This window comes from Cololabis saira, chromosome 13, assembly GCF_033807715.1.
Source record: "Cololabis saira isolate AMF1-May2022 chromosome 13, fColSai1.1, whole genome shotgun sequence".
Lineage (NCBI taxonomy): Eukaryota > Metazoa > Chordata > Actinopteri > Beloniformes > Belonidae > Cololabis > Cololabis saira.
In genome coordinates, this window is record NC_084599.1 from 4,717,118 (window position 1) to 4,771,462 (window position 54,345).

General features: G+C 41.6%; 2 protein-coding genes across 3 annotated transcripts; one reads left to right on the forward strand and one right to left on the reverse strand.

The window, feature by feature from the left end:
- Positions 1 to 6,693: 6,693 nt before the first annotated feature.
- Positions 6,694 to 26,976, forward strand: slc5a9 (solute carrier family 5 member 9). 2 transcript variants are annotated; one of them, XM_061737409.1, is made up of 14 exons: positions 6,694 to 6,795; positions 8,092 to 8,207; positions 9,754 to 9,825; positions 10,961 to 11,065; positions 11,615 to 11,779; positions 12,706 to 12,811; positions 15,915 to 15,995; positions 16,073 to 16,278; positions 17,067 to 17,202; positions 19,170 to 19,277; positions 19,788 to 19,938; positions 23,134 to 23,302; positions 23,830 to 24,045; positions 26,012 to 26,976. In XM_061737409.1, the coding sequence occupies exons 1-14, from the start codon at positions 6,786 to 6,788 to the stop codon at positions 26,318 to 26,320; spliced, it is 1,950 nt and encodes a 649-aa protein (XP_061593393.1). In that variant the 5' UTR covers positions 6,694 to 6,785; the 3' UTR covers positions 26,321 to 26,976. The 2 variants fall into 2 exon arrangements, with proteins under 2 accessions (XP_061593393.1, XP_061593394.1); XM_061737410.1 differs by lacking the exon at positions 6,694 to 6,795 and having other exon boundaries at positions 8,149 to 8,207; positions 11,019 to 11,065.
- A 1,148-nt stretch (positions 26,977 to 28,124) lies between these two features.
- On the reverse strand, positions 28,125 to 46,915 carry lmnb2 (lamin B2). The gene is made up of 13 exons (XM_061737411.1): positions 46,510 to 46,915; positions 41,812 to 41,948; positions 41,565 to 41,721; positions 39,882 to 40,007; positions 39,669 to 39,767; positions 38,357 to 38,428; positions 38,154 to 38,279; positions 37,848 to 38,068; positions 35,929 to 36,163; positions 35,009 to 35,116; positions 34,018 to 34,137; positions 33,846 to 33,926; positions 28,125 to 32,597 (listed from the first exon to the last, which is right to left on the reverse strand). Exons 1-13 carry the CDS (start codon positions 46,726 to 46,728, stop codon positions 32,562 to 32,564), a joined length of 1,737 nt encoding a protein of 578 aa, XP_061593395.1. The 5' UTR covers positions 46,729 to 46,915; the 3' UTR covers positions 28,125 to 32,561.
- Positions 46,916 to 54,345: the final 7,430 nt, after the last annotated feature.

Genomic DNA, 54,345 nt, shown 5'->3' on the forward strand with positions numbered 1-54,345 from the left:
GATTTGTAATGAATCCAGAATGTATGACATTTTTGTAATTTCATTACAGAAAATCACAATATTCTCATTTTCTGAGACAGTCCTGTATGTAGCCCAGGTTCTAAAATGACATCCCCTTAATATTAAAATTCTCCCTGTAAAATAATTCGGTTTAATTGTGAAGTAAACAATTCATTGAAGTCACTAAAAATTGTTAAAACAATTCATTTTATTTTGAAATAAATAAATAATTAATTGCACCAAAAACGATTAAACGTGGTTAAAAACGTTTTTAAAATGATGAAGGAAAAAATATATTTTGCACCCCCAACTAGCCAATCAATGAGCCCCAGGTGATCAGCCCATTAATTCTACTTCCTGTCACTACTTCCGGTTTGCGGACATTCTCACGCTCGATGCCTCGTGTACGGTTGATTCATTCCCAGATAGAATCTGATTTCATGCACTAGAGCAGCGTGAGGGATGGGATGATTTTGCTGATCTGGCCAAGTGAAATGCGGTAAAGTGCATTCATGCGGCGACTAGTCGGTCAGGTGTTTGGTGACATCGTTAAGAGGTTGCAACTACATCCAACCATCCCCTGGAACACTTCCGGCTGGGTCCGTGTGAGGTTTCTGATTCCCAGATCCAGAGACTGTTTGTCCGATAACCACTGGTGTTGATCCCTAGAAGTAAAGGATTCCCTGAATCCCCCTCTCTCTCGTAGGACAAGCATCTACACTGATACACTGACATTGAGAGGAAGAAAAAGGGCCCAAAGCTAACTTTGGGAACAGGGTTTTTGTTTGTTGTTGTTGCTCGCTTTATTGTTTTAGTTTGTTATTTTCATTGAATGTTTTGCTTGTAATAAATTGTTGTATTTTCATTGTGTTGTCAGTTTGTAGTAACAATGAATTATTGAATGAATTATTTTATTTTCGTGTCCGGACATAAATGAGCCATCCCTCATGGAATTACACAGACACATTAATTACATCAAAATATAACATTCCTGTGTGTGAACCACCTACTTCCAGCTACAAATAATAATAATGATAATGAGCAGCAATAAATAATAATAATAATAATAATAATAATAATAATAAATGAAATTAAAATTAAAACAAAATAAAATATAATATCCCACACTAGAAAATGAACAAAAAATACACCCACAGAAATATCGACCCACACGCACACAGCCCCCCCATACCCAGGTCTTAATTAGATCATATCATAACTCACTCCACAACAGACAATACCAACCCTTACACACAATTGAACCCATCCATACAATAATACCGGTAATATGCAGTCCATGTCACAGAGAAACACACACAAATTTTATATGTTACCTTTCTCCTTCTATCCCAGGCTTTAAATAAAAATTCAGAAAAACTAAAATATTTTCAAAAAGATATTCAATTAAAACGCCTTCCTCCATACTTAACAGATCTAAATCAGGATTATAAATTCTTTCAAACAAAATGTGACGTAAATCATGAACTTAAACATTTTCTTAATATAAAATAAAATGAATTTCACTCTCCACCACATTTAACTCACAGTACTGACATATTGTATTTTCTTCAGGTTCACCTCTATATCTTCCTGTTTCAATATGTAGGGGTAATATACCACACCTTAACTGTGCACAGAGTGATCTCTTACTTTTAGCCAGATTATAATTAACATATTTTTCACATTCGTACTTTTTCTTAAATAAACAATACGTTTGCAGTTTTGGCTTCTGCAGGATTTCTTTCACCCATAGTTGTGTATATTTAGACTGAATATGGTCATGAAATTCCTCTATCACTACCTTTTTCACTTAAAAATAATGTTCTTCAAGTCCTGCCTCTACTAATAAATCTAATATTTCTGGGGCCCATTCACCACCAACTCAAAAATCCCAACAAGTGCCACAAAACAAAAAAAGGAAAAAAACAGCAAACTATTGTTGCCTTTGTTATTATTGGTAATCAAACATAAGGGCTCTTTCAAACTTTAAGTCTTCTGTTATTGGTCCAGCTATTATTATTGATAATTACCTACCTGTGCTCTGTTATTATACCGTAACAAGGGTTACATGTACATGCCCCCTCTGGCCAGCCGGGGGACAGATGGGGTGGGGAGGATCTACCTGGAATAACGTGATCCTTCCACGCGCTACGTCCGGCCGGAGAAACCCCACCCTGTCTGGTGAAAAGAAGCCAGGGCTCATACACCCCAGCCAGGGGGAAGAGTTTGACAAATCCAAAGATAAGGACTGCGTTTACATGCACTCAATAACCCTTTTAAAACCCGAATATTGGCAATAACCCGAATTTGCACGGCCATGTAAACACCAATAACCCCTTTGAATAACTGGAATTTGCTCATTCAGGTTTTAAAAAACCTGAATATGACCCCTGGGTTCCTCCTTTTAAAACCTGAATATTGGGTCATGTAAACACCAAACGGAATATCCCGATCAAACGGAACAGGAATTTGTTTTCTGCTCATGTTCTGTTCACAAGGAATCCTGGTCTTTTGAGTCCAGGAAGTTCTTATAAACACGGAGAAACCAAGACCAGGAGGAGACTAATCACTTCATAAATGTAATGAAGGATATGAACATTTCTGCATTTGTAGACGGTAGAAAGTACCGGGATAGAAGATTTACAAGAAGGTGAGAGAAAAGTTTGTTTTGCATTTGTTTTGAATTTGGATACAAGAAGAAGCAGAAATGACAGGAATTGCGTCATCATGTTCTCCGTGCGTCGCTGGTTTGATCCAGATATCCCAAATGATTAATTACCATGTAAACGGAATATTCGCAATGTTTCAGTAACCGGAATATTAGCAATAACCCAAATTTTGACTGCATGTAAACGTAGTCAAGGACTGCCATAAGTTGTGATTGTGCTACAGGACGTTGGCGTGTGTTGATGTGATTGTGACTGCTCCGCTTGCAGGTTGAGGTTTGGAGGAAGACGCTGCAGCCGGGACTGTGACGGCTGCAGACTGGCTGCTGCTGCTGCACCTTCTCCACCTTTAGTCGCTCGCTTAAATGTCACCTCCTTTCAAAACATGTATATTTTTCTAATTACTCCATATGGCAAGATTTAAAGTTTACTATGAAGATGTTTCACACATTTACCCTGAAACTGATGAAAGTAAAAATCTCACAAAAAAGATCAAGTTTAGAGCTGAGTAAGGAGTGAATAAATCACATGGAAAGCAGTAGGCTACTCACATCCATAAAAAGACACATCTCCAAAATTGGTGTCGGAAAATGAGACGTAGTTTGTGTTTTCTAGATGAACATCTCCCTATTTTTGTTGCATGTGGGATTCTTTTTAATTTAAATAAATTAAGAGTGATCTCAGCACAGAGTATGCAAAGCAAATGTAATGGTGATAAAATTCCTGTCAATGCGGATTAACAAAGGCAAGGCTTGGATTCATGGCATTGTAACAGTAAAAAAACGAACTAATATCATAATCCAGCACTTTTTAAATAATGTTTAATCGTTGTTTTGCTCACAGATGGGGTTTTGATTGGTTGTGCCTGCACTCACCGTGAGGGAGACGTGCTGTTTCTTATTCAGCCAATACAGAACTGGACGCTGAATGACAAGTGTCTGTGTGTCTGTTCACATCCCCCCCTTTACAGGGGTACAACACAGACACAGAAAACATTAACTGGCTGCCTTGCGGTTTCTTGTCCAGGTTAAACTTGACCCTTCTTGGATCAATATTTCCAGACATACATGGCTCAGCTTTTAAATGTGCACTGCTGATTCTGTTCGGGATGAGCAAACATCTAACTCCAAATTCCATCAGCAACAGCCACATTTCTTTGCACGACCTGTGTAATTTCCTCTAATAACAAGTGCACATTGTAATTGTCCTCACATGTCTGGCTCGGGCCTCTTAACCCTTTACTGTCTGTGGGTGAAACTCACCTCATTCTCCTGTTCTTCTTTCCTCCTGCTCTCTCCTCTTTTTCTCCCTTCCTCCCTTCCTTCCTTCCTTCCTTCCTTCCTTCCTTACTCCCTTCCTTCCTTCCTTCCTTACTCCCTTCCTTCCTCCCTTCCTTCCTTCCTTCCTTCCTTCCTTCCTTCCTTCCTTACTCCCTTCCTTCCTTCCTTCCTTACTCCCTTCCTTCCTTCCTTCCTTCCTTCCTTCCTTACTCCCTTCCTTCCTTCCTTCCTTCCTTCCTTCCTTCCTTCCTTACTCCCTTCCTTCCTTCCTTCCTTCCTTCCTTCCTTCCTTCCTTACTCCCTTCCTTCCTTCCTTCCTTCCTTCCTTCTTTTCTCCCTTCCTTCCTTCTTTCTTGTTTTTTCCCTTCCTTCTCCCTTCCTTCCTTCCTTCCTTCCTTCTTTCCTTCCTTCCTTCTCCCTTCCTTCCTTCCTTCCTTCCTTCCTTCCTTCCTTCTTTCCTTCCTTCCTTCTCCCTCCCTTCCTCCCTTCCTTCCTTCCTTCCTTCCTTCCTTCTTTCCTTCCTTCCTTCTCCCTCCCTCCCTTCCTTCCTTCCTTCCTTCCTTCCTTCTTTCCTTCCTTCCTTCTCCCTTCCTTCTTTCCTTCCTTCCTTCTTTCCTTCCTTCCTTCTCCCTCCCTCCCTTCCTTCCTTCCTTCCTTCCTTCCTTCCTTCTTTCGTTCCTTCCTTCTCCCTCCCTCCCTTCCTTCCTTCCTTCCTTCCTTCCTTCCTTCCTTCCTTCCTTCCTTCCTTCCTTCATTCTTTCCTTCCTTCCTTCTCCCTTCCTTCTTTCCTTCCTTCCTTCTTTCCTTCCTTCCTTCTCCCTTCCTTCTTTCCTTCCTTCCTTCTCCCTTCCTTCCTTCCTTCTTTCCTCCCTTCTTCCCTTCCTCCTTCCTTCATTCCTTCCTTCCTTCCTTCTCCCTTCCTTCCTTCCTTCTTTCCTTCCTTCCTTCCTTCCTTCCTTCCTTCTTTCCTTCCTTCCTTCTCCCTCCCTTCCTTCCTTCCTTCCTTCCTTCTTTCCTTCCTTCCTTCTCCTTTCCTTCCTTCTTTCCTTCCTTCCTTCCTTCCTTCCTTCTCCCTTCCTTCCTTCCTTCCTTCCTTCCTTCCTTCTTTCCTTCCTTCCTTCCTTCCTTCCTTCCTTCCTTCTTTCCTTCCTTCCTTCTCCCTTCCTTCCTTCCTTCCTTCCTTCTTTCCTTCCTTCCTTCTCCCTTCCTTCCTTCCTTCCTTCCTTCTTTCCTTCCTTCCTTCTCCCTTCCTTCCTTCCTTCCTTCCTTCCTTCTTTCCTTCCTTCCTTCCTTCCTTCCTTCCTTCCTTCCTTCTTTCCTTCCTTCCTTCTCCCTTCCTTCCTTCCTTCCTTCCTTCTTTCCTTCCTTCCTTCTCCCTTCCTTCCTTCCTTCCTTCCTTCCTTCTTTCCTTCCTTCCTTCTCCCTTCCTTCTTTCCTTCCTTCCTTCTCCCTTCCTTCCTTCCTTCCTTCCTTCTTTCCTTCCTTCCTTCTCCCTTCCTTCTTTCCTTCCTTCCTTCTTTCCTTCCTTCCTTCTCCCTTCCTTCCTTCCTTCCTTCCTTCCTTCCTTCCTTCTTTCCTTCCTTCCTTCTCCCTTCCTTCTTTCCTTCCTTCCTTCTTTCCTCCCTTCTTCCCTTCCTCCTTCCTTCCTTCCTTCCTTCCTTCTTTTCTCCCTTCCTTCCTTCTTTCTTGTTTTTTCCCTTCCTTCTCCCTTCCTTCCTTCCTTCCTTCCTTCTTTCCTTCCTTCTCCCTTCCTTCCTTCCTTCTTTCCTTCCTTCCTTCCTTCCTTCCTTCCTTCCTTCCTTCCTTCCTTCCTTCCTTCCTTCCTTCCTTCCTTCTCCCTTCCTTCCTTCCTTCCTTCCTTCCTTCCTTCCTTCTTTCCTTCCTTCCTTCTCCCTTCCTTCCTTCCTTCCTTCCTTCCTTCTTTCCTTCCTTTCTTCTCCCTTCCTCCCTTCCTTCCTTCCTTCCTTCCTTCCTTCCTTCCTTCCTTCCTTCCTTCCTTCCTTCCTTCTTTCCTTCCTTCCTTCTCCCTTCCTTCCTTCCTTCCTTCTTTCTTTCCTTCTTTCATTCTTCCTTCCTTCCTTCTTTCCTCCCTTCTTCCCTTCCTCCTTCCTTCCTTCCTTCCTTCCTTCCTTCCTTCCTTCCTTCCTTCTTTCCTCCCTTCTTCCCTTCCTCCTTCCTTGACCTGAACACAGCACAAGTGTTAATAAAAGAAAGTTTAGAAATGCTGCAGCACGGTGACATGTAAAGCATCTGCAGGTTCAAACACACCCTGCAGTCACGTGTCAAATCTAGCCCAGGATTTTCAATTGACTGAAGAGAAAGTGAGTAGTGTAAACTCTGAGGGAGGTAATGAATAACGTGGTGCAGGAGTTTCACCACCACCAAATCCCAGGTTTGTAACAGACTAAACAGAGACAGAGGAAGACACACAGAAGGAAACACATGAAACCAAGATAAACAAGAAGCACAATAAAATCATTCCAGATTAAAACCAGAAATCAAAGAACTGTGACGAACAAGTCCAACGTCAAGATCAATTACAAAATATGTCTGGTTAAAAATAACACAAACCCAAACAAAGTCCAAAAACATTCAAAGAACAAAAAATGAAAATCTGCAAACAGGACAAACCTGGCAAGCAGGAGGTCAAGCTTTGACTAATGGCTAACCAGCAACATTTGAACATCTCAATAAAAATACTAATCATTGACTAGATATACACATTCCTCTGTCAGGTTTATTAGCACGACAGATTTCAGCTGTCAACGTGAGAACTGGTGCAGAAAACTGGAGACACTGAGGACTGAGTAAATAAACCTCTGCAGGATCTGGAACAAGCATGGCTGCAGGTTTGAACCTCGGTTGTCTCTCTAAACCTTACCGGCAACTGGTTTTAACGCAGGATTTATTCTGAAAGAAACGGGTTTAGAGCTCAGCAGGAAATAGACGAGGAAAAACAAAGCAGAGCATAAAAGCAAACTTTGACACCAAATGTGTGGGGACCAAAAAAAAAGAAAAGGCAGCTTCAGCAACTTTAATAAAAAGATTCACTCAGGCTACTAAGTGTTTTATAAGTATCCTGAGCCTTTTCATTTTAACTCAGGGAGAAGTTTATTGTTTAGAGTCCAAGATCTTTGACATCGGGGGAATCTGAACTCTCCGTCTGTAAAACATGTTCTGTATTTATGTCACATTTTTAACACATTTCCCAGGTTTGCTTTTCAATGTGTTGATTATTGAAACCGTCAAAGCACTTGTTATCGTATTTAGTTTTTTAATTCTACGTAGAGTTTTGTTTAAAAAGTCACACTGAACAAATCAGGAATAAAATCTTGTCCAAGGACAAATCTGTCAGCTGATTTATTAAATTGAATTAATCTTGATTATTCTTGATTTTAAGTTTTTTGATTTAAATGAAAACAACTTTTTTTAAATCTATTTATTTTTTCAGTATATAAAATGCCGGTTGATGCGCGGCATTTGTGAACTTACAGAACAGTATTAGGGCCAGGCAGGAGAAAAATAAAAATAATATTTTAGCGGAGGAAGATTTCTTTTTTCATTATGCACTTCGAGAAAAAAGTCGAAATGTTGAGAAAAAGGTAAACATTTCCTGAATAAAGTTGAAATGTTTAGAAAAAGGTGAAATTTCGTCTTTATTCTTGAAATTGTATTTCAGAGACAATTATGAATAACTCTCTAACAACAAGCACAAGCACTCCCTTTGTTGCAAAGAACTTGTCAACTGTTGTTACAGCTAAGCTTTTTTTAGACAGTCGGTGTGGCATAGACCGTCCTTCTGACTTTATCCCTCCTGAAAACTGAACACCAGTCTCGAAAATGGGAGAGGGCAGAGATGGATTAGGAAGATGATCGTACTTCAGCACAAAGGTGTGCATAAAGATCACAATGACATAGAAGCAGGGTTAGAATACTCAGTGCTGGCGTGTACAAAGTAACTGAAGCAATAGTGATATGAAACCAAAATGGATTCATCAAGAATTCCATCTTCCCACCCCCTTTTCAGTCACCTAAAAATTGTTTTAATTCGCAGCACCTTGAAGTCAATGCACAAGACATCTGGTTATACGAGTGAAATGCTACCATGGTGCATTTCATAAAACTAAAATGAATTTTGTGTGCAGGGACAACATCTCCTGGTCTGACCACTGCAGGACCTCCCAGTCGCCTCGGGGTTGATCCCGCAGACATCGCTGTGGTGGTTGTCTACTTCATTATTGTGATGGTGATTGGAATCTGGGTAAGACATGCCATTATTTGGAAATCAAGTCTTGGGATTTTGAAAGTTTTATATACATATATATATATATATATATATATATATATATATATATATATATATATATATATATATATATATATATATATATATATATATATATATATATATATATATATATATATATATATATATATATATATATAAAGCTAAAAAAGCTTTTTTTATACATTAGGCTATGTTGAGCTGTTACTTTTCTTTTCTTTTTTTCGTTTGTTTTTGCATGTTTTGTCACATTAACACAGACTCAAACACACACAGAGTTTCTATGAGTTCATGTTTGTTCTAGTTCTGCCTGGTTAAAAAAGAAAAGTACAAAGGCTGGAAATTTTGTGCTACTTGTTCTTAATTTATTTTTTTATTCTGTTATTTTATTTATTTTATTATTTATTAAAGTACTTGAATTCACTTTAAGATTATTTTAATGTAAGCTATTTTAAATTTTTTATTCATTTTAATTAATTTTATTATTTTATTGATTAAATTTGCCTGAAGATGATTATTTTGTATTTTTGTCTGTTTGAATGGTTGTATTAAAAAAATAAATCAGACGTTACTCAACAGTTACTCAGTACTTGAGTCGTTTTTTCACCAAGTACTTTTTTACTTTTACTCAAGTAATTATTTGGATGACTACTTTTTACTTCTACTTGAGTCATATTATTCTGAAGTAACAGTACTTTTACTTGAGTACAATTTTTGGCTCCTCTACCAGCTCTAACCATGGGTGAATGAAGCCTGCAGTAAGGTTTGTTTCTGGGGAGGCTTTGTGGCCCGAGTCACAGCTTGTATTCTGACAGTATCCTCGTGCTGCAGTTTATGGCGCTGTTTCAAGCGCCATAAACTGCTCAAACCTTTAGTTGCAAATGGTTTTCAACATTCTTTACAGAAAAACTTTTACTGCTGGTCATCTGACATTTTAAAACCAAACCATCTCCAAATGATTGAGCCACTGTTCTTTTGTTTACTGACCAACTCCTCAGCTGCAGCGTCTTCCGTCTCCATGTTGTCTCTGAGTGAAGGGAAAAGTTGTGTCTGTGTGCGACATGGGGAGAGGAATACGTGCAAATTGTGGTCCATGTATTGTTATTTTGACGCAAAAAGAACTATATCAATACAAGCGATATTGTCCTACATTATATCAATGTATATTAAAATATCCAGATATCGCCCAGCCCTAATTGGAGTAAGCGTACATCCACACATATGTGACTTGTTCTAGATGTGGAGCAACCTACCTGATGCTGTTTAAGGGGAACAGGAGATCACACTTTTAGATGAATACTTTTTTGTTGTCTGAAATCATTGCATTACACACTGTCCTTCTACACAGTTCTTTATGTTTTTAAGCCTGTTTTAATCATCAAATGCTTCAAAATCCCTGGCAGTGAAAAGGATTCATGCAAATGATTTACGTCTCGCTGTATGATGCATGTATGGACATGATTACTGTTCCTGTGAGAATAAACATTACAGATTACATACAGTTTGTTTCTCTCTGCTACAGTCATCGTGTCGAGCCAATCGCACGACTGTGCGGGGATATTTCCTGGCCGGCCGTTCAATGACCTGGTGGCCTGTGAGTACAATACTTTTTTACTTTTACATATTCCATTTTATAAAAGGGCATGTTTAAACAAAATCCAAGAATCTAAAACTGGAAAATAATCTAAATTTATACACAAACAGATAAAAAGCCACACTCATATCTGATTAGGCTGACCAGAGAGCAGGGATGTGATCTGAGCAGAGAGAGGGTCCTAATAAAAAACATTAAATGAATGGACGGCATCTTGTAAGGGCAGAATAAATTCATACTTTTGTCTTTTTACCTGTAAACCGTTGAAGGCTGGGCAGATTAACACAACCACTGCAAACAAAATGGAAAATATTGAAAAAAAGCAGCGGGAAACATTGCAACTGATGACACGTGACGGCACTGTAATCTCTGTTAAGATCAATGCTAATGTCAATACACATGCCTGTTTTTAAAAAAGGACAAACAAAAAACAAAACATTTGGACTCTTAAGCCTGAATTATGGTTCTGCATCAAACCAACGCAGAGCACACGCCGTCACCGTGACACCGTCATGAACCTTCAGACTTCTCCGTCACTCCATTTCTCCGTGGTGCAGTACCCCCCGTGACCGCTAATTCGCGATCTTTTCCTGAATGGTTTATCCGACTTTTTCCGGTCACAGTGAATCAAAGAGATAAGGACAACTATTGTGCAAAAAAACAAAACAAAAAAAATCACACATACACGAAGAAAAGTTCACGACTGCTTCAAACCGGAAACTGGAAATGCGTTGATACCAAGTGAACCAATCACAGCCCTCTCGTCTGCGTTCGGTCTGTGTCGCCTCGACGCGTAGTTACAATTTTTGGGAGGTGCAGGTCAGTGACGGCGTCAGTGACGGCGTGTGGTCTGCGTCGACGCGTACCACACGCCGTAGGCACGGCGTCTTTTTGACGCAGAACCATAACTCAAGCTTTAGAGAATGGGAAGATAAAGACATGGCCCAGAGGCTGAATTTCAAATTTTTTTAGCAAAAACAATCAAAAGCTTGTTTTTAAGACATTCAATGCCTGTTTAAAATAGGTATTAGATGCCATAATAGGTCCCCTTTAAAGTACATTTTGTCTCGCCCCAATGAAGCTTCTCGTGTCATTTCCATCCTTTTATCTGAACCCTAAACTGTCTGTGCTGCAGATTGGCGCCTCCTTGATGTCCAGTAATGTTGGCAGCGGTTTGTTCATTGGTCTGGCAGGAACAGGAGCAGCTGGAGGGATCGCTGTGGGAGGATTCGAATGGAATGTAAGAAATCACTCCTTTGTAAAGTCACACATGGTAGTAAGAAATATTTTATTGATGTGATTGGATGAAAACATTAACATATACTTTTTTTTAAACTTTGACATGCACATTATAATTTCAGATTTGTAATTTTAGTTATTTAGTTTTAGTAATTAGTGGACCTGGTTTTACTCCTAACAAAGCAGGACTTGGCCTCCCTACCGATCTAAATATTTTGTGGTCTGGACCAGGGTCTATCACCGTTTCCTTTGTGGTGTCCAGACGGAGCAGCTTCAGGAGTTTTGAGTATTGTTCTGGACTCAATTTGGTCCTCCATACTGAGAAGTCCAACCAGGTTAAGGCCGGCGAGAAAAACCTAGGACACGCCGGAGAGATTGTGTCTCTGTTGTCTTGGGAATGTCTGTCACTCCTGGGGGGTCTGGGGGGCGTTGAACCCAATTTAGGGGAATATTGTTCCCATGCATTTGCTGTATGTGTAGCGTTAACATTTGATCTTCTGTGTACCTGATTCGGTTTATTTATTGAAACTATTGTTGCTGTTTGGTGTAGGCAGCGTGGGTTCTGGTGGCCCTGGGCTGGATCTTTATCCCCGTCTACATCTCCGCCGGTGTGGTGACCATGCCTGAATATCTGGCCAAGCGCTTCGGAGGCCGACGGATACAGATATACATGTCTGTCCTGTCACTGATTCTTTATGTCTTCACTAAAATATCAGTAAGAGTGCACACACAATTTCACATTTACTCGTGGGCAGTACTCGAGTTGTAGTATAAAATCAGGGGGGATGGTGGATTTTATCATATGGGGACAGATCATTTGTGCTGATTACAAATAATATAATATATTACAAATAATAGCAGTGACCAAAACACCTGCAGAAATACTGCAGGAATGACATAGCAGCAGTTAAATGCAGCCTTCTGTAAGCTTTAAATATCCACTGGGCTTACATCAAATACATCAAAACACAACAATAAAAAACACTTTTCTGAACTTATCAATATGACTCTGTCCTTCACAGGATAAGTAAAATGGATCACTGCAAAAACTCACAATCTTAACAAGAATATTTGTCTTATTTCTAGTTAAAATGTCTCATTTTAATAAAAAAATCTCATTACACTTAAAACAAGACTCATCACTGGAAAAAACAACAATTTTCACCTGTTTCAAGTAGATTTTCACTTAAAATAAGTAGAAAAATCTGCCAGTGGAACAAGATTTTTTTGCTTGTAATGAGAAGATAAATCTTGTTCCACTGGCAGATTTTCCTACTTATTTCGTAAGTGAAAATTTACTTGAAACAGGTGAAAATTGTCAAATAAGTTATTTTTCTGGTGTTATTTTTCTCGTGATGACTCTAAATGTTGAAATAGCAGTAAAACCACATTCATTGATGAAATGACATAAGATGATTTGGACCGTTTTTATTTCAGGAGGGGATGCCATCCCCCCTCATCCCCCCTCAACTCCAGTACTGCATGTAAACTGACCTCTGTGTGTGTGTGTGTGTGTGTGTGTGTGTGTGTGTGTGTGTGTGTGTGTGTGTGTGTGTGTGTGTGTGTGTGTGTGTGTGTGTGTGTGTGTGTGTGTGTGTGTGTGTGTGTGTGTGTGTGTGTGTGTGTGTGTGTGTTTTACAGACTGATATCTTCTCAGGGGCATTATTCATCCAGGTGTCATTTGGCTGGAATCTCTACCTGTCTACAGGGATCCTGCTGCTGGTTACTGCTGCCTACACTGTAGCAGGTACACACACACACACACGCACGGGCACGCACACACGCACGCACGCACGCACGCACGCACGCACGCACACACGCACACACAATGTTTTTTGTTTTTTTTTAACAAACATGAGCCCTCATATGAAATAGCAAAAATTTGGCCGGATGTAATTAAATTGGCAGAGGAAGCAACTTTACCTCGATAAGCAACATATTATTTGCAAGTATTTGCAAGTGTTCCCCTGGCACTCTCACTGTCACTACCTTTGGTACAGAAGAGACAAGTTCCGGGTCAACGCAGGGCTCCAGTCAACAAACCTGGGCTACAGACCATGAGCAGGCATGTAATGCCGTGCAGGTCACCAGGATTTCATTGTCTTCTCGACGCACTGGAGCCGCGATACGATGTTTCATTGATATGTTTGAGATTATTTTTTGTTTAAAATAGTTCTTCTACTCGTTTTATTTATTTTTATTGAATTTATCTGTTGCAAATTAAACCTGTCTTCCAATTCATTGCATTTTTCATTGCATTTTTAGCCTAGTTATTTTTGTGGTAGAAGTATCATATCGGTACTCGGTATCGGCAAGTACACAAATTAAAATACTCGTACTCGGAGTGAAAAAAATGGTATCGGGGCATCCCTAGTATGAATCCAATAAATCCACATCTGTCCCACTGATGCTGACAGGAGGTCCACCGCCGTTATCCCCACACCTCCCTGTACTCCATTATCCCCACACCTCCCTGTACTCCGTTATCCCCACACCTCCCTGTACTCCGTTATCCCCACACCTCCCTGTACCCCGTTATCCCCACACCTCCCTGTACTCCGTTATCCCCACACACCTCCCTGTACTCCGTTATCCCCACACCTCCCTGTACTCCGTTATCCCCACACCTCCCTGTACCCCGTTATCCCCACACCTCCCTGTACTCTGTTATCCCCACACCTCCCTGTACCCCGTTATCCCCACACCTCCCTGTACTCTGTTATCCCCACACCTCCCTGTACTCCGTTATCCCCACACCTCCCTGTACTCCGTTATCCCCACACCTCCCTGTACTCCTTTATCCCCACACCTCCCTGTACTCCGTTATCCCCACACCTCCCTGTACTCCATTATCCCCACACCTCCCTGTACTCCGTTATCCCCACACCTCCCTGTACTCCGTTATCCCCACACCTCCCTGTACTCCGTTATCCCCACACCTCCCTGTACTCCATTATCCCCACACCTCCCTGTACTCTGTTATCCCCACACCTCCCTGTACTCCATTATCCCCACACCTCCCTGTACTCCGTTATCCCCACACCTCCCTGTACTCCATTATCCCCACACCTCCCTGTACTCCGTTATCCCCACACCTCCCTGTACTCCGTTATCCCCACACCTCCCTGTACTCCGTTATCCCCACACCTCCCTGTACTCCGTTATCCCCACACCTCCCTGTACTCCGTTATCCCCACACCTCCCTGTACTCCGTTATCCCCACACCTCCCTGTACCCCGTTATCCCCACACCTCCCTGTACTCCGTTATCCCCACACACCTCCCTGTACTCCGTTATCCCCACACCTCCCTGTACTCCGTTATCCCCACACCTCCCTGTACCCCGTTATCCCCACACCTCCCTGTACTCTGTTATCCCCACACCTCCCTGTACCCCGTTATCCCCACACCTCCCTGTACTCTGTTATCCCCACACCTCCCTGTACTCCGTTATCCCCACACCTCCCTGTACTCCGTTATCCCCACACCTCCCTGTACTCCATTATCCCCACACCTCCCTGTACTCCGTTATCCCCACACCTCCCTGTACTCCGTTATCCCCACACCTCCCTGTACTCCGTTATCCCCACACCACCCTGTACTCCGTTATCCCCACACCTCCCTGTACTCCATTATCCCCACACCTCCCTGTACTCCGTTATCCCCACACCTCCCTGTACTCCGTTATCCCCACACCTCCCTGTACTCCGTTATCCCCACACCTCCCTGTACTCAGACACCTGAGCCTGTGCAGTTCTCTCCTCCCCTGGCTGGATGTGACACCAGCAACACCAAACAGAGCAGTCAGAGGGTCAGAGGGTTCGGCTGTAGTACTTTAATATCAGGGATAAGGTTGTAAACCCTCCGTCCAGAGGTTGGGATGGCTGGGACACGACCAGTATGGATAAGAGGAGCTCCACAGGAACGTGGATGGCTGGCCAGGCGCTCATTACCTTATGTGTGGGGCACAATATCCCAAACAAGGAACACATTGTACATATTAATAATAACTGGAGTTGAGGGGGGATGAGGGGGGATGGCATCCCCCCCTGAAATAAAAACGGTCCAAATCATCCCCCCCTGAAATAAAAACGGTCCAAATCATCCCCCCCTGAAATAAAAACGTTTCAAATCATCCCCCCTGTAAAACTTTCCATCCCTTATGTCATTTCATCAATGAATGTGGTTTTACTGCTATTTCAACATTTAGATTCATCACCAGAAAAATAACACTAGAAAAATAACTTATTTGACAATTTTCACCTGTTTCAAGTAAATTTTCACTTAAATAAGTAGGAAAATCTGCCAGTGGAACAAGATTTATCTTCTTATTACAAGCAAAAAAATCTTGTTTCACTGGCAGATTTTTCTACTTATTTCAAGTGAAAATCTACTTGAAACAGGTGAAAATTGTTGTTTTTTCCAGTGATGAGTCTTGTTTTAAGTGTAATGAGATTTTTTTTACTAAAATGAGACATTTTAACTAGAAATAAGACAAATATTCTTGTTAAGATTGTGAGTTTTTGCAGTGATCCATGTTACTTATCCTGTGAAGGACAGAGTCATATTGATAAGTTCAGAAAAGTGTTTTTTATTGTTGTGTTTTGATGTATTTGATGTAAGCCCAGTGGATATTTAAAGCTTACAGAAGGCTGCATTTAACTGCTGCTATGTCATTCCTGCAGTATTTCTGCAGCTGTTTTGGTCACTGCTATTATTTGTAATATATTATATTATTTGTAATCAGCACAAATTATCTGTCCCCATATGATAAAATCCACCATCCCCCCTGATTCTTTTTTACAACTCCAGTACTATTACAGTAATAACTAACAACAATTGTGTTTGTAGGTGGTTTGGCAGCAGTCATCTACACTGATGCACTCCAGACTCTGATCATGGTTGGAGGTGCCTTCACACTAATGTTCATAGGTAGGATGTACACACTAAAACACAGTTTTAATTTAAGTTTGACATGAAATATTAATTCATTCTTAAATATTCTTTAGCCTTCTCCAAGGTTGGCTGGTACGAGGGTCTGGTGGATGGCTACATGTCCAGTGTTCCCTCGGTGACGGTGGTCAACACCACCTGCCACCTCCCTCGTCATGATGCGTTCCACATGTTCAGAGACGCCGTGACGGGGGATCTGCCCTGGCCCGGTCTGCTGTTCGGGCTCACCGTGCTGGCCACATGGGTCTGGTGCACGGACCAGGTAACTACAGTCACACTAGAACATGCCGGGTGCTTGATTTGATTTATTCACACTCACACATGTGAACTGGTCTCCTGGAGAAGCTATCAAAAGCTTATGGAAGCCATAATCAGCAATATTAAAATAATAAAAGTCACAATATTTCAGTTGATTTGTAATGAATCCAGAATGTATGACATTTTTGTTTTTTTAATTGCATTACAGAAAATAAAGGACTTTATCACAATATTCCAATTTTCTGAGACAGTCCTGTAGAACAAAATAAAACGGATTTTAGTGCCCAGGGGATTACACATTTATTCTTCTTCAAATTTTGGCATCCCCATGTTTTTGACAACCCGGAAATTATCGCTCGCTACAAAAAAACATGTTTTAAAAAAAAATATTATTATTATTATTATTATACCTTTTGTTTGACAAGACAATCAACACATTAATTGATTTTATGGTGCTTGCAGTGTAAATGCAACTTATAAAGTAAAGGCCTGTGATATAAATATACTACATTTTTTTCTTTTTTATAAATATACTACACCCATAACTACACTTACAGTCCCATTATTCAACGTATTGATGACGTAATTGATGACGTAATGTTTTTTTCACTGGTTAAGTAAAGGTAAATAAAAAAAGTAAAACTATAATCCAATATTTGCAAACAATACAACAAAAATGTATTGTTCTGTTTGTCATTAAATATTCTTATTTAATGACAAACAGAACAATACATTTGTGCCTAACAGGAGATCATTGTGGTGATGATTGTAACTGTGTGTCTGCATGTTCAGGTGATCGTTCAGAGGTCTCTGTCAGCCAAATCCTTGTCTCACGCTAAAGGAGGAAGTGTTCTGGGAGCCTACCTCAAAGTGCTGCCCATGTTCTTCATCGTGATGCCTGGCATGATCAGCCGAGCACTTTTCCCCGGTACGTCTGTCCGTTTATCTACGTGGGTCAAGTCAAATGTCTATTTACACTGAAGTCTTAGCTTTCACTTCTGTTGAGAGTTTGTTCAGGTTAGTTGAGCCAACTGAAGCAAAGATGTTTCCGTGGGGAAGCTACTTTGGGCCGGTTGGAGCGTCACTACCTTGATGAGGTTTAGAGTTTAACCTGATGTTAAACCCAGATGGGAAGTAAGGAAGTCACATGACCTCTTTGGACCTGTGGTTTAACCTGCAGCTGCAGGTAGCTGGATGCAAATGCAACTAAAGAGCACTTCTTCATTTTTGCTTCAGTCTGATGCTTTATTTAACACAAGGAATAGAATAGAATAGAATAGAATAGAATAGAATAGAAAGCCTTTATTAGGGCCCGAGCACTTACAGTGCGAAGGCCCTATTGTATCTGTAGGAATTCTCATTGTTTTTATTTTTCAGACGAAATGAGGGCCTTTTTTCCCCTAAACCTGCCCCAAAAGTCACCAAATTTTGCACCAAGCCAGGCCTGGTGATAAATGTGATATTTCATGGTTTGCATTAATGGGCGTGGCCTAACGGCTCAACAGCGCCCCCTGGAAAACTTTGTGCCTCAAGCCCCACAATACGGTTTGACGTACATGCACAAAAATCGGTACATACCTGTATCATGTCGCAACTTAAAGAAAAGTCTCTTGGCGCCATGGCCGAAACCGAACAGGAAGTCGACCATTTTGAATTAATCGTGTAATTTTGCCGCAATTTATTCCATTTTTTCGGCCGGTAATGCGGCCCGAACCGTAACGTGCACCCAGGTGTGTTATACATCAAAATGTGCGTCTCAATCCTGCATCCATTACTTTTCTCAGTCAAAAGCGTTACCGTGGCGACGCTAGACGCCAAAAAGCGCGCCCCCCTTCATCTGATTGGTCCATATTTGATAGTTCCTACTTTCTGCTATAACTTTTGAATGGTTTGACATAAGGAGTCGTGGGTGGTGTCATTTCTGATATGCTTATGATGATAAGTTGAGTTTTATGTGAACAGCAAAGACACTTTTTATAGTATTATTGACCTAGGAATGTGGGGGGAACTCAGGCGGGGGGGACGGCCATGAGTGTGAGGGCCCGTTCATCGCTGCTTGCATCATTATACTGGTACAATGAGATTAGGAAGCAGCTCCGTAAAAGTGCACACATGCAAAGACTATGGAAACAAAGACTGTGTAAACAACAAAATGAGAAACAGGAAACATAAATATATATACACTATGAAAATGAGTGAATGACGGAATAATAATGCACATGAATGAGTGGAATAATATTGCACTTGAATGGATGGAAGAATATTGCACAGTATGAGGTAGTTTATTGGTTCAGAAAGTTCACAGCTTTGGGGAAGAAGCTGTCCCTGAGTCTGTTTGTTCGGGTTCGTAAGGACCTGAAGCTTCTGCCAGAGGGAACAGGTCAAAGAAGTGTAAACCGGGGTGGGTGTTGTCCTTTACAATGTTCTTTGCCCTGTTGAGGCAGCGGAGCTGTAGATGTCAGACAGGGAGGGCAGAGAGGGCAGAGGGCAGCCCATGATCTTCTGTGCTGTGTTTGCCTCTGCAGCCTCTTCCTGTCTGCGTCTGTGCAGCTGGATGTATGTGAATATTTATTAAGGTTCATTAAGGTTCATTAAGGTTCATTAAGGTTCATGGGGGGGCTGGCTCCAAATAATGTGCTATAAATGTATTTTGTTCTGTTGGTATTTTACTACATTTTCTCCCATTTCTACTTTTTGCATTTTGAAGCTCGACCTAGAACCTTGTTAAGATCCAGCAGTGCAATTTCCTAACTGGTCTTAAGATTTTGATCAGGAGTGTAAATTGTAACCAATGTTTTTTTTCCCTCAGAAACTGTTAGTCACTTACCCCCGAATTGATTGATTTATTTTGAAGAACTTCAAATTTAAAGTGACCTAGTTTCTGTGTTTGTGTAGATGATGTTGCGTGTGTGGATCCAGAGTTATGTCAGAGTATTTGTGGAGCGTCTGTTGGCTGCTCCAACATCGCTTATCCTAAACTGGTGGTGGAGCTCATGCCTGTGGGTAAGTCCCACAAACACACACGTTCACCACGACCTGGCCCTAGAGGCAAAACCGCAGCTGCAAACAAGCTTTGGATCACAGTCCTTGCCACAGTTCTTGTCGATTTTCTCCAAGTGAGAGAAAAGTACAGATAATTGCGTGAAAATGTAAGGAGTAAAAGTAAAAAGTCGTCTGAAAAATAATTACTCCAGTGAAGTAAAGATAACCAAAATTTCTACTTAAGTAAGGTAACGAAGTATTTGTACTTGGTTACTTGACACCTCTGGCTCCACCTATGAGGAGAGGGGTGAAGGGGGTACATGTGAAGCTACTTAGAAGGGTTCATGCGGAGCCGTTCTCCTCGTTTGGAGGTTGCCGTCGAGATCCCGACACCTGTAACCCCTGAATGATGAATAGCATAGCCTCGTAATTCAAAGCAAAAGCCTGCAAAGCGTTTCTAGTCTTTCCTTCTCTGAACCTGTATCACGTCAACGGAGCGTCAGGATAATTGATGGTCTTGTTTGCTCTCAGGTCTCCGTGGTCTGATGCTGGCCGTCATCCTGGCAGCTCTGATGTCGTCTCTGACCTCCATCTTTAACAGCAGCTCCACCCTGTTCACTCTGGACCTCTACCACAAAGCCCGGCCTGCAGCGTCGGAGCGGGAGCTCATGATCGTTGGAAGGTATTAAAGTCACTGATTCTGCTCCATAAATGGACGACCACAGTCCAAATGCAGCATATTTAGAAAAGAAAATGGTATTTCTGACATTAAAATAATCCTCTAGTATCTTCTGTACTCAGTTCCACCTGTTCTTCTGCTGCTGGCCTACTACACCTCCTAATCATCTTGTCGTTTAAATCATCTACAACATCTCAAAACAGAGGAACAGTAGACCTTTGAGCTGATTTGGTTGTGATGGGAGACCTACTAAACACTGATAACGGGGAGTGAAGCAGAGAAGAAGAGGAGGTGATGAGAGACCCTGCACCTCGAGAAGAACCAAAAACCATCACAACATCCCCTGTTTATCCAGCTGGTACAGAACATACCGAACAATCACACCAGAATCACCACTCACAACAACTCAGGCGGCAGCTGCTTCGTGCTCCGTTACTCTGAACCGGGGGTCGGCAACCCGCGGCTCTAGAGCCATGTGGCTCTTTAGCGCCGCCCTAGTGGCTCCTGGAGCTTTTTCAAAAATGTTTGAAAATGGAAATAGATGGGGGAGGGAAATATATGTTTTGTTTTAATACGGTTTCTGTAGGAAAACATGACACAAACATTCTTAAAGTGTTCCAATGCTGCAAAAATGTGTAGAATAAATCAGTATTAGGGCCATGCAGGAGAAAAAATATTTGAGAGGGGAAGACTTTTTTTTATTGTGCACTTCGAGAAAAAAAGTCGAAATATTGAGATTAATGTTGAAATACAATTTCAAGAATGAAGTCAAAACTTTGCCTTTTTTCCTCAACATTTCAACTTTTTCTTGACATTTCGACTTTTTTCACAAAATGTTGACTTTTTTCTCTAAATTGTACTTCAACATTAATCTCGACATTTCAACTTTTTTCTTGAAGTGCATAATGAAAAAAAGATTTTCCTCCTCTAAAATATTATTTTTATTTTTCTCCTGTCTGGCCCTAATACTCTAACATAGATTTGCGTAACAAAAAGAGTCATGTGGAAAGACATTAGCATGCTCCATTTGCAGCCGATGACCTAGTTCTAACTAATATAAATACATGCAGCATGTGTTGTCTTCATTCTAAGGCTTATACAAGACTTTTCATTTTTTGCAGCTCCAGACATATTTGTTTTTTGTGTTTTTGGTCCAATATGGATCTAAAACATTTTGGGTTGCCAACCCTTGCTCTGGACAGTTGTGTGAACATCCCATGGTGCACAGAGGCAGGTTTTTATGTGGTACAGGGCCCGGGTACTCACAGTTTAATCCAGAGGAACCGGACTAATGGCGCTTTTACACTAGTACCTACTCAGTTCGACTCGCCCTCGTTCTTTTCAATACCCAGATCAGAAGTAGGAGACTTGGAGGAAGCTGCTGTGACGTACTTGATTGTGCGACACAAATGAAGAAGTAAAGGCGCCGAAGACGGAGAACATGGATGAGTTGATAAATCTGCTGATTGTTTTGTGGCATTTATTTGATATAAATTTAAAACCACGCCATTGTTCTTTGAAAAAAATTAACAAGAAGCCGCAAGTCGCTCTTGAAATGATGTCACATCCTGACTCAGACCTCTGATTGGCCAACCGTATGACCAATCAGTGGCCTGTAGTGTCATGACTTTAGATCAGGGGTCGGCAACCCGCGGCTCTACAGTAGAGTCGCATGCAGCTCTTTATGGCGCTTTTGCACTAGTCCCGCCTCCGCCCGGCTCGGCTCGGTGCGGCCCCGTCTTGCACGTTTGCACTAAGGGCTGAGACAGCAGATACTATTTCTGTAACCATTCTGCCGAGGTTCTATCCGGGCTGAGCCGGGACTATTTCTGACGTCACCACCCTTACACGCCACTGATTGGTCGGGGGCGGGGCCGGCAGACGTTTGAATCAGGAAGCGGGAGTCAGCGCGAGAGCGACCCGCGGCTCGCAGCGATTTTATTATAAAGTGCAAAACGTCTGTTTCATGATCCAACTCTGAGGTGCAGATGTTCATAAACCTGGGGGCTGACGAGAGAATTAAAAAAGGGATGTAGACGGGCTGTTTTACTCTCAACTTACTGAGCCCGACTCGGCTCGTCACGCCTTTACCCGCCTCTACCCGTTTGTTTTTGTCTTGTGTTGTCTTTACACATCAGTCAGAGGAACTCGCTTCCTGTTTTTAAATCTTTTTCTAAACAAACTTTTTTTTCTTTGCTTTTTTATAAAAGATTTTGGCTTTTATTGTTTCTTGTTTCATTTTGCTTCTATTTTTTATATTTTGTCAAGTTTTCTTTGACCTCATGCTTGTCTTCAGTACTGTGGTCAACTGGGTTTGTTTGTTGTTAAGTGCTTTATAAATCCAGTTGTATTGGTCAGCTCTGACTGTTGCTGGGAGGTTCTGGTACGTACAAGTACGTGAATGCTGTTTATAGAAGATGGCAGTGGTGACGCGTGGTAGAAAGCCCGAGCGTTTTACACCACTGGTGTACATGTCACTAGCAAGAACTGAAGGTCGGTCGCTGGAAGATCGCATCCAGAAAAACCAGAGCAGAAAAATCCTGGTGTCCACTTCCGACTGACGAAGGCCGCTGCAGTCGGATCCTCCAGACCCACTTCCTTTGGTTCCTGATGCTGTTGAAGGTTCACACTCATGATGTTGGACCATCACAGTTTTCTTCTCAGCTGTTTTGTATTAAGTGGTTGACAAACTTTTGACTGAGGGAGAGTTTGTGCCTTCAGTTAGATTCAGTTCCATTCAATTTGATTTATATAACCTCTATTACAACAGAAATTGTCTCTAGGATCTTTCCAGAGACCCAGAACATGACCTCTGAGCAATTATTACATAAGCATAACATAAACAATGACAGGTAAAAACTTAGCAGGACCTAACAGAAAGGTTTTAGTTTAGTTTTAAAGGTGGAGGTGGTGTCAGCCTCCTTAACCCAGATCGGAAGTTGGTTCCATAGTAACAGTTCCTGATAGCAGAAGACCGTCCTCCAAATCTACATTTGGATACTCTATTACAAGTTGTCTCTAGGATCTTTCCAGAGACAACACTGGCATAAACACTAGCAGTAAACACTCACCCTTTAGGAGAAAAGAGACCTGAATCAGGACCTGGATCATGAAGACCAGCTGGGCAGAGCAGATCTAGTTGAAACTTTTCTCTGTCATCCAAAACTTCCAAAATGGTGATCATGTGTGTGTTTTCAGGGTTTTTATCCTCTTCTTGATGTGCATCAGCCTGTTGTGGATCCCCATCATCCAGTCGGCCAACAGCGGGCAGCTGTTTGAGTACATCCAGTCAGTGACCAGCTTCCTGGCCCCGCCCATAACTGCTGTCTTCCTCATGGCAATCTTCTGGCCTCGCGCCAACGAGCAGGTAAGTCTCAGACATGCAATCCTCATGTAAAACGCTTGAAGAGCCTTCATTCGGGGGAGACTCGATAGATATTAGATAGAAAAGGTCTGTAAAGAGAACTTAGTTTTTTTTTTCTCTTCTTTGTGCAGTTACACTTTTATTGGGAAAATATGATCATTTTTACAGCTTTCTTGGAAGACAAAAGTTTATGTACACGTGATTACTATTTAGTATTCACGTGTTTTCCTGGTGTAGGTTTTAGCAGAAACTGAGAAGCTACTACATTTTCTTCTTAGTTAACATTGTGACTCCAGAGGATCAAATACCCTTGTCCAAATAGCTTTAATATCACAAATTACCACTAGGTCCACCTGAACCTCATTCTAGACCTACATCTACAAAATAAGTGCTGATTTGCAATCATTTGTCATCTCTTCACCAAATTTAAGTCATGAAAACAATACACCTCACTCGCATTTTTACGGCTTGTCATTTTTTTTTTCATTAAAGTTGAGTATCTTACTTCCGTTTACGTGTCTGTGTCTCAGGGTGCATTCTGGGGTCTGATGACGGGCCTTGTGGTGGGACTGATCCGTATGGTCCTGGAGTTCACCTACGCAGCTCCTTCCTGCGGTCAGCCGGATCACCGGCCTTCTGTCGTGGCCGATGTGCACTACCTTTACTTCGCTCTCATCCTCCTGGCCCTCACCTGTCTGGTCATTGCTGCCGTCAGTCTGGCCACGGCTCCAATACCCCAAGAACATGTAAGGAGGCCGTGTGATTGCTTGTTTAACTACAGCCTGGTCCACAAGTCGATGAAACGATGATTATCTTACATTTTAAACTCTGCCACAATAGAGGGTCTGCATTGACGTCCCTTTCCCACTGGACCAGCCCCCTTACTCACACTGATTGATAAAAACAGCTGCAACTAGTGGAGAAGACGGGATAACAGACGATTATGGGCTTAAATTAGCGTCAGTTGGATTTGACAGTGACCCGTACAGTTACCAAGAACCAGTGGTCCATGGACATTAATATTTGGTACAGTTACCAAGAACCAGTGGTCCATGGACATTAATATTTGGTACAGTTACCAAGAACCAGCGGTCCATGGACATTAATATTTGGTACAGTTACCCCAAGAACCAGTGGTCCATGGACATTAATATTTGGTACAGTTACCAAGAACCAGTGGTCCATGGACATTAATATTTGGTACAGTTACCAAGAACCAGTGGTCCATGGACATTAATATTTGGTACAGTTACCAAGAACCAGTGGTCCATGGACATTAATATTTGGTACAGTTACTATAGCGACTATCCTGTCAAACAATTAGCCACTCGGCTGGGTGCGGGACGGGACTTCTTTTTTGACGCGCTCAGCTGATGGATGAGTGAATGAATGAAAAGTACACAGCAACGTCCACTGTCGGGTGAGGTTCCCATTTATTATCCTTACTGTATATTTCAAAGCATGTTTATAGTATGGAAAAACTGTTTATGGAGTGATCTGAATTAATTGTGATGGTGATGGCTGGTAGAAAAGCTGTCTTTAAAGAGCGGTAAAAAACCGTGCGGTCTCCCCGTCACCCATGCATTAATTGGCCGCCCAGAACACCTGCACCTAAATACCAATTGCACCGGTAGTGACGTGGACCCAAACCACCATCTAACCTGCCACCAAGTGACAACTTGTAAATAAACAAAAAGACTGAAATAAGCAGACAAATAATGGCTCCTACAGTTACCAAGAACCAGTGGTCCATGGGCATTAATATTTGGTACAGTTACCAAGAACCAGTGGTCCATGGACATTAATATTTGGTACAGTTACCAAGAACCAGTGGTCCATGGACATTAATATTTGGTACAGTTACCAAGAACCAGTGGTCCATGGGCATTAATATTTGGTACAGTTACCAAGAACCAGTGGTCCATGGACATTAATATTTGGTACAGTTACCAAGAACCAGTGGTCCATGGACATTAATATTTGGTACAGTTACCAAGAACCAGTGGTCCATGGACATTAATATTTGGTACAGTTACCAAGAACCAGTGGTCCATGGACATTAATATTTGGTACAGTTACCAAGAACCAGTGGTCCATGGACATTAATATTTGGTACAGTTACCAAGAACCAGTGGTCCATGGACATTAATATTTGGTACAGTTACCAAGAACCAGTGGTCCATGGACATTAATATTTGGTACAGTTACCAAGAACCAGTGGTCCATGGACATTAATATTTGGTACAGTTACCAAGAACCAGTGGTCCATGGACATTAATATTTGGTACAGTTACCAAGAACCAGTGGTCCATGGACATTAATATTTGGCCACGAATCCAGTTTCCTGATATTTATATGGGACACCGAACTTTATGATTTGACCGTTTAACGTTAGCTACCCAAAAATCCTTACGGGATTCAGACTCAGACGTCTGACTCCAACCCCCCGACCAATCGGTGGCCTGTAGTGTGATGATGTCAGATACAGCCGACTCAGCAGCTTAGAACCTCGGCAGAATAGATACAGAAAAGTATCTACTCAGCACGTTAGACCCCTAGTGGGAAAGAACCAAACCAAGTCGGACTGAGTAGGTTCTAGTGGAAAAGCGCCATTAGTCGTCCGTGCTGTCAATGTGTAAGATCATCAGCAGTAATGATCCAACATGAACCCATCCTGACCGTTTCCCTTTGGTGTCCCTGTCTCGTGTGCAGCTCCACAGACTGACCTGGTGGTCCCGGTACAGCCTGGACCCCCGTGTGGACCTGGTCCCCTCCCAGGCAGCGCCGGCTCCCGTGAGCCGGGCCAGCGCCGAGGCTGAACCCTCGCCCCAGCCCGGCTGGAAGAAGGCCGTCCTGTGGCTCTGCGGCCTGAGCGGTCCGGCCTCCGAAGCCGCTCCTCCGGAGCCCGAAGGCTCCACCGTGGACCTCCTGCGGGAGAAGCCCGTGTGGAGGAGCGTCTGCAACGCCAACGCCATGCTGCTGCTGGCCGCCAACGTGTTTCTGTGGGGCTACTTCGCATGATGCTCGGCTTTCTGAAACGTTCAGATCTTTAGTTTTTTTCCCCCCTAATTTTCTAAACATTGTACAAAAAATTGTGAATGGAAATTATTCAATTTTATTATTTTATTTCTTAAACCTGTGGGGGGACATATTTATATCCAGTGATTAAAAAAGATTGAGGAAACATTTTTTTTATGCGAGTAGAGCATCGAGTCAGTCCAACGTTTAAGAATGTATATATAGATATGTATTGTTTTTTGTATAGAAATTAAATTCATTTTGATTATAATGAAATATTAGTTTAGTACGGAAGAGTATTAGGGCCATGGAGGAGAAAAATAAAAATAATATTTTAGAGGAGGAAGATATTTTTTTCATTATGCACTTGGAGAAAAAAGTCAAAATTTTGAGATTTCTTGAAATTGTATTTCAACATTTATCTAGACATTTCCACTTTTTTCTCGAAGTGCACAATAAAAAAAAAATCTTCCCCTCTCAAATATTTTTTTTCCTGCACGGCCCCTAATACTCCGTAGTTTAGGGGGTAGGATTTAAGTTTTTACTTCTTCCTACTCCTTTTCAAGCATTATAATTATGATGGATGCATGTTTGTATTTATATTTTTGTCTTTGTTTTCTTATTTACATTTATTTATTGATTGATTATTATTGTTTTGTTTTCACTACTGTTTCATGTTCAAAATAAAATTTCAATTCAATTCAACATCTGGGGAGTTAATCTGGTCTGTTCAGTTGCAGCTGCTTTGGTGTTAATAAATCTCTGTGGTTACTAGGCCTGTGTTGGGAAAAAAAAAAAAAAAAAGATTTTCCGATTCTAAATCGATTCGTATGTCTTAAGATCGATTTTTTTTTTCATCCAGTGAACTTTAATCCCAGTAGTCACATCATTTAATTCAGACATGCAGTTGAGCTGTTGCAATTAATTTTTTTTGCACTTAAAATAGATATTGAAAGAAATAAGGTGTTTATTTCTTAGTTATTCATTTCATACAAATAACTTTAGGTATTTTTTTATGCCCAAAAAAGGATGTTTTGTTAGACATGAGAATAACTACTGCCATGTTTTTGCCTTTAAATATGTTTAAAAGTATGAAAACATTAGTTTTCAGTTATCATTGCTTTATATACTTTCTTGGGGTTCAATTTGCGTACAATGCTAAAAACCAAATTCTCAAAAGTTAAAAACTGAAAAAAACACAGAAAATGGAAAAAATAGAAACGGAATCTTAAAAAATAAAAGCAATTTCATTCAGCCTTATCTCTGTTTCCTCCCTGGATCTGTTTGGTAATTCTGACCCACGATGTTTCTGTTTCAGTTCTATCAGCATTCTGGGAGCTGATTGGTCCTTACAGCATCATTAGCTGTAATACTTGCTGTTTAATCTCAATATAATACTAGTAGTAATATGTTGCAGAACTAGTCATATAATTCATGCAACAGCTCAAAAACCTGTTTTAATAACACTAACCCAAATCAATATCGAATCAAACCCTAATAATTAGATTCTGAATCTTAATCGGAATCAATTGTCATTTGAGTCGATCCCCTGCCCTGGCGGTAACGTCTAGCCAACTTTGATCCTTGGCTGCATTCATAAATAAGAACCTGTTAATTTCTTGCCTGATGAAAAAAAGGTTTAATAATAATGGTAACGTTAATATATTCCTAAACATTTTTTAATTGTTTTATTTCACCACGGTCAAAGTAGCAGATCTGTTTGGTGCGTTAACTTCTCAGATGAGCAGGCATTTGATCTGAAACATCTCAACTTGTGTGCAAAAACAAAGCCCAGTGAAACCAGAAAGCATGTGTAAAACCTTTATTGCGTGTACAAAAAGTAAGTCAACAGGTAAACATGAATGAAAAACTGACATTTTGCATGCCATACTGCCCACATGAATACTAAGTCTCTGCTTATTTAAAATCTGAGAATAAAAAAGTTTTTAAGAGGAATTTGTCAGATCCAATTTTTTTTTTTAATCCTTCTGCGAACTCAAAATGGTTCTGTCCTTCACTCCAAACAAGACTCTTAGAGCAACATTGCAGCAGTAGTGTTAAGTTACTTTTGCATGTAAACCATGAAATACATTTAAGCCCAAGCTCATTCAGGTCCTACCACACCTTATAACCACCCCTGGAATCTATACACAAAGGTTCAAGTTAAACTGATTACATAGCAAAGAACTAGTGAAATAAAACAATAGTAAAGCACAGCACACAAAATAATAACTGAATTTCCCTATAATTCACATCAGTACATTTAATGTCCTACAACAGTGTTCCTCAGTTGTCGGGCCCCCGGCCTGCAGCTCCACGGTTCCCTGCTCCAAACAATTAACATTCATTGTGCGGACTGGGCTCTTTACTGGAACTGTGTTCCTGTTTGTTTTAACATTAAAATATCTTCCCAATTCAAAGTTCTCATCTAGCCCAGACTGTCCGGATCGGTTCTTGCTCCGCCAATTTAATTAACTACAAATGTGCGTTGATGGGAGACACTGAAAGTATCAGGTGATAGAGTTGTGCGCAGTGTTGTGCCATTTCCTGAGCTGGCTTTTCAGCGCAAAAAAGAAGAATAAAGGTCCTGTTTATGCCGTACTGGATTGTGCACAGACCAACACTTGCAGATGTCGATGTATGCATCGTTTTCGGCAGAACTGGCCAGCGTTTCCGATGCTGGTGTCGGAATCAGAGCAGCCGTTTCCACAATCCTGTATCCATTAACTTGCAGTAATGGAATATACTTTAAAGACGTTTTTATGCAAAAATTAGGATTTTTGAAGATGGCTTATTTCAAAATTCCAACATTTTCAGAGCTGCCCGGGCCGGCTAGCAGAGCTGTGGCGTCAAACAGCAGAAAGACCCAACCGTACTCTCAAACTGATGACCAACTAACAAGTATGAAGGTCCAAACTTGGAATACTTGGTGGGAAGAAACGGCCCTTTAAGACACTTGTGCTAATCTACTCCTTTGGTACAGGAGCAGGAAAACGTGACGCATGCAGGCCAGAGCTGAGGAATACTGCTCTACAGTAAAGAATGGAGATGGAGAAGTCGTCTTCTCACCTCAATCACAATTGTTGGTTGTGGATCGATTTCTGCTTAGATAACGATCTTGTCATGGTAGAGCTTATACAGTTGTCCGTTTATAAAAACCTCCCAGTTCTGTGTCAAAATACATGATACCTTCGACCATTTCCTATAAGGGATGACAACTTTTGAGGGAAAGAAAAAAATGCAACCCTGTCTGAAACAGGAAGCCCACGAGCGTCCCCTGGAGTCGGGGCCTTCCCAGCCCGAAGGGGCTCTACGTGGAGGGGCCTACACGCTTCCCACCCACCTACGTGGTGACTTGTTTGGCTTCTGCGCGACACGTCGTCTGTCTAGAACAAGCACGAGGCTCATCAAGAGGACTAAAAACTAGACCGCTAGAAGTTCAGAATCAACAATCTACTTTGTAAGCAAGTCACCTGATACAAATTACTTGTTCCCAACCTTCCCGGGAAGATGAGGAGCTGCCCGGGACCTGGGGACCAACTGGAGCAGAAGGCAGAAAGGACTGACTAAAGGCCTACTGAATTAACGTTAGGCGAGGTCTGTTGGGAAAGAGAGTCTGGGGTGGATTCCATTGGAGGAGTTTTTCCCAAAGACCAACACTGTTGACCTGGCAATGCAAGAGTGAACTAGTTTGCTTCACTCAGTGCCGTTCTTGGGTGATACCCAAGGATCCACTGGTGGAAAACCAACGCCAGGGGAGGCTTTCTGGGCACGGTTTGGTTGGGAAACCCCCCATAGATCAGATATGTGTCAGGAAACAGAGGGCAGCAGTTGGGAACACTGAAGCAGTGAAACTCCGTTGTGCGAGGTGTTTGGAGAGGTCTCTCCTAAAACTCCATCGTGGGAGGTGTTTGGAGAGGTCTCTCCTGAAACTCCGTTGCGCGAGGTGTTTGGAGAGGTCTACCAAGTGGTTGGACTGGAGCTTTTGGAAAGCTCAGCAGAGGGCCATTATCCAGGCTGTGCTCAGCGAAGGAGATCTTTCCTTGAGCGTGACTGAGGGTAGTGTCTAGCTCTGGAAAGAGCTCTTAAATGAACTCCTGAACACAGAACTTGTCTTCCATGTGGACGGTACAGCTGGACGTGGCCGGGGTCTGGGCCCATATGTGGTACCTTTGAGGTAGTCATTTAAAACTGCAGCAGTAAGCACCGAAGCTGGATCAGATTTGCACGGAACTGTTGAAGGCTCGTGATGTTGATGAGCGCATGGACCTTTTGTAGTACACTACACCCAGGCAGTACTCTCCCTCTTGAGGAAAAGGATGGGCTTCACTTTATTTATCTGGACCTCACACTGGTCAGCCTGCAATAAGCTCCTTGCCAGGACCCCGTTCTTTACATCATAAAGGGTTTTTAGGACATGCATCTCCCATGGTATCATCGGGGAGTGGGTTTTCACCTCAGGGTGGCAGAACTTTGCCTGTGTGATCAGGGGTGAACCAGTTGAGGTGACAAACACCCCAGGATCCCTCCTAGGGGTGTCCAGACAGAGCTTTTCTAGGCCATGTCTAAATAATCCACTCAGGACTAGAGCTACATCTTCAAGTTGTCCAGAGAGCCAAAGTGAAGCCCTTGTAGCATATTTTTTCCAGCGGTAGTTGATCCATTTCAAGTTGAGTTGTACAGCTCTTGTGGTCTTCTGTCCCCAGCCTTGTCCAAACTAACTTTGGACTCTGTCCCGCTCATCTCCTGCGTCACTACGTAATGTTTTACAGAACTACGCATCAACAACGATGAAACCAGCTCTGAGCCACAGTGGGCGTCAGCTAAGAGGCGACGGAGAGACTCAGTGAACTAATAATGCAAGTAAAAGGGTCTGAGAAAGGGATGAAATCCCAGACAGTATCGGGAAAGTGATGTACAACTTTCTCAAAGTTCAAAGTTCTTGTAGGAAAAACTTCTTCTCCGTCTCCATCATCATCATCCACCAGGTCATACAGTCTTAAGGTCTTTGCAAGCTAAAGGCGAAGTGAATAAACTGCACAGAACTGTGAATCTGTTTGAGGTGAGAGGCCGACAGGCAGCAGCGGCGCCTCAGAGCTAAAAAGGTTCCTGGTTCAAGTCTCAGTTGGGGCCCATTCTCTGTGGCAATTGTACGATCGCTTCAACAGCCCAAAGAAAGATGTTAGGTTACTTGGTTGTTTGTATATATGGGAACGGACAAGGGTGTGCCCTGATCCTTCACGCAAAATCAAACCTGCACCACCCAGACAAATAACATCACTGGTGCAGAAGCCTGCACTGATTTGATTGGTCAAAAGAAATTCATGTACAAAGTTTTTTTTCGTTTTTTTTTTTTCTTAAAATGCACCTGGTGTGCAAAGGCCTTCAGTAAAAGTCAGTCATCTTTCTACCACTACGGACCGTTAAACTCTTTTCCAGATAAAACGGCTATTGATAAGCTTGTTCTACCGCTAGTGGGTTTGCGTCACAGCGTTTCAGGGATGCGGCTTCAAGCCTTTCAGACATAAATGTTTAAATCTGACAAAAACAGGTCCGATGAACAATTTCATGTCATTGATACTTCTCAAAGGTTATAAGTAAAAGAAAATGACAAGGTTTTAGTCGGAGTATCAGTCAGTTTTCCGTGTCAGTAGTAGGTGATGCAGAGGCTCAACTCAGAAGTCCAGACACATCACAGCTATCCACAGCCAGCAGGTTCCTGGCTGATCTCACAAAAGGGGAAATCCGACATGAATGCAGAAAGGATGCAGCGTCTCCTCGGGCTGCACGTTCACGCAGAACAAAAGGAATATGCGATAAAAAAAAATACTAATGCAATATGCAGCACACTAAAGTCATTTGGTTTGACACACCAGTAAATGTTGTTTTATATAAGAAACACATTCAGAAAGGATGATTAAAAAGACCAAACAATGAAATTAGTCATTGACGTGTATACTACTAAAAAAAACCCAAAAAATAAAAACAAAGTTGCGGAAAACTCAATGGAAAGTTTTTGGCTCCACGGCCTTCGCATCTTTCACTGAGGCATCTTTAGAAATATTCAGAGAAAATAGAGCCCCCCATTACTTAAAAAACTCTAGTCTGGTCTGGAACAATAAAAACACTAAATGATAGCTGGGATCCTGTTTGAGTGGCTTTTGAGAACAACAACAATAAAAAATTATATATTTATATAAAATGAGGAGATCAAAGCCATCGACTGGTAAAAGCGGGGAAGGGCTCACATGATGCTGCACTCTCTGGACGACACTTTGCCCTGCAGGAGAAACAAAACATTACTGTAACATTTACAGGTGCACTCTTTAAAAAGAAGCTTCTTTCATCTGAAGGGCACAACAATGAACATGGACCCTCAAGTGAATTAAAGTAATTAAACATCCACTGCAGAGATGTGACTCAGCCCGACTCTCCTCAGTTTGGTTCTTTCCCACCAGGGGTCTAACGTGCAGAGTAGATACTTTTCTGTAACTATTCTGCTGAGGTTCTAAGCTGCTGAGTCGGCTGTATCTGACATCATCACACTACAGGCCACCGATTGGTCGGGGGTTGGAGTCAGACGTCTGAGTCAGGATGTGACATCATTTCAAGAGCGACTCGCAGCTTCTTGTTCATTTTTTTCGAAGAACAATGGCAGCACAGAAATCTGCTCTGTGGTCCAATTCCGAGGTGGAGACCTTAACTTGTTCCTGCACTTGTAAAAGTCCAAAGCCCAAAAACGCCTATCCAAGTTATACCCAAAGTAAATTGAAAGCTGTTCTTTAACCGTTTTAAGTAGGTGGATGGTTCTGGTCTCTTTTGAAAGGTAACACTATGAAGTTCTTCCCCCAACTGTCAGAATGACTGTAACTGCTACTATAATTCAGTAATCTCAGTTTTAACACACTGAATTAGAAGGTTTTTATTTCAGACAGAAATTTGTTTTGTAACCAGATGTCTGCAGATGAGAGAATCTGTGACTTATTGGTTTTAAAACACACCAACACCACAGCCTGAAGCCTTATCTAAGGCACGTTCAAATTTGATAACAATACCACAAAAAATGAGTATTTTACACGTTTGTAAGACTATGTCTTACAAAGAGGCAACGAGTTAAACCTGGGGGCTGAGGAAAATATCATGAGAGCTAGATGGGGCCACGAGGAATGAAAAAAATATACCAGGAGCTTTCTCAGTCCATGTCTGCTCAAGGCTTCAAACTGACTTTTCAGCAGCGCCAACACAAACGGAAAAAGTTAAAAAGCACTCATCGTGCGGTGAAGGACCACAATAGCTGGAGTAGCGGCACAATAAACCCACCTACTTCTGATCTGGGTGTTGAAAAGAAACGAGGGAAAGAGTCGAGTCGGGCTGAGTAGGTACTAGTGTAAAAGCGCCAACAGCTGCGTCACATCGTCACCAGCCCACAGAAGTCGCGGGTGTCTGACAGCTTTGGGTCGAAGTCATTTGTCCTAAAAGTCAGATATCAGTGGGTTTTGGACCAGAAGAGAAAGAAAATGCAAGTCACCTTTTGTACAACTTCCTCTTCCTCTCCGTCGCCGTTTTCTACCTCCACCTGAGTCTTGGTGACGGTCCTTCTGGCCACCTCCTGCAGGACAGTCCATCAGCACGCAGGGGTGAGTAAACAAGACTGAGCCAGAGAAAACGGGGGGAACTCTGTGACTGGAGGACGCTCTTACCTCGCCGTCAGAGTTGACCAGAGAGGTGACCATGACGTTTCCTATGCCCCAGGAGGCCTGGCTCTTCCACAGCAGGTCGGATGGGGGGCCGTGGGCTACGCCGGCATCAGCAGACCACACCTGCACACAAGCCCCGACGGCAGCATCAGTACCCATACCTGCAGCCCGGGAGGTCCCACCTGTCCTGCTCATTCCTGTAATCCCTTACCCTCGCAGCTCCGTCAAATACATTATTTTGGTACATTTGGTCAGACTTGTGTCATTGAGGTTTTTCCAGGTACCAATCTACGGTATAAAAACTTAATGCAACTCCTTTCAAAGAGAAGCGTTTGGGTTTGCTGCTGCAGCCGAGCTCCCAGAGGAACGCTCGTGGACAGTTTAACTTTAGCAGAAACTTTCGGCTCCTTTGTGACTCAAGTTCACACCCTAATGACACCAACGTCAAACGAGCAACAATAAATAATAATCAGTCATGAAAAGCCTCAAGGTATATTTGGGGAGGACATTGCATTTAATTGGGAAGAACTCTTCCTTGGGCTTGTACGTTCAACCACTGTAAGCTCTGAAACTAAACACTTATTTGGAATACTGAGCTTAGCTGCAAGAAAAGCAACAACAAAAATGGCTTAAGCCAGACATCCCATCTATAGATGAATTACTCTCTCAATGAGGCTGCAGCAATCTAAATCCAAGACATCTGGGAGCAATGGAAAATTTATATTTCCCTGAAACGCTCTGCTTTTTTGTTTAATTTTCTTTTGCCTCTTTTAAACAAGATTTGTTAAAGTATTTATTTTCTTGTATCACTATAATAGAAAACACCCCATGTTCATGTGTTCTGCTATAGCATGTTTTGTGAATGGAAAAAAACAAATTGGAGCACTGCGTTGAAACAAGTAACTATGTGATAAACATGTATGTATTGTTGACGTGATTCCAAACAAAAATAAAATAAAAATAGAAAAGCCTCAAGGCTTCTGCTTCCTCTCACCGTGACCGTCATTCCAGCCTTGAGTACATATTTCGGGGAGAACTTGTAGACGACCTCCTCTTCATCATCAACTTGTCTATTCAGTCTCCAGTTGCCCAAAGGTTGGTCCTGCAAGACAACACAGCTTGAAGGATTCTTCCCATCACCATGGCAACAGAGGTCAAGACTCTTAGGCCACGTTTCCACATAGCCGGGTATTTACAAAAACGGATATTTCTCCCTCTACGTTTTGAAAAATATCCTCATTTAAACGAACCCCCATAAATATAAATATGCTGTTAAGGTGCTATGAGCAGCCAAACCTACAGGGGGCAGTGTAACGAGAAGATAGTCATGCTAGCCAATCAGAATCCTGGAAAAAAACCTCAACAAATGACACTTGTGAAGCCTGAATAATAAGGTTCTGCGTTAAAATCGACGGCGTAGCCTACGTACGGTGCGCGTCGCCGCGTACCCTACGCCGTAGGCTCTGCGTTGGTGTAACGCGGAACCATAAATCAGCCTGGACTGCCAGTTACTTCCAAGACGGATCGAGAGTCTTTCGTTTGGAGTGACAGAGAAGTGGAGTTACTTTTAAGTGTGACCAATTGACCAAACAAATTGTAAACACAGGTGTCACTCATGACGCTGGTGACGTTTCTGTCTCATAATGTGACGTTCTGAAGCCTAAATGTCCGTTTCCCTCTCTTTACAAGCAAACGTGAAGACTGAGTTTTTGTAAATCTCCACTTTAGCCGGAGTTTTCAGAAATGATGGTTTTTGGAGACTTTGAGCTTCGTTTTCATGTAAATGAACGGCCAAAACGCATGAAAACACCACCGTTTTTGCTCCGTGGAAACGGGGCCTTAGTACCAGTGGAGATAAAGTACTGGAACCGTTCCTGTAGAGTTGGAGAGAATGCTGCCCGAGTCATCACCAACCTGCTCTCCATCGTTGGTCAGGGTGACGGCGTTGCCGTCCATGTCGGTGGGGTTGATGTTGACGGCCCCGCTGGCTGTAGCGTCCTCGGACACCAGCAGCTGCTCCCCTCCGCTCAGCTCCACCACATCCTGAGACTCCACCTCCAGTCTTTTCCTCTTGGAGGAACGGGAGGAGGAGGATCCGGTTACCCTGGAAACGGTCACTTTAGAAGACGGGCTCGGGGACAACTTGAGTCTGGAAGAAGCACATGAAACATGGACATCAGTTAGCTGCCAGCTTGTAATGAAGACACACAGCTGGATGGTTTCACACTGCTTGGACAGCCGGGGGGGTGTGGGTGCAGGACAACGACCGCAGACGAGTGTTTAAGATGCTTCTGTTGTTTGGACTTTGTTCAATGAAAAGAAGAAAAGAATTAGATTAGGCCTGTGTTGAAAAAAAGAAAAAGAAAAATCTATTTTCCGATTCTAAATCGATTCTACAACAAAAAAGGATGTTTTGTTGGATACAATGTTTTTGCCTTTAAATATGTTTAAAGATATGAAAACATTAAAGTTCTATGTTATAATTGCATAAATTGTCTATATTTTAGTGATGCACCAAATGTTCGGTAACCAAAATTGTTCGGCCGAAAATAGCAAAAAAAACACTTTCGGTGTTCGGTGGAATAAGTGGGGAAAAAAACAAACAGTTAATAATGGTGTGATGACGCAAGCAAACAGCGAACAGCTGGAGTGAGGGGCGAGCGGTGTTAATGCAGCAAACATGTCAGCATGTCAGATCATTACTGGGATGTGGGAAAAGCAGAGGACACGAAAAATGATCCAGGCTGAGTTGGATTTGGGAAACCGCTTGGGGATGGAGACGGTGACGGGACGCACAGCAGAGAAAAGGGCCCGTACTACCGACGCGGTGCGCCTCACTGTATGATATGTTTGACGAGATCATCCAAGAAAACAACCCAGATTTTTACAATTATTATATAAGGCTTCAAATAGGGGAGATCAGCCCCACCGCGACCAGATTAATTGGATTTGAACGGGAGAAAATGAAAAAGGATTATGAGAAAAAATACCATAAGACAAATTGTGACTGGCGGGTATTTCACTGCACATTTATTTGATTTATGCAATGATGAAAAAATTGGCAAAATAAATGAAAAACTGCAAAGAACCATTGTTCGGTATTATTCGGTAATCGGCCAAGTGTTTATTATTATTTTCGGTCTCGATCACAAATTTTCATTTCGGTGCATCATTACTATATTTCTTTGCTTTATATACTGTCTTGGGGTTACATTTGCGTAAAATGCTAAAAACCAAGTTCTCAAAAGTTAAAAACCGAAATGGAAAAAATAAATACGGAATGTGGGAAAAAACTAAAACCGATTTCATCCGTCTCTGTTTCCTCCCTGGATCTGTTTGATAATTCTGCCCCTCAGATGTTTCGGAAAGCAGTTCTATCAGCATTCTGGGAGCTGATTGGTCCTTACAGCATCATTAGCTGACAATACTTGCTGTTGAATCTCAATATAATACTAGTAGTAATATGTTGCATAACTACACAGTTGTATAATTCATGCAACAGCTCAAAAACAGTTTTAATAACATTTTTTTTTATCCCTGATTTTTTTACCCATTTCATCAACCAGTGCTCCCTAAGTAACAGTCCTGGGCATTGCTCCCCTCTGCCAACCCAGGGAGGGCCCTACACTGAGCTCAGGTCTGTTTTAATAACATTAACCCATATCAATATTGGAATCGAACCAGATCTTGATAATCGATCCTTGACATTTGAATGGATCCCCAGCCCTGCATTAGATGCTGTTGGAATCTAAGGTTTGTCCTCCTCAGCTCCAGTTCCTGCTGCTCATCTCAGCATGAAGCTGGTTCAGAGTGTGTTTGTGAGCGGTTCGTACCTGTGCTCCTCCCCCTCCAGCAGCTTCCTGTAGGCGTTGATCTCCATGTCCAGGGCCAGCTTCACGTCCAGCAGCTCCTGGTACTCGCTGAGCTGAGCGTTCATCCTGTCTCTCAGCTCGCTCATCTCCTGCTCCTTCCCCTCGATGGTGCGGCGACTCCTGTCCCGCTCGGCTGACAGGATGTCCTCCAGCTCCCTGATCCGGTCTTCTGATGCCGTTAGCTGGAGAAGCAAACATTCACAGAGCTGATCCTCCCTGACCAGAACCAGAGCCGGAGCCGTGCGGCGGAGCCCGTGGAGGCCGTACCTGTTTCTGCAGGCCGCTGAGCTGGTAGCTGAGGCCCTCGATCCTCATGCGGGACTCCTGCACCTCCTCCCTCGCTGCACCCACAGCCTTGTCGTTGATGTCGGAGGACACCTTGGCGTTGTCCAGCTGCAGGGACACCGAGACGGGTCACGGGTGAGAACCAGAGCAGCAGCAGAGGAGATGAGGAGACGTGCGTTTCTTACCTTGGCCCTGAAGGTCTGCTCCAGTTCCTCCTTGTAGAGAGAGACCTGTTCGTCATGTTGCTTCCTCAAGTCCTGGGGGGGGCACAAACAGGATTTACCCAAGTTCTGCACCAGAAACTAAAGCCACACTAACTGTGGTGAAGGTCGTCCGTGCACGGCAACAGGCGACCTTCCCACGCAGCTCCATAACAGGAAAATAGTTGCGGTGGTCAGATGGAGACAGAAATACAAAGAGGAGCAGCAACGTGCTGTGGCCCGTGCTGAACTGGGGAGGTGCCCGCCCCGCTACGCGTTGGGTTTCACCCTGCTGCAAACATGCATCCCATTCAGCTTTTAAAGCATTAACCTCCATCTAGTGGAAACTACGAAAGAGTATTGGGGCCACGCAGGAAAAAAATATTTGAGGGGGGAAGATTTTTTTTATTGTGCACTTCAAGAAAAAGGTTGGAATGTCGAGATTAATGTTGAAATACAATTTCAAGCATAAAGTGGAAATTTGGGCTGGTTCTTGCACAGCCTCTTGCCCTGGATGCAACATCTCAAGAGACCCTGAGGAGAAAGTTGTTCAAGTTCCTTTGGACTATCTTCAGTTCAGTTATTCAAACCTAAAACTATTTGGAGGTAAAAACATGCGTGTCTATGAATTAATGAATTTTATTTTTGTGTCATGTCCGAAGATCCATCCCTTACAGGATTATAAGACACCAGAAACAGAAAATCATCAATGTACAATATCACACGCACTTAATTGGGAGCTGCACAATGTACACCGGAAAAACAAAATAAATAAATCAAAAACCAGAATGGATATTTTTACATATATGTTACTTTTCTTCGCCTATCCCACGCTTTCTCCAAATAGTCAGCAAGTGCAAATACTTTATAATCAAAAATCCATTTGAGTCTCTCAGCATCGATTACACACATCAAATCCAAATGACACCTATCAAATAATTTCTGACGCAGCTCATGATACAGAGGACAATAAAATAGAAAATGGAACTAATTTTCAATATCATTAATGTCACAGTAAGGACAAATCCGCTCTTCTTCTGGGACCCCTCGATAATGTCCTGTCTCAAGATGCAGAGGAAAGATTCCTCAACAGATTTGGGCACATAATGATCTTTGTCTTTTAGATAACGAGGCACAAACATACTTTTCACAGCTATAACAACTTTTTATCATACTAAATATTCTTAATTTTGGTTTATATGCGCGTCTATTACGATTGGGTTGTATTAAAACAGATAGCAGCAGCAGGAGAGCAGACACATGTTCCCGTGATGTTGACAGGAAGTTCCAGACGTACCTGCAGAGCCTGAGCCAGCTTGAACTCGTAGTCCTGCCGAACTCCAGAATCCACCTCCACGATCCTCTGCTCCTGTCGACGCCGAGACCCCCGGATTTCCTGAAGACAAGACAATCCTTCTGAAACACAAGCCCTCCGATGCTTCCGCTGCAGCTCGTCTCTCATCTCGTTTGCTTTGCTGCCCTCTAGTGGATCACCCCACACGTGTCTTACCTCTTCAAACATGCCCTTCCTGAACTCCAGCTCCTCGCTCAGAGACTGGCAGCGGTTCTCCAGGTCCACGCGCATCAGCGTTTCCGCCTCCAGCTGCCGCTTGGCAACAGCATGGCTGTCCTCTGCCTGTACGACCAAAAACACAACAGATATCAGCTCAGTGAAAACAAACACACCTGAGAGGACGCAAATGATTTCAACCTCGACCAAACTGAAACACTGACACCGACTACACAGACACCGTCCACACGCCCAGTTTATACAAATATAATATACAAATATATTGATATAAATACAATATTTAAAATATTATACAAAAACACAAACAACTAAAAGGTGCATTTACATTTTTTGAAACAGTATATCAAATTAACTTGGAAAATAAAGGCGCACATTTCAACCTTAGAGCAGCTGGGCGTTTCAGCCGCCCTGGTGCATTCTGGGAGTTTGTTCCACAAGTGAGGAGCGTAAAAGCGGAACGCTGCCTCCCCGTGTAGGGTCTGCCTACCGGAGGTGAGGGTGGCCCTGAAGACCTGAGGGTTCAGGAGATCAGAGCTGCACGTCCCTGGACGGTCCGAGACCGTCCAGGGATTTAGAAACCAGCAGGATTTTAACACTGTGTTTGTGAGGTCAGCGGGGCAGAACTGTAAACGTGCTACCACAAACGTGCGACACGCTGGAGACTCCGGCCCGTAGAGACTTGGGCATGCGGCCACAGCCCTCTATCGGTCTGCCGTCTGGTCTTTCCCCTTCAGGGGTCGCTGCAGTGAATCATCCGTCCTCTACATCCTCTTCTCTCACCACAACTAACGTCACGTCCTCATTTCCACTCCATGATTCATTTTCTAGAGCTCTTAATCGGTGTGGGAGTTCTTGATATGAGAAGTACTCTGACTAATCCTGTTGGTGATGCCAAGATGCTCATGAGGGAGTTTTAACTTGAACTAACTGTTCTTATTTCACAATCTTATGAGTAGCAACGGTTGTTCATCACACAAGTTAAATGAATCACATCACTTTAACTTAACGAAATTCTCGTCAGTTGTGTGAAATAAGACCTGGAAACAGGCATTGTGGCATAGAATTGTCAAATTGGTTTAATTCACCGTACAAATTGTTACAGATTACTTTTGTAATACTGTATTTGACCCGGTCTTTATACGTTTTTGACCGTATAGAAACGTAATTCTTACCATTGTAAGAATGAGATGAACCTGCTGTACTCTACTGCCCTTACTTTTTAAAAACTTGTGCTTTTTATTATTTTACCTCTTTTATTATCATTGTATTTGTTATTTACTGTTTAATTGTGTCTTGCTGCTTGTAATGTAAAGCCCTTTGAATTACCTTGTGTTGAATTGTGCTATATAAATAAATTTGCCTTGCCTTAACTGAAGAAATCATTTTTAATGTTTTCTTGTCAGGTGGCGCATGCTTTAGACAATCTTAGGTTTTAAATTGGTCTAATGGCTAAATAAAAGTATAAAAATAAGAACTGGATCAGCGTTGACATGCAGAGCCTCCACGCTGCATTACTGCCGGGTTACTGAGCAGCCGGACATCAGATGGACGAGCGTCAGAGCTGCAATCACGGCTCGCCGTCTGGGCAGGAACTTCCCTTCTGCTGAACTAAAGCACGCGCTGAGACAAAGTTTACCCGGTTCCTCCTCCTGCAGTACCCACCTTGGCCAGCAGGCTCTTGACATCAGCCAGCTCCGACGTCAGGGCGTTGTTGTGACTCTGCGCGGTGGCCAGAGCGGCCTCGCTCTTGTTCAGCTGACCCTCCAGACCGCTGGCCCTGGACAGAGCTGCAGCGAGGTCGCCGTCCTTCTTCTTGGCACTGCAACGAGACACCAAACGTGGGACAGGGTTGGTGGCTGGGCCTGACCCCCGCGGGTCCCACGGACCCCCCGCCCAGTGTGATCTTTACCTGCGCGTGGCTTCATCCAGGTCGGCCTGGGCCTTCCCCAGGTCGATCTGGAGCCGGGCTCTCTCTCTGGCAGTTTCATCCAGAACCCGCCGAGCATCGGCCAGCTCAGCCTCGTATAGAGATTTCAGACCCGTCACCTGGAGACGACATGACAGAGTTGTATCACAGTGGAAAATGCCAATAAAAAAGAAGAAAAGGTGTTATTTGGCTTGTTTGTTTACAGACCGCATGAACCCAAGACATCTTTATTTCAATTGTTAATAAACGCCTATTTTCACATTTCAGATCGTCAGCATGTTTCAAAAGAGCTGGGAAAGTAAAGTGTCTGTAATGCAAAAATGTCATACATTCTGGAATCATTACAAATCAACTGAAATATTACAAGCCTTTTATTATTTTAATATTGCTGATCATGGCTTACAGCTTAAGAAAACTCAAATATCCTATCTAAAAAATTAGAATATTCTGGGAATCTTAATCTGTAAGCCATAATCAGCAATATTAAAATAATAAAAGGCTTGCAATATTTCAGTTGATTTGTAATGAAGTATGACACATCCCAGGTGTGATCAAAGCTTCAAAACACGTGGCATTAACCAGTTAGGAATTACAGGCGTTTGGTCAAACAACCTCCATTTTCAACACTCAAAAGTAGTTGGATTAAGATACTTTGTGGTCAAAGTCTTTCTGGGGTTTTCTGTCTTCAGGAACTGAAAAGCTGCTCTGTTGGGCTCAGATCAGAAAAACATACCATTTCTTTTGTCCAGTTTCTCTGTATATTTATAATCATCATGGATCTGCTCTGTGAAGCTCCGCCCATCAGTTTGGGGCCTTTGGGCTGAATTTGATCAGTTTAGACCTGAAATTCATCTGTCAGCAGTAAATACCAGCAAGACCCCGTCAGCAGCTGCACATGGACATACCATAATACTACCGCCACCGTGTTTGGCTGATGACGTGGCCTGCTGGTCAGAAATACATCTGGCCTCAACCGCACAAGAGTCACAATTATGCGTACAAACTTCAGAAACAATAATCACCTTAATCAAATAAAAAATTAAATAGATTGTTCTGTGAATGCCAGGCATTGTCATACAGTTTAAGACATTACATAGACTATTATACTAGGGAAAAGCTGCACAGTTTCTTTCCCGGCGTTTCACCCATTTGCAACAGATGTAAGTCTGCGACTGGTAATTTAGTACACTCTTTTTGGTTATGCAGTAAACTTCACACATACTGGAAAGGTATCTTCCATTGCTTCTCTAGGGCTTATGGGAGATGTTGGGAGCCGGATCCACTTGTAGCCGTTCTCAGGGCAACTACCCCTCTGTGTTTTGCCAACAAATATCAGAAAAATGCTATTCTGTTCGGAACAGTGATTGCAAAAAAGCTTATCCTCCGGACTTGGAGGGCAGACACTGCACTCACGTATGATTTGTGGCTGAGAGAAACGGCAGGTATGTTTCACCTGGAGGGACTGAAACTTTGTATCGAGACAGGGAAGACAGGTTTAAGAAAATGTGGGACACTGTACTGCAATGGTTTCAAAGAAAAGACTAATGTATCACACACCTCACACCTCCTTGCTGTGTGTACTACTTATTTTACTTTTTACAGTTCTTTAATTATAATTAGTTTATTGTAGTGATTGTGACCTTAACTATTTTCTTACAAGATGTGCTGAATCTGTTCAAGATTTGTTTGTTTTGAGAGTGTGTGTGTGTGGGGGGGGGGTTCTTTTTTCATTTGTCTGTTCTGTATCTCTGAAATTCTGAAAAGCAATAAACATTATTTTTTTTTTAAATTTAAATAGATTTTTCATTTATTCTGGAACATTCCCGACATTCCTGTTCTTCATAACAATCTGGATGTTTGCACACCAAACTGACTTCTGGGTTCTTAACAATAGACTATAAATTGACTGAAAACACTAACAATGTAACTTCAATTTCACTTTTCCTTAACGGTGGAAAAAGTTGCTTTTACACATCAGGAACAGTGACGCCATTCCCGCTTCCGAATCTTCTCTTTTAGTTTTTTAGCTCAGTGTGAGGCCTTGGCTTTTATTCATTTATTGCTTTTTTTTACCGTTTTATTTTTTTGGTACGCATTTATAATTCTGTTGTTTTGTTTGTGTTCAGCACTTGTTTTAAGTGTTTCACAAATAAAGATGCTCAATTTAACTGTACTTCAGGATTGTACTTATAAATGTATTATACACAATTAGGGCTGGGGATCAATTCAAAAGCCAAGAATTGATTCGATTCCAATTTTTTAGATTCAGAATCGATTATCAGGATTTGATTCCATCCGATTCAATCCGATATTGAGTGTTATTAAAACCGTTTTTTCAGCTGTTGCCTGAATTATACGACTGTGTAGTTATCCAACATATTAATACTAGTAAGCAACTAGTAAGCAACAGCAAGTATTGCAGCTAATGATGCTGTAAGGACCAATCAGCTCCCAGAATGCTCATAGAACTGCTTTCAGAAACATCGTGGGGCAGAATTATCAAACAGATCCAGGGAGGAAACAGAGACGGATGAAATCAGTTTTATTTTTTTCCATTTTTGGTCTATTCCAGTTTTAAATTTTTGAGAATTTGGTTTTTAGCATTTTATGCAAATTTAACCCCATGAAAGTATATAGAGCAATGAAATGTAGACAATTTATGCAATTATAAGTGAAAACCTTCATACTTAAACATGGCACTAGTTATTCTTTTGTCCAACAAAACATTCTTTTTTTGGGCATAAACAAAAAAATACCAAGTTATTTGTATGAAATAAATAACTAAGAAATAACTCAAACAAGCCTTTCAATATATTTTTAAAGTGCAAAAAAAGAAAGAAATGTGTGAATTAAATGACGTGACTACTGGGATTAAAGTTCACCAGGCGAAAATGTAATAATGAAAAAAAATAAAATAAAATTGATATTTACATATACGAATCGATTTTAAGGAATAAATATGAGAATTGATTTAGAATCGGAAAATCGATTTTTTCCAGCACAGGCATAGACACAATAAAACGATGGTAATACCATAGATTACCGAATATACAGATCATTTAAGTCCAATTGGTGGACATGAACTTGCACAGAAATGCAGATAATTCATGTAATGCCCCACACCCCCCCCCCCTCCCGTCCGTCCTGGGCAAAAGAGATTAACTTCAAACTTGACCAGGACACGCCCTTAAATAAGCTTAAAGACAGATGTTTAACTCGTGCTGTAAAGTCTGACTGGTTACAGGGAATGTTAATATGCTGGAATGTTCTCCTTTCAAAAGATAGGAATTTTTATTTATTTTTTTTAATGCCGTAATCAGCTCTTACTTAAAAACTAAAATATAATCTCCATCAGGACTCAAGTGGTCACATGCAAAAGTTAGCGATTCCTGACTAAAAACCATCTAAATAAACTGAAGCAAAAACTGAACAGTTGTTTTACATAATTTGGTCTATGAAAGACGAAAAGGATGTTTTTCTTTTCCAGCTGCAGGACATAAAAATTAATTATTGTAAAGTCTATTAAACCAAAACGAAGCTTAATTAAAGTCAGCAGTGTGTTAGTTTGCCAGCTCTGTTTTCCACAGGGTCCCTACACATTTTTCCAAGTCATATTCAAGCACTTTTCAAAATCTTCAAGCACCTTATCGCTGGGGTAAAATATCTACAGGAATATATACACTCAGAATTATTTTTCCGATTTTTATCACAATTATGTACATTGTATCATGTTGTAAACATCTAGTTATGTTTCATCTTACTGATTTTATTTCTCCTTGTAATAACTAAACTATACAGTCTGATCCCAATTTTGTGAAAGAGAGTTATAATTTCAAGCACTCAAACTAAATTTCAAGCACTTTTCAGGCCTTGAAAACACAACATTGAAATTCAAGCGCCCGTAGGAATCCTGTTTTCCAGCCTCCAGGGAGCAGAAATAAACAGCCCTGAACAAGCGGAGACACTTCTGTCGATCCATGCTACCCGTCCACAACTGCTACTTTGTGTTTCTGCGCATGCGTACTTTGAACGATTTTTCAAAGTTTGATTGCCACGCCCATAATTTTTGCGCGTGCATCCCTTCAGTGTGTGTCTTTACTTTTATTTCTTATTATTTTGTACTTATCAAACCAAAAATAGTGATTACAAAAGTGATAAATTGGGGGGTGTTAGTATGCTGCTATTCATCCTGCAGTGGCAGTGAGTCTTTAAGTGACGGGAGCATTATTTGATAGGATGTTACTGGACTATCAAATGATGCTACCCCTGAAATATAAATATTGATTTAAAATTGATAATATGGGATGTTGAGTATTTGATCCTTCAAAATACACCACCCATGACATGAATTGTATTACACTTTGTGAACAATTCTACCGCTTTATTTGATATTCATTCAGTCATTGCCCTTTACCTTAACCAGGCAGGTCATTAAGATCAAATTCTTATTTACAAGGACCACTTGGGGGGAAATTAAGTGGTTTAGGGAGTAAAACAGAGTAAAATTGTAGCTCTACAAAAAGGTAGAAAACCATTTGGTAGCATTTTTCGACAAAGCAGCAGAAATCGACAGAAGACCACAATGAGCTGATGTGCGGGATCGTGGTGTAGATTTATGGTTCCGCGTTAAATCTGCGTCGGAGTAACGCGGAACCATAAATCAGCCTCAGCCTTCCTCACCTCTCTTGTGGTCACCTCCTCCTTCTCGGACACTTTGACCTGCAGCCGGTCGTTCTCCAGCTCCAGCGAGCGGACCCGGTCGATGTAAACGGCCAGCCGGTCGTTGAGGTGCTGCAGGTCCTGCTTCTCCTGCAGGCGGGTGATCCTGGTGGGGGACAGCGGCGTGGAGGCCGCGGGCCGGCCCGCGTCCCGGTGCGGAGTCGCGCTTGCAGTCGCCATTACGGTTCCGTCCAACAATCCTCGCTTATTATTCACCGGCGGAAAAAAAAGAGGGGTCTGTTGTCGAACCGTGGCTCAAAGCTCGGTCCTCGGGAGAAACAATATCGTAATAAAAACCCCGCTGAAAGCTGCGAGTATGAGTGGCGGCGCCGCGCGGGGTGCTGGGTAAAGATGGAGGAGAGCGCGCTCCGCACCCGCCAAAAGCTGAGAGCACTTCCGGTGCCGCGGTGGCTGATGGGACACCGTTTTCGATTCAATTGTTTTTGTTTTTTGAAAACTAAAGCTTTATGAAGCGGGATGCTCCCTCATACATTTTTAATTGTAAACAAGGTTAAGGAGGTATCCTTCAAAATTATCCAGAAGTATTACCCGGACAGTCATTATAGGTAAGGCAAGGCCAGGCAAATTTATTTATATAGCACAATTCAACACAAGGTAATTCAAAGTGCTTTACATTGACATTAAAAGCAGCAAGACATAATTAGACAATAAATAACAAATAAGATTGAAAAAATTAAGAATAAGATGATAAGAAAATAAGTAAAATAATAAAAAGCACAAGCTGTTAAAAATAAGGGCAGTAGAGTACAGCAGGTAAGTATTTAATTTAGGAGTACGCTTCAGTTAACAGTAATGTTTTTAACCCTGATTTAAAGGATCTACAGTTGGAGCAGACCTCAGGTCTACAGGAAGTTTGTTCCACCGGTAAGGAGCAGAATAACTGAACGCTGATGAACCTTGCTTGGTTCTGGTTCTGGAACCACAACAAACCAGATCCAGATGAACCTCAGGGGTCTGGGAGCTTCATAGGAACTAACAGATCCAGATAAAGCTCAGGGGTCTGGGAGCTTCATAGGAACTAACAGATCCAGATGAAGCTCAGGGGTCTGGGAGCTTCATAGGAACTAACAGATCCAGATGAACCTCAGGGGTCTGGGAGCTTCATAGGAACTAACAGATCCAGATGAAGCTCAGGGGTCTGGGAGCTTCATAGGAACTAACAGAAATACGCAGAAATAAAAAAAAAACATTAATACAAACTGCTCATTTTGTGACCTTTATCCAGAAACTGTTTTACATATGTTTTGGCACTGTTCTTACACAAAAGCTTTTTTTTTTATAAATCTCTTTATTGTTTTTTCACGTTTTAAATACAAACATAACAGTGAAACAAATACCTCACACCTTTTACATGTATATGTACACGTTCAGCAGTAATGTGATTATCACTTGCATCCTAGAGATACAGATGATGTAGTATAGAAACATACTGTACATATACACATATACACGTACATAAACACACACACACACACACACACACACGTGGGTTCTGTGCAAAAAAAAAGGGGGGGTCGAATCCTTTCCTTCCATTTGGGGTTAAAATGTTTCTAGTTTTGCCATTGGTCTATGTTTTATTGTTAAAGTGATCAATGAATGGCTGCCAAACCTCGTAGAACTTTCTGTCTTGATTCTTCAATACAAATCTGATTTTCTCCAGCTCTAAATGTCTCATGACATCAGTCATAAGATTTGAATAGGTTGGTGCTGCCTTTTGCTTTCAGTTCAGTAATATTAATCTTTGCGCAAGTATGCTGACAAACAAAACGATGGGACCTTCAACGTTACTGTTTGTCATATTCTGGTCAACGATTCCTAAAACCGCCACCAACGGGTCTGCATCAATAGGCCTCCACAAAATACAGGATAGTGTTTTAAAAACGGAATCCCAATAATGTGATAGTTTGGGACAGCTCCAGAACACATGCCCTAGTGTTGCTGGTCCAAGCCCACACCTGTCACATGAAGGATCCACTGAGGGGAAGATTTTATGAAGTTTTTGTTTCGACCAATGTAAGCGGTGTATTATTTTAAATTGCAGGAGGCCATGTCTTGCACATATTGAAGAGCTATGAGTTTGTTCTAAGGCTTTCTGCCATTGTTCTTCTGTGATCTCGCTGCCTAGGTCGTCCTGCTAGGCTGTCCTTAAATGGTCTAGTGTAGTTTCATCAGTCAAGTTAGATACATTCTCATATGACTTGGATATCCCTCCCTTTTTAAAGGGGTCTTGCGTAAGTATCCGCTCCATTGAGGATTGGGTGGGGGCGCTTGGATATGCTGGGTTATTCTGGATAACAAAACTTCTCATCTGTAAGTATTTATGAAACTGTGATCTCGAAATATTGTATTTTCCCTGTATCTGTTCAAATGATGGAAAACAAAAAAAACATTTTGGGCAGACCTCGGTAGATTTATTATTGATCATCTCACCGAAGATTTTTCTTCGTTTTGGGAAAATTTTGTGTTTGGTTTCCTAATATGTCCTAGAGAAGAAGAAAAATGTTACTTTTTAATAAATCTATTTTTAATTTTGGCAACATTTTTTATACATAAAAGTAAATTCATTAACAAAAAACCTTGTTTTGTTGTGTTTCAGATAGAAATGGAATTTTATTTTAAATAACTTCTAATCAAAAGGCTATTAAGACTGTGAATATTTGCACCCTCTACAAAGTTTTTATATAATCCACTGTAACCCCTGGCTCTTCTGTTCTCTGTTCCACCTGTTTACTGTTCACTGTACTTGTGATCTTTATACTGTATATTGTGATCTTTGTCAATAAAGATTTATAAAAAAAAGCTACGCTTCGCCCACAAAGGATTTAAAAAAGGCCATGAAAAGGAAAAGCGCTGAAACAGAGTTCTGTGAACGACCCCCTCCTCTAATGCTGCAGGGCCTTTTCAAGCATATTTCAGGGGTCACATTCCATCTGGGTCATACATGTACAGTGTGAGCTCAGAAAAATAGGTCGGTTGGAGCAGTTAATGTGTACATGTTCTATTTTAAACTAGTATTCACTTCAAGAAGTCCCCTGCCAGGCTGCTGGGTTTTTTTTTTGTGGTTGTTTTACAATATACATTTCAAAGGAGAGCATGTAGCTTTATGTGAAACCTATTGGAAAATGTAAAACCTCAATCAAAACATCACCAGTCAAAGATGTCACATGCTGATAAATCTCATTTAAAATGTTTGGAATTGTGAAAACCTGCATGTCCACAACTTGGTGACCTTTTTCTTGATTTTTAATTACATTTGAATGCATCATTACAATACACTATGGAGAGAATAACCCCTAGATTTGTGATTTTAAGGTTTCATTTTCAGATTGAGTCAGTAACCGGACCCTAATCAGGCTCGTTGGCTTATTGCAATAGAGGAATAAAACTCAGGATATCCTTCCTTTTTCTTTTTAAACATATTTTTATTGCAATTTTCTCATTGATTTAAACATTGACATTTAAACATGGACATTTTAAAACAGTATACCCCCATCTGGCAAGACAAATAATAATTAATAAATAAAATAATAATAATGGTAACAATAATAAAGATAAATAATAATTTAATAAAACAATAATACAAGATCACAACAGTACAAGTTACAGAACTTGTATAATTACTCATCAAGGTTGTGAGTTTCCAGACAATCGATGTAAGCTCTCCACAAATGAGCAAAATTCTTTTTCTTATTTACAATATATGCTGGTCTTTCCAAAGCGTGACAGGACATCAGTTTTTTTGTCCACATTCCAATAGAAGGTGTGTCCACACTTTTCCACAATAGTGTGATTATCCTCCTGGCTTAAGAGTCCAAAGTCAATAAGCAGTGAGTGTTGCTGAGAGACGTTTTCTGGATTTATTCCCAGTAAACATATTTTGGCTCGCAACGGAAATTCCCTACCAACTATGAGCCCGATACAATGTAATACACCTTTCCAGAATTGGTTTATTCTTTAGGCTTTCCCGAAACAATGAATAGTACCTTTTTCTTCTCTGCATGTCACTCACGGATTTGCAAGAGGAGACCCGTTTCACTAACATGCAAATGTACAAGGCGAGTTTATTTGTAGAGCACAATTCAAGGTAATTCAAAGTGCTTTACATCAACATTAAAAGCGGCAAGACACAATTAAACAGTAAATAACAAATAAAATGAAATAAAATAAGAAAAGAAGTAAAATAATAAGAACCACAAGTTGTTAAAAAGTAAGGGCAGTATAGTACAGCAGGTACATCTCATTCTTACAATGGCAAGAATTACGTTTCTATACGGTCAAAACGTACAAAGACCAGGTCAAATACAGTATTACAAAAGTAATCTGTCACAATTCGTACGTTGAATTAAACCAATTTGACAATTCTACGTCACAATGCCTGTTTCCAGGTCTTATTTCACACAACTGAAGAGAATCACGTTAAGTTAAAGTGATGTGATTTATTTAACTTGTGTGATGAACAACCGTTGCTGCTCATAAGATTGTGAAATAAAAACAAAGTTAGTTCAAGTTAAAACTCCCTCATGAGCATCTTGACGTTTCTATACGGTCAAAACGTACAAAATTCAGTCTGCAAGAGAAATACAGTATTACAATAGTAATCTGTGCCAAGGAACAACTTTTGAATCACAGCTAACAATGCATATCTGAGGTATTGTAAATAGAGATGCTTGGAATCCTTGAAGGTGCTTGAATTGTAATGTTTTGTATTCAAGGTTTGAAAGCTGCTTGAATTTTAGCAACTTACTTTCCAACCAGCACAGTAGCCATGCAACTGAATATTCTGCTTATTGGATGAAGAATAAAATGATAATGAAACAATAAAACTGCTTCTGCTTGTGTGCACCTCTACATATCTGCTTCCATGCGTAACCGCTACACCAAAGAGGCGGTCAGAGATGACGACTTCACTAGGAGGTTTTAATTACTGTTGCTTAGAACGTGACTAAACGGCCAAACATTTGTAACACGAGGGCCAAATCCACAAGCCGCTCCTGCCAGCTTCTCTGCTGTAGTCGACTCGCGCAACTCACATCAAATGTAAATTGTAAAAGATAAAATCTGAGCTACCACACCTGACATACCTGAATCTGGAAGAACAGAAACTCTTGTTGAAGTATTTTTGAAAACTGGTTACTAAATGGAATTTATCTGGTTCTGCAGCTCCCGGGGTGCTTTATGTCAAACTGAACTTCCAGAGAGTTTGTGGATTCCAAGAACCAACAACCAGCTCATGGGCTGAAGTGAGAATTGAGGCAGAGTGCAGTTCCTGGACTGACCACTAGAGGCTCCAAAACCAAGGTGCCAATCCCAATACCCCCCCTACTTTCTACCACTAGCCCTAAAAATGAAGCCACAGGCGTAGGGTCTTGTAATGTTCCCTAGGGATTGGGACACCACTTGCTACGTCACTGCGTGGTTTATGTTCGGGTACGTAAGCGACTGCGTAGTTACGTTTGCACATACGTCACACCATATCAGGAAGCCCAGAGCTAAAAGCTGTTTTAATTTCAGCTGTAGCGCTGTTAATATGCCACTTTATTAAGTTTTCATATTTTTTCAGGCGTAAAAGTAACCGTTAAGATCCCCAACCTGGGCTCAGTTTATCCAAATAACGCCTGTTAAGAAATTTACTCCAATGTCTTCGGGAGATGAGAAGAGCAGCCGGCGATTTATGGTTCCGCGTTAAATTGACGCAGAGCCTACAGCGTAGTTGGTGTAACGCGGAACCATAAATCAGCTTTTATTCTGGTGAGATCTGAAGATACAACACAACAACGACCAAGCGAGTGATTACATTCACTGAGTGAATATTATGAAAGTAAAATATATATTTCTCGCTAGAAATGTAATCAAAATGCATTTTTATGCAGAAACTAACTTAAATTAAAGCTGCAAGCAGCGATGAACGGGCCCTCACACTCACGGCCACCGTCCCCCATAAGCATATCAGAAATGACACCACCCACGAGAAAAGTATTCTAGGAGGCCCCCCTTCATCAGATGAGATAAGTTAATAATACGAAGAATTCCTACAGATACAATAGGGCCTTCGCACTGTAAGTGCTCGGGCCCTAAATATTGATTTTATTCACTAAAAATTAGAAATGTCCGCCATGTTTTTTTGTTTGACTCAGTCTGCAAATGATGACGTAAAGCATTCTGGGAAATTTTCTCTAGCCCTCGGTCAGCGAGTCAGTATCTGAAATCCCTCGCTCTGTAGGGCTAGATTGATACACACTACCCCTCGATATGTCCACTAGCCCTCGTTATGTCCACTAGCCCTCGTTATGTCCACTAGCCCTCGTTATGTCCACTAGCCCTCGTTATGTCCACTAGCCCTCGTTATGTCCACTAGCCCTCGTTATGTCCACTAGCCCTCGTTATTTCCACTAGCCCTCGTTATGTCCACTAGCCCTACATGCAAAGAGGAATTGGGACACCACTACCCTCACGGGAACGCGCAACATTTAGGGGTAGGGATGAAAAGTAGAATAGGGGGAGATTGGGACTGGCCCAAGTCCCACTCCTCTGCCCTCCACGTTAAAACATCTATCATTGGTGTCACCCAACTGCAGGTAAAATGATATAAAGTAAGCAACCCATTTAGATATAATTGGAGATGTGTTCTTTTCCAACAATATATTTATTTATTTCAAAACATAATAGTACATACATACTGTAATAAACCCATGGGACTCAAAACATCTGGCCCAAACCTGCAGAACCATGTCCTCAATTCACAACCAAAGCGTAACAACAAAACAACAGCACCAATAATAAATATGAATCACTAATGAAAGACAGGAATTTCTATACGTAATAAAATAATTATACATTGCTTGAGTAAGTGAAATATATAAAAATAAAATAGTTAATAAAATAAAATAAAAAATGGGGAGAGTAGAAATAAAACCAATCATACAAGTTTGTACTGCACATAAAATAGACAACAATCACTCATCACAAGACAGTAAACCTTTCTGAAGCTACTTATGGGTCATCCCCAGGTGTTTCCACCAAACCAGACAAGTCTTTATTCAAAAGAAAGTTTTTAAATGGGCCCCAGATGTTATCAAAGCCAGATTGCTTCCCCCAGATTTACCTATTCTTGGTCTATCCACCTCTTTCCAAGCTAATGCAATGACTCTCTTGGCCAACAGCAAGCCTATATCTTAAAATAGCTGATGTTTCATTTTTAAGTTACAATTATCTGGGTAAATACCCAGTAGGAATACCTTTGGCTCTAGATGCAAATGTATCTCTAATATTTCCTCAATAGACTGTTTCACTTTCTTTATTTCAGAGCATTGCCATAAACAATGGAAGATCGTGCCCTTTTGTTTGTCACATTTTATACATTGTATAGCATTATTGAATTTGTTAAGTTTAACTGGAGTCATATAAGTACGCATTAACCAGTTGTACTGCAGTAATTTTAAACAAGTTACTGTCTGTAATTGTGCTTTGGTACATCCCTCTCCCATTCCTCCATGGAGATATTCTCCTGCAGATCTTCTCTCCAGGACTCAAGCTCATTTACTGAGGATTCTCAACATTCACCAACCAGTTTGTTATATATTTTGGAAATCAAGCCCCTTCCCTGGCAGTCTTTCACCATTATTATAAGTGTTGATAGCTTAGGAATGGACGAGGACTGATTTTGTTGAGTTCTAATAAAATCTCTTAGTTGTAAAAATCTAAGAACTGGCTGCGAGCTATGCCATGCACATGCTCGATAACAATTTCATCAAAAGACAGCAGAGGTTTATCATCAGG

Bases quoted from the DNA above. Each gene is read 5' to 3' on its own strand.
- lmnb2 (XM_061737411.1), bottom strand. From the start codon at position 46,728: ATGGCGACTGCAAGCGCGACTCCGCACCGGGACGCGGGCCGGCCCGCG. The intron at 34,138-35,008 runs GTGAGAGGAAGC...GCTTGTGTGCAG, and splicing joins AGGCTGGAATGACGGTCACG to GTGTGGTCTGCTGATGCCGG. The intron at 33,927-34,017 runs GTAAGAGCGTCC...ACTGTCCTGCAG, and splicing joins TGGTCAACTCTGACGGCGAG to GAGGTGGCCAGAAGGACCGT.
- slc5a9 (XM_061737409.1), top strand. The intron at 15,996-16,072 runs GTAGGATGTACA...AATATTCTTTAG, and splicing joins CTTCACACTAATGTTCATAG to CCTTCTCCAAGGTTGGCTGG. The intron at 16,279-17,066 runs GTAACTACAGTC...CTGCATGTTCAG, and splicing joins GGGTCTGGTGCACGGACCAG to GTGATCGTTCAGAGGTCTCT.